This window comes from Cynocephalus volans, chromosome 3, assembly GCF_027409185.1.
Source record: "Cynocephalus volans isolate mCynVol1 chromosome 3, mCynVol1.pri, whole genome shotgun sequence".
NCBI lineage: Eukaryota > Metazoa > Chordata > Mammalia > Dermoptera > Cynocephalidae > Cynocephalus > Cynocephalus volans.
In genome coordinates, this window is record NC_084462.1 from 155808284 (window position 1) to 155860120 (window position 51837).

The 51837-nt window shown below is 47.4% G+C and overlaps 3 protein-coding genes across 4 annotated transcripts in view; 1 reads left to right on the plus strand and 2 right to left on the minus strand.

Moving 5' to 3' along the window:
* Positions 1-471: 471 nt before the first annotated feature.
* On the plus strand, positions 472-20187 carry DLST (dihydrolipoamide S-succinyltransferase). Its single transcript, XM_063090979.1, has 15 exons — positions 472-579; positions 1146-1179; positions 3989-4037; positions 7093-7148; positions 7473-7547; positions 7758-7813; positions 8428-8539; positions 10048-10197; positions 10567-10643; positions 11615-11712; positions 14966-15096; positions 16486-16559; positions 16877-16960; positions 17396-17563; positions 18594-20187. The coding sequence occupies exons 1-15, from the start codon at positions 517-519 to the stop codon at positions 18726-18728; spliced, it is 1362 nt and encodes a 453-aa protein (XP_062947049.1). The 5' UTR covers positions 472-516; the 3' UTR covers positions 18729-20187.
* Positions 20188-22098: 1911 nt separating this feature from the next.
* RPS6KL1 (ribosomal protein S6 kinase like 1) lies at positions 22099-36886 on the minus strand. Its single transcript, XM_063089782.1, has 11 exons — positions 36836-36886; positions 35120-35404; positions 33752-33876; positions 32743-32835; positions 27297-27344; positions 26753-26885; positions 25349-25954; positions 24880-24969; positions 24656-24738; positions 23186-23281; positions 22099-22872 (listed from the first exon to the last, which is right to left on the minus strand). The coding sequence occupies exons 2-11, from the start codon at positions 35382-35384 to the stop codon at positions 22762-22764; spliced, it is 1650 nt and encodes a 549-aa protein (XP_062945852.1). The 5' UTR covers positions 35385-35404; positions 36836-36886; the 3' UTR covers positions 22099-22761.
* A 14755-nt stretch (positions 36887-51641) lies between these two features.
* Positions 51642-51837, minus strand: part of PGF (placental growth factor) — a 12649-nt gene continuing 12453 nt past the window's right edge. For both annotated transcript variants that reach the window (XM_063090882.1, XM_063090881.1), the window contains one exon: positions 51642-51837. This exon is cut by the window's right edge and continues 710 nt beyond it. The gene's annotated coding sequence lies outside the window, so the exon portion shown is untranslated.

Below are 51837 nucleotides of genomic sequence, written 5' to 3' on the forward strand. Positions count from 1 at the left end.
AAATAGTTGAGGAATCTGAGGCTCAGAGAGGCAATGTCAGCTGTCCGAGGCCACACAAGGGTAAGATCAGGCACGCATGTCTGCCAAGGTCCGAGTCAAAGCCCGTGCCCGTCTTTCGCTCTCTCCGTGCCGCAAAAGCGGAATGGCTCGGTGCCCCGGGATCCCAGGAGAGAAGGACGCCAAGTTCAGAGCCCGCTCGGAGGCATGATCGGGGAAGGCCTGACCCTGGAGGTGATCCGATTGCCCGACAGTCGTAGGAAACTTCGGGAGGGCCGGCGCAGGCTGGCAGGCAGCTCGGCAGGCTCCGAGAGCGCCCCACAGCTGCCTGCTCACCAGAGCCAGACCCCTAGGTTGCGGCGGGTGCTGCTGCGCGCTGCCCGTGCCCCCCCCACCTCTTTCAATGGTTCGCTCCGAACACCCCTCGCCGCGCGGCTTGTGCTACAGCCCGCCCTACTTCCGGTTGTTGCCGGGCCCTATATCCGGTGTCCGCCCGCCCTCGGCTCCGCCGCTGCCGCGATGCTGTCCCGATCACGCTGCGTCTCCCGGGCGTTCAGCCTCTCGCTCTCCGCCTTCCAGAAGGTACGGTCTGTTCAGGCCGGGACCCCGGCGGGTGAGGAACCTGCCGGTGGGTGGACGGGCGGCTTGGAGGGTAGGGGCGCTGCACGCCGGCCAGGCCGGACACCAAGGGCACCCGGACGCGGAGGCCGCGCGGGCTGGGCGGCTTGGAGCGGTCTTGCGGGACCTGCGGAGCCCGGCGACCCCTTGCCTTCCTGAGGCAGCCTGCGTCGACCGTTTCTGCTGTACCCCACTCTCCGCGCCGGAGATGGGGAGCCGCGCCCGTCCCGACATTAGACTCAAGAGTTCTGGAGAAGGCGCGACGGATTCCCCCGACGAATCCGGGTTGCTGTCTCCTCTCGTTCTGTTAAAATCAGTGGGTATCAGTCCCTTTGGGAAGTTGAGATCGTTTGGTAGGTCCAGTATGCTGATTGGGACTGCGAGCTCTGTGTGTTGCATTTACCTTTGGAGTTAACCAGATTCACCTGTCACCAGCACTGGGACAGCTTTGAGTGTGTACTTAAAAGAAAAGCTGTTTTTTCCCTCTTTTCATCTTGGGTGACATCGATAAATGTCTTCTTTCTCAACAGGGGAACTGCCCTCTAGGGAGACGTTCCCTGCCTGGTAAGTTCTGCGCTTGCCGTCACCTAAAATGCTCTCCTCCTGGGCAGAGGAGTATGTGAGGAAATCGGGGATGCCTGCGTTTCTCCTCATAATGTCCCAAGACAGTTTAGATGGGAGTGAAACAAAATGCTATTTAATCGCAGTAGCTGTCATTTATTCATTCAGGGAGTAGTTACTGAGTTTCTCCTGGGTGTCAGGCACTATGCTAGGCACTCACTAGGGATACAGCAATTAACAATTCTTGCCCTCTTGGAACTTATGTGCTAGTGGGAAAGACAAAGTGTAAATTGCTAAATGAGTGAACAGTCACAAATTTTGGTAAGTGCTGAGAAGGAAACAAATGAGGGTGGACAGAAGAGACCTCTTTGAATGGATGACATTAAAGCTGTGACCTGGAAGATGTGATAGAGCTAGCCTAGTGAAGAGGGGAGGAGAGAAAGGGAATGACATGTACAATATGTTTCCTTCCCGAAGAAGGAAAGAGGTTAGCAATATTTAGGAACTGGAAAAAAGGTGATTTGGCCCGAGCATTTGGTTAACGGAGAGAGTGGCACAAGATAGAATATAGTGTAGAGACTATTGGAAAGAGTTTAGATTTTATTCCAATAGTTTTTTTTTCTGAAATTGTTAATAAAGTATCTTACATAACTTATTTTTTTATTATGTGCTTAGCATAAATATTTGTTGAATGAGTCAGTCTTATTGTGGGCTTTCTTTGTGCCAAGCATTGTTATGAGTGCATTTTTAAATTAATCATCACAAAACAGTGAGAGAGGTATTATCTCTATTTTACAAATGCATAACCCAAGACCAGAGAGGTTAAGTGCCTTTGTCAAGGTCACTCAACCAACTGTGAGGTCAAGTTAAGACTACCTGACTTCTCAGCCTTAACTCTGAACCTACCATGTTCTCATTTACTCATTACTCAACAGATCGTTTATTGAGTGTTTACTATATGCCAACCAATGTGCTAGGTAACAGGATACAGGTGGTCTCTACCTTCAAGGATCTTATGGGCTAGCTGAAAAGACAAAGAGCAAATATACATTTATGCATACCTAAGGGCGTAATCACATTACTAGTAAGTACAGGGTATGATAAGGTGGAGAATGCAGTAGAAGTCTCAGTAAAAGCTTCTCCAAAGAAGTGACATTTAAGCTGAGACTTGAAGAATGCATAGGGGCTGGCCAGTTCAGTTGGTTAGAGCGCAGCCTTATAACACCAAGGACATGGGTTCAAATCCCCGTACCAGCCACCAAAAAAAAAAAAAACAAATGAAAACAAAAAGATCTTTAAAAAAAAAAAAAGAATACATGGGAGTTAGTCAAGAAATGATATTCCAGGCAAAGGGAATTGCTTGTGCAAAGGTATCAGCCAAAAGGGACTTGACCAATCAGAGAAATGAAAAGGAAGCCTGTCTGGCTGGAAAAATAGGAGGGCTGGACTGTGCAGGGTCTTATAAAATGTTTGGACTTTATCCTAAGAATCAAGAGAATATAAGGCACTCAGCACAGTGTCAGCTTGTAGTGGACTCTCAATAATAAGCATTCTTTTCAACTGGCAATCCTGAAAAAATGTCAGTTAATGCTTTCTCCACTTTATAGACTGGCAGTACAGTTGAAAGAGCCTTGCACTTGGGGGTTTGCATTTTGCCTTGGAGATTCACCTTGGGCTCGTCACTTAACTTTTGGAAGCCCTACTTATATATGAAATGGGGGAAAAAATGGGAATAATGGCAGATGGTCATTCCACTTTAGAGAGTTGTTGTGAGTCTTGAAAATCAAAATGAGGTCATTATGTGAAAGCTTTTTATTGTCCCTGAAACACTGTATATATGAAACTTGCTGTAGGAGGAACTCTAAATTGGACTTAGGTTTCCAAAAATCAGCATTAGCTGCTGGCTTTTCTAGTTCAAAGACATGCTGTGCTTGGAATTTGCACTGCATAATCATTGGCTGCTGGACATAGAGGTGACTGACTTACTTGACCCTGGGGATGTTTATGAGGAGGTAAGTATAAGAGAGAACTCTCATTTGGTGTCTCCTGAGCCCATGGTTCAGAAAGAGTAATAGATTTGAAAAAAGTAAGACATAAGAAAGAATGTATTCAGGGGAGGCAACTGCAGTTATTAGTCATCGGTTGGGGAAATGCTGTTATCTGGCTGTGGTAAGGACAACTGGTGGGCAGAAAGGCTTCTCACCTTGTTGAGAGTGACCAGGGTGGAAGATTTCAGAAAGAGCATGGGAAGGTAATAGACAAAAGGTGAGAAAGTGATTTTCTCAGTCCTAGGACAAGCTGGAGACCATGGGCCCAGAGTAGCCTAGTCTTTGCTACTTGGTTTCCCACAATAAGATTTCCAGCCCATACACTGTCAGACCAAACATCTCTCCTGCTTCTCAGATTAGGTTATGTGTAGTCACAGGGTAAGCCATCACATATCTGTCTAAACCTTTAATGGTATTTGAAGACTTGGGGACTAGAGATATTTTATTATAAAAACATAGAATGAATTTTTTAGGTAAATAAGATTATAAAACTATTTTGGTCCCTGCCATCAGATTTCTCCCCTTTCCTCTCAAAACACATACCCATTGTTAACCCCACATACCCATTGCTCTCTGCTGTTAAGACTACTTTGGTGTAAAAGTTTGAAAAGCAGTACTCTGTGTGATAAAGATTATATCCTTGCTTGTAGTTGATCCTGTTCTGTCTCAGTATTGGGGGAGGTCAACAGACTTCTTTTCCATTCCCAGCATGTATCCTGTGTAAGATGAGAGATGTTAGTTAAGAGTTGTTTTGTTTCTTGCAGGGGTTTCTTTTTATCAGGGACCAGGTTACCCTGACAGCAGGAAGATTGCGTAAGTATTACTGGGGAGTACAGATATGTGGCCATGGGTTATTTATTAAGATATCAGTTCTAAGTTTGACCATCTGATTTCTTCACTGGCCTCCAGACCTAGAAATCAAGGTGATTATGTTGTGTACTTAGGCCTAACCCTGATGTTCATTTTTTATGTGTGATGTACCTGTAGCATCAGCCCTATGTCAAGTTGGACCAGAAGTGCACCTTTTCTCCTCAGGTGTTTAGATTATAACACAAGTTAAGTTGGAATTTAGGGGAATAGATATAGAAGGGTGCTCCTAAACATTCTAATCGGATAGAAGTGCAACTGAGGGGCTGGAGGTTACATTTATTGTGGAGATTGAGAGCATCCTCTTGGTAGCATAGTTATTCATTTTAGAAATAGTAAAAGTCTAGTTGAGCCCTGGGAATGTTGACTAGTTCGGAGGAAATGCTATTACTGCATAACGCAGAGTTTGGAGAAAGGCCACCCATGTGTGTTTCAGGTTAACTTCTGCTTAAGAATGTTATTTAAACACTACTTTGCATTCCAAGTATTTTCAGGGTGGTGGTAAGATGATGCTCTCTAGTAACCTGTTCAACAGCGATCAAGCTTTCTCTACAGGGAGAATCTTCCAAGTGAAGGATCAGTGAATTAGCTTCTTTCTGACTGTGCATCACAATGAGGTGGTTTTTTTTTTAATTGAGAAAATGTTGGACTCAGTACTAGAAGTTTGAATTCCTGTGTTAATTTCGGAGGGCAGTTGGGCAGTCGTAAGTTTTTCAATTGTGTATACCTTTTGATCTAGCAATTCCATTTCTGGGAATCTATACTGAAGAACCTGGTATACCCAGATTTCTCTCAAAGTGGCATACAGCAGGGAATTGGTTAACCTATGGCGTATTAACACGTTCACACTGTGATAAGTGGAACAATGCAGGTTACAAAATGATTCCATTTTCTATTGTTTGGCACAATCCCATTAAAAACATTCTTTTTGCTGTTTCTCATATTCTGCAGTGAACATCTACTGCTTTTGTAATTTAAAAAAGTTATTCAGAGAGGTTCAAAATATTACTTTTCTGCAGTTTAAATGAAAATTGGGTCAATCATGAACCTCTATGCAATAAACATAACAAATAACTACTTGAAAGTAAATTATGGGAAAAAAAACCCCAAACTTTGGGTGGGTTCACCCCTAATTGTGTCACCCTAATCTAATGTCTATTTTTGTGTTGTGTGTTGTCTTTTTTTCTGTGAGTAAGGTACCCACTTTATTTTAAAATCTTTTTTGTAAAACTATTTTTGATTTTGTTTTTAAGAGGTAAAATATTTACATGGTTCAAAATTCAGAAGTACAAGGAATATCCATGAGAAGCCTTTTAAAAAAAAATTTTTTTTTTATGAGATAACCAGTAAGGGGATCTTAACCCTTGACTTGGTGTTGTCAGCATCATGCTCAGCCAGTGAGCTAACCGGCCATCCCTATATGGGATCTGAACCCGTGGCCTTGTTGTTGTCAGCACCACTCTCTCCCAAGTGAGCCACTGGCCGGCCTGAGAAGGCTTTTTAATCCTTATCCAGCCCCACCAAATGCCTCTTCCTAGGGGCAGCCAGTGCTCCAGGTTCCTGGGTGTCTTGCAGAGCAAAGGCTGCATTTGCACCTTACCCGTTAGTTCTTGCCCATGGGCATGTACTTTACATGGTTACGAACTTTATGGAGAACATTTTCTGGTTTTTTTTCCCTTGATTCTGCATAGACCTTATAATTATTTTGACATTATAGAAGTGAAAATATCAAAAGGCAAACTTTAGTCTGTTTTACTTTTTAAAGGTGCTTGTTGTAGAATATTCAAATAATCCCTAAGTATAAAAAGTGAAAGCTCCCATCAGTCCAAATCACTCTCCCGAACTGTACATGGTACTTCAAAGAGTTCATGGAAAAATAGAATTAAAAGATAATACAAATCTTTTCATGAACTTTTGAAGACGCCTCATATACGTATGTAACAGATAACCAGAGATACAGTATATATCTACATCTCCCACTCCTCAGAGGTAACCATTGTTAATGGTGATATCATTCTCCAGTTTATTTAGTGTAAATGCCATATCGGAAAATGCTTTTTTTTTTTTTTTTTTTTTTAAAGATGACCGGTAAGGGATCCGAACCCGTGGCCTTGGTGTTATCAGCACCGCACTCTACTGAGTGAGCCACGGGCCAGCCCGGAAAATGCTTTGAAGGGCCGGCCTGTGGCTCACTTGGGAGAGTGTGGTGCTGATAACACCAAGGCCACGGGTTTGGATTCCTATATAGGGATGGCCGGTTAGCTCACTTGGGAGAGCGTGCTGCTGACAATACCAAGCCAAGGGTTAAGATCCCCTTACCACTCATCTTTAAAAAAAAAAAAAAAAAAAAAGTGCTTTGGTCTTTGAGGTTCCTTTTGAATGACTCCACATGGACTGATATGCTGCTTCCTGGCAAGAGAACAGAATAGGAGATATAATATGGTGTTTTTTTTTCTCCCCATATCACACCTCATTTTACTTCCAAGTTAATGGTCTCATCTTGCTGCCTTATCGGATCTTAATCTGTAATCCTGAGGACAGAGGTTCCATTATAGGCACAATGGCATGTATCCTGAGGGCATGCCATATATCTTACTTGGATTTAGTTTAAAAAAAGAAACTTAATCAAGAAGCTAAGTCCTTTGAAGGGTCTGCAAAGGACCAAGATGCTTTTTTTTTTCTTCAAAGAGCCAAATACAAGAATACAAGTCTCTATTTTGTGAGGGCTGGCATTTTATAGCAGTGCAGGATGGTTCTGGACTCACACAGGGAGCTCAATATTTAAGATCCTCCTCAGGTTCTACTCTAGAACTGCTGAGTCAGAATCTCTAGGAATAGGGCTTGCACTTGGGTACTTTGTAAAAGTCCCTCCGGGTGACACTAGGCACTCCTGTCAAGAGTCACTGATTTAAAGGTCAGATTGACCCATGGTGCCTTTAACTAGACTAAAATGTGAGTGGTTCATCTGCTAAAAGAGTTAACTTTTGTGTTTCTTTTGTAGCATTAACAACAGTAGTGTCTTCAATGTTCGCTTCTTCAGAACTACAGCTATGTGCAGTAAGTACCTGCCTTTAGCTCTCTGCCTTCTTGGGATTGGAGTTTTTTTTTTTTTTTTTTAAAGATGACCGGTAAGGGGATCTTAACCCTTGACTTGGTGTTGTCAGCACCACACTCAGCCAGTGAGTGAACCGGCCATCCCTATATAGGATCCGAACCCGTGGCCTTGGTGTTATCAGCACCACACTCTCCCGAGTGAGCCACGGGCAGGCCCGGGATTGGAGTTTTAATAGGAAGAGAAACAACTGACTGAGTTTAATTAAAGAAAAACATTAAAAAGGAAAAAATAAACTACTTGGGATTTTCTTTTTGCTTTTTTTCTAGAGGATGAAGTGGTTACAGTCAAAACCCCAGCATTTGCAGAATCAGTCACAGAGGGAGATGTTAGGTGGGAGAAAGGTAAGATTGTTTCCTCTTGCATTTAAGTACTTTCTAAATGTTGTCTCCTCCCATGATAATCAGTGGAACCTATGGCTCCACCCTTGCTTTTCATATATACATACTTTCCCCTTGCCCTGTAGGAAAGGGGTCTTGTAATACATCTGCCAAAGGGGTTCTGTGGCTACTGTAGGTTTCCCCCTAACAGGTAGACTTTGATTGTTTTTTCAGCTGTTGGAGACACAGTTGCAGAGGATGAAGTGGTTTGTGAGATTGAAACTGACAAGGTAGGCTTGTACTATATTAGAGGCATTTGTTCATGGTCTCCCCTTAGTTAACGAAAGAAAGAGACTTAATTGTTGCTTAAAGATAATTTTTTTGTTTTTCGTGGCTGGCCAGTATGGGGATCTGAACCCTTGACCTTAGTATTAAAACACCATGCTTAAAGATAATTTTTAACTAGTTCTAACATCAGTTGTAAAAAGTATTGGAGTAGCTTATTAAAAAGAAAATTTTTTCAGGCTTAGTTTTAGATTGCTCCATATGTATGTACTATGTACTTTACTTAGTAGCTTTAGTCTTATAGACCTTTTTTGGGGGGGGTGCACGAGCTGTTTCCAGTTTTATTTTCTGTGTATCACTTGGAAACACATTTACTTAATATTGCTTTAATGTTTCTGAGAAAGGCAGAAAGGGTGAATCTTCACAATAGCAATGACTTATCACTCTTATTCTGAAAGTGAAAGTGTGTCTTTAAGTGTTTCTATGCTCAGGGACTTGCATGTCTGTGTTGCAACTCCTTTGACTCATGTTGGAGATTCTATCCAATTTTCTAATTTATCTCATTAATTTTCTAATGCTGGATAAAAATTTGGGCTCTTTCTCTGTCTTACTTTTTTAGACATCTGTGCAGGTTCCATCACCAGCAAATGGCGTGATTGAAGCTCTTTTGGTACCTGATGGGGGAAAAGTCGAAGGAGGCACTCCTCTTTTCACACTCAGGAAAACTGGTGGTAAAGAAGTTTTCCTGGTGGTCAAGGTCTCCAGAGTTCCCCCTTGGGATAGAGGCTCAGCATAATGTACTGATTCTGTAGTACCTCAAAGACTCTTTGGCATTCCAGCTGCCCTTAATTGAAGAGATAAGAGGAGTAATATTTAAATAGTGTGAACATTAAACGACAAGTTCTAGAAGAAAAGTGTACTGAAACAATCTTATAATATTCTGTTCTTTCCATGGATGTTTCTTATGCTGGATCTTTCTTAAAGATACAATAGAAACGAAGGTTCTAAAGAGAGTGATACCCCCCACCCCCTGACATGGGAGCCTTAAAAATAATACAAATGACTAGGCCCCATGACCCTGAGATTCTGATATATCATATCCTGATTATCTATTATAATTTTTTCTTTTTTTTAATGCTCCTCAAGTGATTCTGATACATAGATAGCCAGGGCTGAGAGCCACTATTCCAAAGTAAGAAGAAGCAGTATTTCATGGTATCTGTTATGGAGAATTCAGTGTCGTTTCTTTTCACATCTATTATTTCACAACATCTCTAGGGAGGGTTGGTATTTCTTTTGGGAAGAAATGAGAAACAAAAGAATTTGAATTGAGCATCACAGTCAGTATTACAGATTAGAAGAGAAAACAATTGTTTTTCTTACTCTCAGTTAAATGCTATAACTACTAAGGTCTATTTCTTTTTAATTGTTAAAATAGTCAAGCAGAAAGATGACAGATTGAATCATTGAGTTTGATCAGGGCAAGACCAGAAGCTCAGGGTGGAGAAAAAAATGTACACTAGAAGGCTAGGAAATGGGAATGAGTCTTCCAGTTGAAGTCCATCTACTGGTAACTTCTTACTGTTAAAACAAACAAAAGTTCTTCTAATTTAAATATAAAACTGGATATGATGTCCAGATGAATAAAAATCAAAATTAACCTTTAATTTAAAGTTGTGAATTTATTCCTTGATCACCTCATTGATTTGTAAGTATGAGAGTCATCCTGGATGAAATGTTTTGAACTTTGAAGCCTAAATGAGCCCTTGATTTAACTGTTAGAAAATAAAAGTTTAGAGTATTCTTCCATGGGTAATGTTAAAATAGAAGATGACACTATCATTATTACCATAATTGGAAATATGTCACATTTATGTATGTGTTTCAGCATTTTAAGTTGGGCTTTTTTTGCTTAGAAGTTTATATTTCTTTGGGTTTAGTAGGTACTTTAAAAGTACTTGCTGAATTTGATGATCAGTAGATATTTGTGAAATCAGAAATGCAGCTGAATTGAGCTAGTTATCTGATATTGGACATTTAGGGACCCTGGAGAGTACAGAATAGTGCCTTATGTCATTGTGTGTATTTCATAGTGACGTGTATATAGCGGACACCCAGTACACGTTTGTTAATTAATTGGAGGTAGAGCTTTTTGCCACTAAATTCTGCTTAGTATCTGCGATTTGGTTGCTTTCCATTCCAGACAGTGCCAGTGGCATCTGTTTTTCTTGTTTTCCAGCTGCTCCTGCTAAGGCCAAGCCAGTTGAAGCTCCTGCTGCTGTAGCCCCAAAAGCAGAGCCTATAGCAGCTCCTCCTCCCCCTGCAGCACCCATACCCACTCAGATGCCACCAGTGCCCTCCCCCTCACAGCCTCCTTCTAGCAAACCAGGTAAACCTCCAACTCCCACGTATCTTTATGTGACAGAAGAATATCTCATTTAATATGTTCCCTCATAGGGTAAAGTCTGAGACTAATCATGGCTCTGAACAGGCCAGGTTGACTGATTGTAGAAAGAACTCTAGACTTTGTATCCGAAGATCTGGGTATGCATCCCAGCTTTCTGTTTACTAGATCTGTGACTTTAGGCTAGTTACTTAACTTGCCTGAGCAGATGGTTCATCTGTGAAGTTGGAATGATACTAATACACCTCAGAATATCTTGAGGATTAAGTGATAGTACAGTTGAAAACACTGGCACATACTCAGTGAATGTTTCTTTCCTTCTCTGAGGCAGCTGTACCCTCTCTTCATTTTCAGTGTCTGCAGTAAAACCCTCCGCAGTCCCTCCACTAGCTGAGCCAGGAGCTGGCAAAGGTCTGCGTTCAGAACATCGGGTAAGCCTTGAGGAGCACTTCCAGGAAAGAGGCTGAAGGGCAGTTTTGAGATGAGTAGAGTGTGGGTGCAGTGGTACCTCCTTTGGAATGGCTGATAGCTCATTCCCTTGGCCTTGACAAAGAAACAGAGTTTAGGAAGTGACTTGTTCATAGTCATGTAACCAGCAAATGATGGAACTAAAACCCGAGGTCTTTGGAACACTTGTCCAGAGATTTTTCCACTATAGTATGCCACCAATGAAGTGCCTCGGGTAAGTAAAATATTTGCAGGGGATGGTAGCTTAGCAACGCACCCCCTCCCTCCCACAGTGACACACACTTCAGAGAGGTGCTCACACACTTTAGTAAGCTCTATTCCTATACTTCCTGGATGCTTAGCTGTAGCTAAGGGATACTACACAGTAGTAGTAGCTATCAGGGGCAGACATAAAACCTCAAAGAAATATGGTCAAGATTGTGGGTTCCTTTGCCTGAGAATACTTCCTAAAAATATGATAGCCTCAAAAGGTTATTGCTCATGAGTTTTCGTTCCACAAGTAGCTATTCTCATGCAAGTTTTTTTGTTTTTTTGTTTTGTTTTTGTTTTTTTGTGGCTGGCTGGTGTGGGGATCCAAATCATGCAAGTCTTTATCAACAGAAATTGCCCATTCTGTAATGATTCTTAAGCTGGCTAGACCTATGCCACATTCTTCCTTTTCACAAATTGGTTTTGGTTTTTAAATCAAACCATTTCCTGGGTCTCCATTCTTGGTCAAACTTCAGGCACGTCTGAGTGTGTAGTTTTGGCCTATGTTTTCTCATTCTTGCTCAGAGGAGAAAGGCCACCAGAGAAAAGGGGAAGCCTGGAGCTCTTGTGCTCTGGTACTACAGTCCTCAGCCATCCACTCCTGGCAAGCTAAGTGCTCTCTGTGACTACATGGGAAATACTTGATCCAGCGAGACCAGATTATCAATACTTTTTTCACTTTCAGGAAAGAATGAACAGGATGCGGCAGCGCATTGCTCAGCGTCTGAAGGAGGCCCAGAATACATGTGCAATGTTGACTACTTTCAACGAGATTGACATGAGGTTGGATCTCTAGCCCCTCTCATTTCCCATGTTCTTTTTCCTTGGTGAACACTCGAACTTGCCCTAGTCCCTACTTAGTGCTGATTCCAAAACTGACTTGACGGGGAAGAAGTACTTCTTTGCTTGTTGATGACTTAGAGTGACCTGTGGGTTTCATCTTCTTTTTTTATTTTTTATTTTTTATTTTTATTTTTTTAATTTTATTTTGTCGATATACATTGTGGCTGATTATTGCTCCCCATCACCAAAACCTCCCTCCCTTCTCCCTCCCCCCCTCCCCCCCAACAATGTCCTTTCTGTTTGCTTGTCGTATCAACTTCAAATAATTGTGGTTGTTATATCTTCTTCCCCCCCCCCCCCGGTTTTTGTGTGTGTGTGTGTGTGTGTGTGAATTTATATATTAATTTTTAGCTCCCAACAATAAGTGAGAACATGTGGTATTTCTCTTTCTGTGCCTGACTTGTTTCACTTAATATAATTCTCTCAAGGTCCATCCATGTTGTTGCAAATGGCAGTATTTCATTCATTTTTATAGCTGAGTAGTATTCCATTGTAGGTTTCATCTTCTAATTGACTTCCCTGATACTATGCCTGCCTCCTTTGTGACTTAAATTCAGCCTTTCAGACTTTTATACCGGAATCTTGTGATTTCTGATAGATCAAGCTGATAATAATCTTAAACTCTGACTAATGTCAGGTTGCCAAGCAGAGATGCGGCAACCAGGCCTACCCCTTGGAATGGAAAACCCTTTACAGCATGCCCAGAGCCAGGGCACCACTCCCTGGTGCTCTGTCACAGAGATTGTTCTTTATGTGTGCTCCTAAGCAACTTAGGATCGGGTAGGTGAAAAGGCATAGGCTTGTCATATCTTTCACTTTTTCTAGCTTTGATGGAAAGCTAGATTGGAAAGCAAATTCTGTTTTTAAATAAAAACCCAAGAATGTTAACCAAAAGGTCTAATTCATTATACCCGTTTCTGTAGTGAGCTAATTGTTGACTCACCTGTTTTCTTCAAGATTTTGATGTGTATAAGTATCAGCACTGTAGGGAAGAGGAAGTAGTAGGGGAAAAAGCAATAGGTAAATTTAACAAATATTTTTGAGTGTTTGGAAAACTATATTATGGAAATCAAGGAGTATACAGAGATGAGTGAAAAAGAGTTCCTGGCCTCCTAGAGCTTACCATCTAATTTGAATGAACACAGAAAAATCTAGAAAAATAAGTGTCAGAGGAGTAAAAATGAAAAATACAGAAGAGAGTGAGATCATTTGTTTTTGAAGTTGGGGGTAGAGATAGCAAGGACAGCATCAGGAAAGATTTCTTGGAGGAAGGATATTTTTAATAGGCTTTCAGAAATGACTAGCATTTGACAGGTGGCATTGTGGAGAAAGGTCATTCCAGATGATGTTAACAGTGTGGACCGTGACACAGGCAGGAAAGCACAAGACACATTTAAGAAATAGTCAAAGACTGGTAAAGAAGGTTGACTATGGTAAAGAAGGTTGGATCCGTATTTCAAGTCTTCGGGTCATCTCTTTGCTTCTTTTTGTCCTGAATATGTAGTCTGCTAACCTAACTTTTCATTAGGGAAATTTGTTTTCCTTTGGAAGGGTTCCAAAAAATAGAAGGGAGTGGTTTATTGACAGTGTGCTGTGGCATTGTTCACAGGGAAGGACTCTGTGGCCTGTTTCACTAGATGTCTTCCATTCTATTGGGAACGTTTCTAAAGAGACTGGATGTCATTCAAGCCAAAGATTTCTCTGCTGTCCATAGGATGTAGGGAGGACCTTGACTAATCAATCACAAAGCCTGCAGCTTATGTTTCAGTGCATTAGGGTCAAATTGTACACAAATTGAATTGGATGTTGAAATTCTACCCAATTTCTTAAGATAAAACATGTAAATATTTGTGTCCTTGAAAGATGCAGTTGGCCCAACAGCTTTGATTGGAAGGTAAATATGACAGCTGGATCTCCTTTCAGCGGCTAATTGAGGTGTCACTTAACAATGACCTGAGGTCTCACTGCAGCCAGTAATCTGGTTTAGATTGAGTGCCCTTTGGGTCTTGTGCTAATCAGTTAACCCATAAGGGGCCTTTGTGAGACCTCGTCCTTTCCCCTTTTGTACCAGCCTCTGCTTCCAAGGGCAGAGCTCTGAAATGGAAACTACTTAATGACCAGACAATAGCATTTGGGCAGGTTTGAGAGCAGAGATGTTTATCACTTCTCTTTCCCTCTTCTGCAGCTCTCGTGTCTTGGGAACCAGTAATGTCTTTAGGGTGGTAATCCTAGCACTAAATAAGGTTAGACTCAGGAAAACAAGCATTTTAAACCCAATCAGTCCTCCTAGGAAAACTTCCTTTTTCAAAAACAAAATGTCTGAAGGGGGGCACTTAAAGCTGTACCACATCTTATCTTTCGTGCTAATATCAAATTAGGCCATTATATAGGACAAAGGGAGAACTAAGCATTTGAGCCTGAGATAAATTTGATTTTTATCACTGAACAGTATTCCAATAAATACTGAGGTTTCTGCAGCAAAATGATGGGAAAGCCATTTCCCACTAACTCTTAAGTGTGTATGTGAAAAAACCAGTCCCCAAAGAACAAAGTCTGTTCACATTGCAAAGGCTTCCATGAACGCCCTGCTGCTTAATCTGAAGGGGATAGGCCTAGGTGTACACTTGGCCTCTTTTCTAAATACCAAGAAAACCACATCTGTTGAACTAATCTTATGGGCAAGAGCTATGTCTTAATTGTCTTGTATCTTGGTGTCCAGCCCTGACTCTCACATGTGGTGAGTGTTAGTACCTGTTTGAAGGAAAAAGTGGATGGAACTGCTAACTCTGGAGGGATGGAGAAGGAATCTACTGATTTTTCCCATGAGTCTGAAAGAACACATGCCCTGCTATGTACCGTTATGACTGCTTTTGCTCGCATGGAGCCCATATACCTGTGGGGTTTTACTCACTAATCAAGAGATAGGAATGAATGGTGCAAGGAAGTCATAATCAGATGTGGTGGTTTTTTGAAAATAGTTCTAACAAGAATTACAAAGAATATTGCTTATTTTTTAGACTTTGCTTATATTTTGAAACATAAATTTTTTTTCAGGATGGATAGTTCAGAATTTTAGGGTGGCCAGAGTAAGGGAAAAGCTTACCCAAATGTGTACGTGGAGTTAGAAATCCATATGAAAGTCAAAATCAAGGCTTCGTTTGTGGTCACTTTGTTTTGTAATATGCTTTTACAGTAACATCCAGGAGATGAGGGCTCGGCACAGAGATGCTTTTCTGAAGAAACATAACTTCAAATTAGGCTTTATGTCGGCATTTGTGAAGGCCTCAGCCTTTGCCTTACAGGAGCAGCCTGTTGTAAATGCAGGTGAGTTTCTTGTGGCCAGAATTGCAGAGGTCCTGGGAGGTAGGTGTATGAACACAGACCTGCTTCCACATTGAGGGGGTCATCAGACCAAGGATTTTTAATTCATACCAATGGAAATATTAATATCTTCTCCAGGGATTTCTTGATTCACCTTCCTGAAACGGCATCATGATTATTTTTTCCCCACCAGCTGGACAGTACAGTTTCTCTTCCTGGCTCATAACTTGGCAGCTGCTCTGGCAGCAGGTAGTTCTGGGGCAGCCTAGCTTTCTAGGCTGTCTCATATCAGGGTGGAAGCTTATGTTCTGGCCACCTGCCACTCCACTGTCCATGAGTCCCATTTTCTTAGGGCCTGACTTCCACACTTGGTTTAGGCTCCAGGGTGACCTTTGATCTCAGGTCGATGGGCCTCATTGGGAAGTCTTGGGCTTTGTTTTTCTTTCACGGACTTGGTCCTTGTTTTCTTTCGTTTTTATTCACCTATGTCATTGAAGTGTTGACCTAACAAGCACTTCTCTTTTTCTTATGAAGATTTCTCTGTTCCCTGGAAGATTGCAGAGTGGGCATTGGCACTTTTGCAATCTTCAGCAGTGCTAGGGTCCCTAAAGATCTAGGAAAGGAAGCCCTAGTCCCATCCCATGGTGTGCTCTAGGTAGGTAGAAGGGCTGTTATTTTTTTGCCCAAATGTGAACCTCTTTGTTTCTCCCATTCTTTACATGCCTTCTTGACTGGCTCTCTCCATGTTTTCCATTGGCCCCCTTTCTTCTGCCTGCCCATACATGTAGTCAACTCTCAAAGTTCTCTTGGCCTCCTTTACTTCACATGTTTTCCCTGGGTGTCTTATCTAACAATACAGTGTAGACTTTCTGTGGAAAAGATTCCCAAGCCTTTTTTCTCGTGAGTTCTAGATGTAAATTTTCAGCTGCTGGTTTGCTATCTCAAGCTAGCATATTTAAAGCCAGACCACCCCACTTCCTCCTGAATCTCCTGAAAGGAGGATTCCCTCTTCCCCTTGTGAGTGGGAAGCAGAAGGAGCAGCATCCCTACACCCCTTTTCCTTTGCACTTGTTAGCCCTAGCCATTCTCTGCTGAGGGAGGGCTTGAGTGGAGCTAGTTAACAAGAACTTAACATGTACCTGTCTTACATAAGCCAGCACGTTGAGCAAGGGATGCTCTTACACTCAGGCTCAGGGGGCTTGGGAGATATTATAATTGGTTGGGATGGGAGTAAGTAGAGTGCCAACCACCGTTTGTAATGCAGTGGTTCTCATGTTGGTGGTCAGCTCACACTGCATCAAACACTGTAGTTTTTTACTCTGTTAATGCAAATATTACCTCATTATCTTCGGCCTGGTGAGTTGTATGTAACATGTGCTTTCTCTCTCATAGTGATTGACGATGCAAGCAAGGAGGTGGTGTATAGGGATTATATTGACATCAGTGTTGCAGTGGCCACCCCACGGGTATGTTGGGGCAAGAGGTGGGGAGTGCTGATCTTGGACCCTCAACCTTATCCGGGGGAAGAAGCAGATCACACAGGAGAGATCATTTCTATAATTCTATATTAGAAGAGAGTTAGTAAAAATAACCTATTTTTTACCATACCACATTCTTTGAACATCAAACCTAAATATTTTAGACATTCTCTTAATCACATTAATGAAGTAATGAGTAATGAAGGTATTCTGGGGAGGGGAGACCATTGGCTTTAGTCAAGAGAGTTGTAACTATAAAGGGTACTGTTAATCTGCAGCTGAAAATAGCTTTTTACTTCCTTCAGGGTCTGGTAGTTCCTGTCATCAGGAATGTGGAAGCTATGAACTATGCAGATATTGAACGAACCATCAATGAACTGGGAGAGAAGGTAAAATAGAAGCATGTGTATGAGCTGCTAGGTGGGTGAGGGAAGAGAGCCCACAGAAGGCCAGGTTCACCTTCAAGCGTGCTCAAGGAGCCGGAGTCTCGTCTTGTTCCGTAAGAAGTGCATAACCCCCGAGAAAGGCAGAAGCCCAGAAGAGCTAAGCACAAATATCTTATGGAGCTTAGTATGCTTTGGTGATTGAAATCTTATCAAATGAGACCTGCTGGGAGGGGGCAGGGGGATGTCCTCTTTGAGTCCCTGGCTGTTGGGAATCATGCCTTTTCTCTGGTGGAGCACTGGTCACAGTCATCTCAGCTGAACAACGGTCATATGGAAGCTAGGGCTGGTTCATTTGATCTCAGGAGCTTTCTGGACTTTCTTTGGGTGAAGTATGCTACATTGGCTTAATATTTCAGTTATGAAATCTTTGTTTTTTAGGCACGAAAGAATGAACTTGCCATTGAAGATATGGATGGTGGTACTTTCACCATTAGCAATGGAGGTGTTTTTGGCTCACTGTTTGGAACACCCATTATTAACCCCCCTCAGTCTGCCATCCTGGGTATGCATGGCATCTTTGACAGGCCAGTGGCTGTGGGAGGCAAGGTAGGAACCATCGCTTTTAAAGTTCTAGTGGCTAGGTGATGAGAGGGAACTCTTAGTACTAATTATAAAACATTATTTACTGTAATTTCAGATCTAAGTTCTATTTCTTAGTTTGTAGTTAATAGCTTAGGCACTGAAAAGAAAAAAATGTAGCTAAGGCACTGATTCTCAAGTTGTGGTCTATGATCAGCATTATCTGGGAAACTTGTTAGAAATGCAAATTCTTGGACCCCATCCCAGACCTACAGAAGCAGGAGTGCAGGTGTTTCTGATTCATGTTAAAATTTGAGAACCATTGAGCTGCGAAGCCTTGCTCCTTCATCTGGGACCAGCCAACAAACTTCAGGTCTAGGTGCTGTAGAGACATGGTCCTCACCTCTGGGAAACAAGACAACAATGTGTACAGTCTTCCAGCTGCTGAGCTGTATGAGGAAGCTTAGAAGTTTTCTGGGAGTTCAGGGAATGAGGTCAAAGAAGCTTGAGCTGGCCCTTGAAAGATATGTTGGTAGAAGAAGAAAGTTTCCTGGGACTCCTGTGTTTAGAACCTTTTTTAGGTCACTAACTCCTTTGTGAATCCAAAAACCATAGATCTTCTTCCCAGAAAATGCCCACACACCCAGCCTTGCATACAATTTCAGAGAATTTGTGGACCCCAGGTTAAAAAAATTTTTTCTTTAAATTGTAACCCCAAAGAAGCAACTATAGGCAGCCAGAACTGAAGGGAGAACCTTCCCTGCAGGCAGGAGATGAGTTAGAGGACAGAGTATGGTTTGTTTGTTTGTTTGTTTTTTTAAAAGGCAATTGTGAAGAGACTACTGTTTTCCTGGTTAAACTGTTTCTGAATGAGAGAGCTTTGCACTAAGGGTCAGGCTTGATCTTTGAAAATATTGTATGTATCCAGAGGCAACATCAATAGGAAAGGCTCTTGAACTAGGAACTTTCCTGTGGGTTGTGGTTCCTCATCTCCTCCCTCAGCATGACTTTCTCTGACCTACTGGAGACAAATCTGTTTAACCTTTCCTCTCTGTAGGTGGAGGTGCGGCCCATGATGTACGTGGCACTGACTTATGATCACCGGCTGATTGATGGCAGAGAGGCCGTGACTTTCCTCCGCAAAATCAAGGCAGCAGTAGAGGATCCCAGAGTCCTCCTTCTGGACCTTTAGGAGGAAGCCACATGCCCTACAAATTGACCATGCAGGAACTGAAAACCAGTCTTCTCCCTGTCCCCTCGAGGGTACTGGGTTAGCCTGGTGACAGGCAGGCACATGCTGTTGGCCTCAAGCAAGGAAGCCAGGGCACTACGTAACCAGCAGTCACAGGTCTTTTCTTGGTGTTCCTGCCGGGCTCTCTCCCTCTCTGCACCCATCTCTTACCCGCGAATATCTTATTTCCTTAAGCTTGAGAGAGAAAGAGAGCCTTAACGGATGCTCATTAATCCTGCCTTTTTTCCATCAGCCCTCTGCAGAGATGATTTTGCTTCTTCCCAGTGCCCGTATACTATAGGGAAACCACCGGGGACCATGTGATTAAGTTTCTTTCTTTTGAAAGTCTGTTCTCCAGAGACACCCAATAGGATTTTGTGCCTCCCAAAGCCAGAGCAGCCTCTGTCCTGGCTGTGCACATTCTTACTTGATTCCACCTGTGTGGAGGTATTGAACATAGCAAGGTGCTGCTGCTTTGCTGCTTACATGGCACCTTCATTCTCAGCTGTTGTTGACTTCAAGATGCCTCTTCTACCTCTTCCAGGAAGCACAGGCCAGAGGATGGGGTTTTGGAGGTCTGGAGAGTGTTCAGTGGGAGGAGGGCAGAGTCCCCCTGAGGTCATTTGTTGTAATCATAGATGGGAACAGAACCCAGGCCTGCTGTCACTCTCCCACATAGGCTCACACCAGGAAGACCCATTTTGACAGTCACGCACAGCTGTGGTGGTGCCAACCCTTTCTAGGCTATTAAGAACCATTCTAGCACATTGTTCTCATTTAGAGCAGGTTCTGGCACATCGTGGCAGTGGGACAGAGTATGGTCACAACAAACGGCTGGAGCCTGGTAAAGCATAGAGGGGAGAGGCTTCCTGTGGACTGGCTCAGATTGACTTGAGCTTTTAAATTCAAGTTGGTATAAGCATGTGGACTGAGATGGCAGTTCTTTTCCTTCCTGCATAATGGCCTGGAGGAAGCTGGGCCTTGGCTATCTGTTTGCAAGACACAGGTGTCAGGGGGGATGTACTATAGGGGAAACCAGCCTCGAGATGTTAGTACATAGTGGTGAAATGGCTGATGTCATCTCTAAGGTACCGCCCTTGGGTCTGGGCATAATCATTGGAATTCCTTGGAGCATGGTTAAATAGCAAGTATCTTCTGAAAGCTATTGGGCTTCAACCTTTTGTATCCAACTGCATCCAGGCCTGAGGCTGCTGACACTGGACACCAGGGGGCATTAGTTAGTGCAAAGTGCCCTTTTGTATCTTGAGCCAAGAAGCAAGGCCTAGCGGGGAGGGATTAGGGGGTGGGAGCCAATACTGAGTGCCTGCAGCATCTACTACTCTTCACTATTCAGAACTTGTAACTAAAATATTTAAAGAAACTGATTTTAAACACAAATTAAAGGGCAAATATTCTCAAATAGGGTTCCTATATTGTACTCCTTTGGGTTACTGAGGTTGTATAAGTCCCCTGCACTGTTGCACCAATGATTGTCATTAGTTTTGGAAGCCACTTAATGTCCTTTTGGTCATCCTGTGATATCCCATACTTCTGAAGTAAGTTAACACTGTACTGATTGGGCAGAAGGTAGAACCTGACAGTATGCCAGCCGGGAAAGCACAATAGTCTCTCAGTGCGCAGGCTTCCTTCCAGTGAGCCTGTCAAACTGTACTCATGGAAAGAAATTGGGGTTCCCCCCTTTGTGAAGCCCCTTCAAAACACCAATAGACTTTTACATTCTTGTGGGAGCTTGCACTGTTTCTGACATGAATTGGGGAAGAGGTGGGGGTATCTTTCATAATTTCATTTGAACTTGATTGCCACACGTGTACCAAGATGCTCGAGGTCAGTATAAAGAAGTGAAGGTCATCACCTCCTAGGAACAGTGGTGTGTGCGGGTGAGGGGACAGAGTTGGCAGCTGACCTAGACTGAGGAGACGGGCCTGATGGTGTCCAGGCTTAAACGCAGCCTTATCTTTCCACACTCAGTCCCTGTCTGTTCATCTTGCTTGGGCGAGGCTGTCCTGTGAAGGGTTGTCACAGGAAAGAATCGGGTCCTTAGGGCAAGTAGGTAGAAAAAATTGGGTTCAGTGAAAGGAAGTTGCTTAGAATTATGTCAGGCTCAGGGCTTATTTTCTCTAGTAAACCTATTAAGTAGGTATTATTAGCCCCATCTTATTAAAAGATAAACTATAAGCCCTGTTAGGGCTGGGACCACAGTATTCTAACCCAGGGCACAACAGTGCTGGGTGTGCCATGTATGTTGTATGAGGCCCTGAAGTGTGACCTGCACTTCGTGAAGCAGTGGTCGGAAGTGGTCTGGCATGACTGAGGGAGTGTAGCAGAAGGAACACAGACTTGTGAACAGTCTATGAGGATTAAACTAGTATTCCCCCCAGGTACCATGCCCCTCCCTATTTTATTTCCTGCAGATCCCAGTGCCCCTGACATGACAACACTTCTCCGGAGGCCTTAGGCTAGTCTGCTAGCTGGCATGCTGCTCACACCAGCCCTGCTTCCTACTTCCTACTTGTAGCAGGCTGCAAGGTCGCTTGACTACCACAGAGCATCTCTATGCCTGTCCCTGCTGGCAGGCTGCTCTCATTGCTTCAATAAAACAAGGACACCATAGGCAAGAGCAAGCTTTATTGCAGGATGTGCAACCCCCAGGGAAAGCTAGGACGACATGGACCTCACACACAGGCTGCGCTTTCCCAGGTCCTCTCTGCTGGCGTTGGCCTGAGAAGCATCTTGCCACTCCAGGACACAAGTCTCTAGCCTGAAAGTTAGAGCTGGGCCGTCAGAGTCAGACCAGCAAATAGTGTCAGAGGCGCCACCTGCTGGTGTTCGAGATGCTGGCAGGAAGGAGCTGGAGGCAGAGGTCTAGTGGAAGTTTGTCTCAGGTGCCACACCCCAGTGATAGCATGAGTCCTGAGAGGAGTCCCCAAACCTCGGGGGAACTGTCTTTGGAATAACCAATTTCCCCAGGACTTAAGAGATCAGAAACATCTTGTTTCTGGCTAAAAGTGTGGATAATTATTCCATTTGTTTTGTGGTTTCTCATTCCAAAAGGGGCTGAAGTCACAGTGGGCAGTGAATTGAGTGGAACCTCAAGACCAAAATGCAAAATGGTAAGCAGAACCAATGCCTGAGAAGGGAATACTAATGGGCACAACATGTCTTAGCTGCTTCAGCCTGGAGGCTGAATTGCCACGTCCTCTTAGACCCATGGGGCAGGCTTCCCTCTTCCCTTGCCATGGGTGGGCCAGCTGGGGAAGAAAGCACTTTATTCTATTTTCAAACTTGCTCCAAGTGGCAGAGCTGTCAGTCCTCCTTCCCCCATCCCTCTTTATCTTTTTTTATTTTCCTCCCCTCCCTTCCTTTTGCTCTATAAAGTCTGAAATCATGAGAGAGGGGGCATGGTCAGGAGTGAGAGTGGATCATCCTGTTTCCACCTCACTCCACACTACAGGCTGCTTCCCTGCTTCCCCACCCCCTGCAGGAACAGTGCTGGTGGTAGAGACCCTCTAGTGTGCATGACTAAGATGACCAGCCAGGAAAGCCCTGGTTTGGTTCACTGAGTCAGTGGATCAGTATCCTGAGGTGAGTCTCCAGAGATGTCCCAAGTGGAGCACAACATGGCAGTGAGTGAGAGTCACAGAACCTCACGGTAGGCTCAGCAGGTGGTTAGTAGTTCAGAGCTAATGCAACAGAAGTCACCCTTTCACGCAGTAGGTCCACATTAAAGGTAGAAGGTATGTGCTCAACATGTATCTGTTGACAGGTGAGAGCGTTCAAGCTGCTTAGAGGGTGGGCCTCACTGCCCCTCCTCAGCTTCTCCAGGAGCTGAGGCTGAAGGTGGGAGCTGAGCAGGAAAAGCAGCTGCCCTACATTCTTTGCCTGGAGCCCATTGATCAGAGGAGCCAGCCCCAGGTGACAGGCAGAAGAGGAGATCCAAACCAGGCCAGCTGCTGCCATCGCCCACCCACCCTTCTTACCCTGTCATTTTGCTCCACTGGATAGAACTGAAAAACGGGTGGGACTTGAGTCTGCTGATACCACTGCCTCCAGCGCCCAGGCGCCGCGTAGGATCAAACAGCAGCAGCTGCAGAGAGAGGCCCAGTCAGCACCCTGGGCAGGCCTCCTCCACCCACACTGCCGAGGCAGGGGCTGACCTCCAAGGACTCCAATCAACATGGCTCCTAGAGGACTCACTTCCTGCCAACCTGGCCCCCAGAACCCTAGTTCTACCCTGGGGGACATTGGTGCTGTTTGGCTACCAACATACAGAAGTTTGTTGTCCCTGTTGCCCTCCTGCACGCACATCAGACATTGAGTACAAAGCACACACAATTCTGGCCCCCCATCCCACCACTTAGGCTAAAAAGCTGCTGCCTCTAGGCTTGGCCATACCTCACCTCTGTCAGTAGGGAGGCTGCTGGGTGGCTGAGCCACTCAGGCAGGTGGAGCTGGGTGTGGGCCTGGATTCCTGACGGGTGGCTCTGGGATAGTGCCTGGAAGGACACATGAAGGGGATCTGAGGAGGCAACCCCAGGAAGGTCTGTACACTCCAGTGGCAGCCTGGATTTTTTCCCCCTGTGTCACATCCCATGGGGATGAGATGATGACATTGATAGCTGCCTTTTGCTTTGGATCTGCTGTATGCCAGACACTGCACTAGGTGCCTGACAGACATTACCATTAAAGACAAGAAGCAGGCTCAGTGGAGTAAAGGGACTTGTGCTGAGTGTAGGATTTGAACCCAGATCCCTCTGGCTCCAAGCTTGCTAGAAGCATCAATCTTGGGTTGCAATCAGGGCGGGCACACTATTGGGAATAGCACTGGAACTTGTCTCTGTACAGAAGAAAATCCTCATGGGCTGCTCATTTGACAGCAGGCCATGGCACTCTACCATTAGGGCCAAGGCAGGGGCATGGCAAGAGAAGAAAGTAGGACCTCTCCATACCCCAGAAAGATGCAGCTTTGGAGAGCAGAGGGCCTGTCTGGAGGTAAGGATGAGCTACAAGAAACTCCCAGGAGGCAGACCAGGAGCCCTGGGATGGAGAGATGATGTGAGATCAGGGGAGAGCCACTCAGGATATGTGTAGCCAGGGCTCCCAGAAGCCCTGGGCTATGGGACAAAAGCAGGAGGCAGCCAGGATGGACTGGTCAGATCTGGACTTCAGGTCACACTGCATCCATTCTGCTGTTTCCTGCCCAATTGTAGTTTGGCCTCTCCATTGCTACCTAGCCTAACTGGCCCCAGATGCAGTGCTGAACTCATCTGGGGGAGGACAGAGGACAGAGCTGGCATCCTGAACGTGGGGAACCTTGAGCTCTTGGCTGACCTAGGCAGGACAGGGCAGCTGCTGGCCTGGATGAAAGAGTCTCTCTCTCCTATCCTCCAGCTGAGGTGTGGGGATTTCAGCCCCAAAGGTCATGGCTGGAGAAGTGAGAGGAGGCTCAGGGGGGTGATCCAGCAGCCTTCTGAGAGAGAAGAGCTGTGTCAAATTCTACTCTCCTTCCAAACCTAGGCCCAAGCTCTCTCTCCCAGAACCTTCCCAGGAGGTCAGGATGAGCTGCGAGACCATCCCTGACCATCCCAACTCAACTCTCTTTCACATAAGTTGGCGGTCCCATTAACTATAGCCACTAGAGTGGTAGGGGTGCTAGGTGTGTCCATGGCCTGGATGAGAGTGGTGCTTTGTGTCTCTCGTGGCCTGTGGGGGTGGCTGGGAGCAGCTGTAGTGGCAGGACATCTAGCCCAATGGCCAGGTCTTGTAGAACCAGGTAGCTTCTGCCCAGACACTGTCTGAATGGACTAAGTCCTCCCCATCCTGCACTCAGTGGCACCCACCAGGGCTCTATACCCTGCCCAGCTACTCACCATTCCCGTCAGCAATTCATAGAGTAGAGACCCAAAGCTCCACCAGTCACAGGCTTCTGTCAGCTCAGAAATCCCACCCACCTCTGCAAGAACAAGAACACACATCTCTCAGCCTCACCTGAGGGCCCTCTCCATTTTCCTACCCAGGCACCACCCATCCCCTGTCATTCTCAACCCCCAGGCTCAACCCACATGAAGGCACCCAAGATCCTGTCCCCTCTTGCCTGGGGCACTATATAGGTTCTCCACAGCCTCCCTGCAGCACTGGGGCTCCACTTCTGACCACTGGCCAAAATACGTGAGCCGGATGTGACCTTTTCATTCAGTGTTTGTTAGGGAGGAATAAGGAGGGACAAAGATTGAGGGTAGCCATCATTGAGCAGCTGGCATGGGGGAGGGGGTTCCAGGGGCATCAACGACATAGTCACAGGGCAGGAGCCAATGGCCATGCTGGGCCCTGAGGCCCAGAGACCATGGGGCATTCCTAGGAGCTTATGGGGCAGAAGGGACTTGTTCCCAAGCCCCACGTTGGCCAACCAGACTCAGGCATTGAGTCCTGTGTGAAAGGCTGGATGGATGCAGAGAAAGAAGCAGATAACCTCTGAGGTCCCCTTGATCTTGGGGAACCCTCCTGTCTGGAGGCTTTGGGGGCCTCCCACCTGAGGGTTAGGGCAGGGAAGCTGGCACACCTACCTGCATGGTCCAGGAGCAGGTTCCGGGGGTTGAGGTCCCGGCACAGCACCCCCTGCTCATGCAGCGCCTCCAGTGCCACCAGCATCTCAGCTGCCCACTGCTTCACCTGTTCCTCCCTCACGCTCCAGGCGGCCCTGCCGCTCCCCTGGCTAGCACCACCCACCCATGGGCGGCTCTGACCTTTGCCTTGGCCACAGCCCCCCAGCACCCGGCTGGCCCCCTCACGAACCCAAGGGAGCCCCCAAGGGGGGTTGGGGTCCATGCTCTGGCCAGCCCGCCTGGGTTGAAGGTGCAGGTGGTCCCTTGGGGGCTTTGGAAGGTCTGAGGAGCAGGAAGTACTGGTCCTGGCTGTGGATTCACCTTCAGCCTCTCTCTGGGGTCTGATGGATGAGGCCTCCCTAGCTGGGGGAACGCTCTGAGAAGTCCGCTGATGCTCCAGGAAGATTCTGTCCCGCCTGGTGGTGTGGCCCCAGGGGAGCTGCGCTGGGGTCAGGAGGCTGAGGTGGGAGTTGAGTTGAGCCTTTATCCTCTCTTGGGTGGAGCCAGGCCTGAGCCCGGCATGTTGGGGGTACGCCTGGGAGAGCAGGTGGGACCAGAGAGTGCCTCCTGGGCCACGAAGAGGGAGTGGGGAGCATGGGGATGGAGTGGTGGGGGAAGAAGAGCGTGGACACCAGGCCCTGTCCCACTCTACCTCCCCTGTCTTCCAGGTGTCCTGGCCTAGCTCAGCCTCCGCACCTCTGCTCCCTCCCCTCCTCTCAACCCACCTGAGGAGGTCCAGCTTCACAACCTGGCATACCACAGATTCTTAACCCCCAAGTAGATATAAAGTATTGTTCATGTCCTGGGGCTGGGTGGTGGGTTCACCAGTGTTCAACATATTTATAATTTTTGTTTTTTTAGAGAGAATGGTACAACAAAATTTAAAGGAGGCCAGGCACAGACTTGCAATGACTATATGTCATGACCTAAGGATGTGTACCTCATTTTAAAAAGTGACCACTATAACCATCAATAAATATCTGCTGTATGACCCAGTTCCTGTCCTTGCAGCTTCAGTCACCACCATCCCGTGTAGCCACTCGGAGGCATGGGCACAGCCCAGCAAAATGAAAAGAGCCAAGACTGGAGGAAACCGTGCCAAAGGAGACAGCTGCATAAATGCCCTCACACCCACCTAGGGTGTGAACATCCTTCCCAGGATGTCCCCTGCGCCCTTAGCACCACACAGAGGCCCATGATGGTCTCATCCTGCCAGCAGCCTCCAGAAAGACTGGGTCCCCTGGTCTGTGATTCGCATCTGGGGCAAGTCCCTCCCCTCCCCAGGGCTCAGCTTTTTAAGCGGGCAGGTGATAACAATACCCCAAAGGCCTGAGCAGCTGACAGGGGCCCCTCAGGTCCCCTCACCTTGCACATGCTCCAGGTGCAGGAAGATGGAGTCTTCGCTCACAAAGTACCGCAGCAGCTTTGTCATGTACGGAACTCCGTGTGGGATGATGGTCAGCCGCTCCCGGCTCACCGTGTGGCACCTGGGCAGGCTCTGGGTACGGGGCACAGCAGGCAGATCAGCTGGGGACAGGCCAGAGGCTGCTGCAGTTAGTGCACATCCTAGCCCTGGTTTCAAGGGCACCTGTATGAGGGGTGAGAGCCACCCTGAGGAGCAACTGCTTCCCCCAGTTCCCAACATGGTCCTCACTGCTATTTCCCCCATAGAATCCAGGTCCTCCACCCTCCTGGCCAAGGATGGGCAGAGAGAGAGAGAGAGAGATAGTGAGTGTGTGTTTGGGAGAAGGGAGCATCTCAGGCAGAACAAACAGCTTTTGGATTTGGAGGGGAATGGACTTCAGATGCAGGTTCTGGCTAGGGGCTTCCTCAGAGGGTAGGGGTTTCTAAGAGCTCTGAGAAAGTTCCAAGGGGAATGCAGAATGGCAGGGGGCTGGGTGACACCTGCCTTTACCACGAAGGTCCCTCCAGTTGCTGGGTCCTGGACCAGTTGCACCTGCCAAAGTCCAGAAGGCACTGGTCAAGGCACATGCTACTTCCTGGGGCTCCGTGGTCCCAGCCCTAGTCCCCAGGTTCCTCCATGGAGGCTGACTCACTCCATGGCAGGGCAGGGAGGGCAGGCTTTGGTGGTGCACAGTGTGCCTCTCACTCCCAAGCTGACATTAGTCCTGCTCATCCACTCTTGCCAGAGCTGCAGGTCTTAGTTCAGGTGCTAACTCCACTAGGAAGCCTTCCCAAATTAGCGACTGTCTGTGGCCCCTAATCTGTTTCCAGTGCTCTCTGGGCTCACCCTCAGCAGGTGTGTCTAAGCTCCTGTCTCCCCTCTGGACTGTAAGCAGAGACCACACTGTGCAGCTCTGTATTCCCAGAGCCCTGCACAGCACAGGGATGTATATAGTAGGTGCTTCACACATGCACGGTGAGGGGGCCAGAGCCTCAGCTGCTGGGCAGGGGTGAGGGGCCCCACGTTGTAAGAAGGCTCTCCCTTCTCCCCTGCTCGGGCTGGGCCAGATCCTGTGTGGCCTGGGGGGAGGTTGAGGAAGCCCTCTTCTACTGGGACCCACGGAGATCAACCTTCACCCCAGGCCTCGGCAAGAACCCCACCATCCTGCAGGGCCTGAGGGCATCACAGCTGAGGGGACCTCAGAGCCAGTCACTTCCTCTGATCTCTGACAAGTGAGAAAGCCGAGGCTCTGGGAGTGTGGCTCCAGGTCACTAACACCATGGGCTTGGCCTGCTTCTTCAGGTCTCTTTTCCTGCCCCATCTTCTTTTAAATAAAGTCCTCTCTGCAGAGGCTTTTTTTTTTTTTTTTAAAGATGACCAGTAAGGGGATCTTAACCCTTGATTTGGTGTTGTCAGCACCACGCTTTCCCAAGTGAGCTAACCAGCCATCCCTATATAGGATCCGAACCCTTGGTCTTGGTGTTATCAGCACCACACTCTTCCAAGTGAGCCACAGGCCAGCCCTTGCAGAGGCTGTCTTTGAAGAGCAACCCTCTCCTTTTCATGCTGGTTTTGGTTAGAGGCAGAGCCTGCCAATCACTGTTAAGGGCCTTGTTTGGAGTTGAGCCCTTGACTCATCCCAGTGGTGGGCAGGGGTGGGTCCCAGCTGTAGGAGGGGGCACACAGGGCAGGAAGGCAGAAGATTCAACCGAGATGAGGGGCAGGTGGCAGTAAGCCCAGCACCCTGTGTTGTGACTCCTTGGCCATGGGCCTGCCCTGAAGACACTCTCCCCAGGGAGGACATAGGCCAGCTGTGGTGGGGTGTGGGAGCTGGGCCCTGAGCCCAAGCCACTGGGCAGTGATGAAAGCTGCAGCCTAGGATTAGGGTAGGGGAAAGGGCACTAGATCTTGAACAAGTGAACTGATTTTCTCATCTACCAAGGAGGAATTATAAATGCCCATCTTCCCTACATCACTGGTTTGTTGAGGCCATAAATGGGAAAGTCCTCTGTGAATGTAAGGGCCATGAGCATGTCAGTTACCACATCACCTCTGTGAACCTTGCTCTTCTTAACTGCAAAAGGGGGTCATATTGGCTATAAAGCGCTATCTCCGTGTTAAGCACTTTACACAGGCTATTATTCAATTTTAGACCTACAACGCTACCAGGTGAGAGATATTAGTGATCCATTTTATTGATAAAGAAATTGAACTTCACAGAGGTTATACTGCCTATGTCCCACTGCTACAAAGTGGTCCGGGTTTGAATATAGGCCCTTGGCAAGCGCTTTCTCTTTGGGCCTCAGTTATCCTCATCAGTAAAAATGAAAGCAGTGGACTGACTACATGAGCACCCAGGGTCCTTCCTGCTGCAGGAGTGAAGTGTCCCTTCTGACCACCAGAGGTCTCTCCTCCAACGGCCAGAGACCAAGCCCCATCTGGCTCCCTGACTTGTGCAATATTTGAAAAAGAAAGGAAGAAAACTCTGGGTCACTGAGGAGAACAGAGTTTCCCACAAGTACTAACGGCCTGGATAATTCCCCATTGTCTCTTGCCAAGCGGTATTCCCCACTATCTTGTCCAGGGCAAGGCCCTCTAATTTAGAGTCCAAAAACCCAGCAGTGAAGGCTGGGGAAGCCAGAAATAAAACTTGATCCATATATTGAAACAATTGTGTTTTTTTAAATATACTAAAACCCACCATTTATCTAGAAAGAATTAGACCAAAACATTTAACAGTGATTTTCTTGGAGTTAGGATGGTGAGGAGTTTCTTTTTTTTTATTTATTTATTTTTTCTGTTTTAAACTCCTTTCTCTCTCATTATATCACAAAAAGGCAGCAGAGGGGGCATTTTCCCATTAACACAACCAAACAAATAATTCCCTTCTTTTGCTCAGTGGTTTGGGGGACAGAGCACTATCTATCACTTGACCTCTATAAACCTCAGTTTCATTCTCTGTAAGACTACTATTAAAACAGCCCTCTCTAACAGAACTTTCCACCATGGGGGAAATATTACATATCTGCATTTTAGAAGCCATTGGCCACATGAAGCTATCCAGCCCTTGAAATGTAGCCAGTGCAACTGAGATATAGAATACTTAATTTCAATTAATATGAATAGTCTTGTGTGGCTAGTGCCACTTTATTGGACAACACAATATATAATGTTTTTTCCCACAGGGTGACTGTGAGGATTTAATGCCATTGCTCTGTAAATGGGAACATGCATTGAGAATGTCAGGTGAGCTTTACTATTGGGAAGATGGAAGGAGGTTCTGAGTGGCTGCTCTCACCTTTTTAAAAAGAATCTTTTCAAAAAAAGAAACCCACTGAGTTCTTGGGACACAGGGACAATTGCAACTTTGGTGAAACACAGTAAATCTTTTCTTTAAAGATGCCCCAAAAATCAAAATCCCACGAAGAATCTCTGATGGGCCAAACAAGCCCAAAAGCTTCAAACAGGTTCTCAAACTCAAAGGCCCACAGGGATCAGACGTGAAAAAAGCGGGTGGGTGGGGACAGGCGCGAATGGGAGGGCTGATGCTCCCTTAAAGAGGCCAGCTCCTCCTCCACTCCCTGCTGCCATGTGGGAATGTGAGCCCAACATTTCCAGATCTTCTAATTTTTCAAGAGAAGCAAGAAATCTGGACGTTTTGTGAAATCTGCATATTTTTAAATGTTGGTAATAATTTAAAAAAAAAAAAGACATACAAAAAAACCTGTTATTGAGCCAAATAAAACAAGATGTGACTTGGATGACTTTTTTCTTCCCCATCCCCAACTTGAGCCTGGCTCCTAGACAAGCTCAGCAAATACCCAGAGACATCTCCCTGGCCCCCCAGGCTCCCTGAGAGCAGACCCCTGGGTATTCTGGCTGCCTACCTAGTTCCTGACCCACCCACCTTGCTGCTCCTTGCCTCCCCCTCCCCCTGCCAACATCTCTTCAGCCCCTGGAGACCCCCTCCCCAGCCCAGTTAACCCTAACAACTGGGCACCTTTGGGGGAACTCAAGTATCATCCTGAGCAAGCCCTGTGCTTCCTCCCTGGGCCTGAAGGCTGCTGCGGGCTGGCACTGCCCTCCGCCTGGATCTGCCTGGGCAGAGCCATGGAACGGAACAGGGGCAACAGCATATCCAGGCCTGGCCACAGGGATCTGGGCCCAGTGGCTGTCACACCTTTCCTAATTTGGTGAAAGTGCTGTTCCTGGCTTGGTTATGACACAGGAAAAGGAAGCAGGATCTCGGGAAGAAAGTGAAGCTTAGTGCCCAAGAAAGGGTAAAAAAGGTAAGAAGGGCAATCTCAAAACAGAATGGTTGGGCTTGGCCTTAATTTGTGCTTTCCATCTGCACAGGCCTCAGAATGCTGGATTCCTAAATCCTTTGCAAACGCATGTCCTGGGGTTAAGCAAATTTGGGAATTCTCACAGACCTCCTTCTTGGAGACTCTGGTATACATTTGCATCCTAAAAGCTCTCAGAGGTCCTGTAATTAGCAAACAAAGTAATGTAACTTTAACTCACCGTTTCCCAAATTTACTCAATTTAGAACCCCTGTCATCATAACACCTATGGTTTAGCAGGATCTCACTGGGGGAAATGGTATCAGTCGCCTCTCCAGCCTGTCTGTGGGAGCTGCTGTGCTTGGCCAGGATGGGAGCTTGGCCAGTTTGCAGTGGGAGAGAGACTGCCACAGATGGAAGCTGGCTGTGCCTTAGCTGACAGTCTGGGGCCTATTCCAGGGACCTAGGAGAAGCAGCTGGAGAAGAACCAAGAATGGGAGCCTGCACGCCTCCCTGCTCTCTCTTGTCACTTGCATTTATAGCCATCGAATATATATTAAACGTCTTGGCGTGTGCCAGGCCTTTCTCCAAAATTATTTAGTTTTATTTCCCGGATCAGCCTGTGGGGCTAGGATTCTTACCCCACTTAACAGATGAGGAAACCAAAGCTCAGAGAGATGAAGGCACTTGCCCATGGCCAGCCTGTGCACTGCCCAGGCAGCACATCATCTCACATGTGGGGAAGCCCACACTGTTCTTGTCTCTAGGGGCCCCCAGATGCACCAAAACCACCCAATGAGTATTTTAAATGACAAGTATCTGGTCTCAACCCTGGAAATTCTGACTCCACAGGTCTGCGGTGGGGCCCAGGCATTTGTAGTTTTAGGAAGCTCCCCGGGTGATTCTGATAAACAGCCAGTTTGGGAAAGAAATGCTTTAGTAACTACTCGGTATCTCTGGGTGGGGGCAGAGGGGAACCCAATACTGGCTCAGCTCTCATTTGCCCTAACTTTGTTCTTTCTGATTTCCCCAAGTAAGGGTTAGGGTGTTACCTCCCATCTTTCTGTTTGCCCTGAATTAAGGGAAAGGGTGCAAGACGGGGTCAGTGGAGGGTGAGGGTGGCACGAGAGAAAGGGCAGAGCTGCCCAGGCCCGGGCAATGCCCAGGCCAGCTGGAGGCTTCTGCAGGACAGGCTTCTGGAAATGAGCACATTCTAGCCACGGGAAGTCCTGAGCTGTGCTCAGTGGAGAAAGGCTCTGGCTCTGGCTGCAGCCCTGGGTGCACAGTAAGTGTGGGGTAGGGCTGTGGGAAGCGGAGGAATGAGCAGGGCAGCGAGAGCTGGCAGGGCACCTGGGCACAGCTTCTCCTGCCGATTCTGTTTCAGTTCTCCCTGTAAGTGGGTTTTCTGTGTCTTCGCTGGGAGGCTGTGGAGAGGGGGCTGTCTGTCTCTTCTCATTCTCCACGCTCTCCTCTCCAGGACTTGACTAGTGTGTTGGGGGTGGGGGAGAGGTGGGAGCCACTGGATACAACTGCTCTCCCCTCTGACCCTGTCCTCCACCCTACCCAGAGAAGTGGGGACAGCTGCTACAGATCTCCTTCCATCACATCACGTCTCTCTCCTCACCTGCTCCATCCAATCGCACACACTGCAGGTGTCACTCACTCACCTTCTCGATGACTCCAACCACCCTGAAGCCCCTCAGCTGCTCCAGGGCAGAGCTCAGTGTGCGGATGGGCCGGAGCCTCAGGCTGCTGAAACCCTGCAGAGGAGGGAGACAGGCCACCCGCAGCCTCAGGTTAAGCCCTCCTCAGCCTTGGCTTCCTCCCAGGCTGTGGGCAGGGCTTCTGGCTGCCAGGAGAGCAGTGGGGAACACAGCGGGCAGGACTGGGTACAGGCAAGGACAGGCTAAGCAGAGAAGCTGGCCTTGACTGGCAGGGATCCAACTCTTCACTCAGCCCCGCCCCTCCCAGCCCTTGTCCAAGGCCAGAAAGTTCTAGGGGCTTCAGAACCCCTTCTCAAAAGCCTCATCCACAGGAGGCAGATGCTCCCAAGATAGGGGGTAAGGAAAAAACCTAGGATCATGTGGGTCTTATATAACATGCCTTGAAGGCCAAGCACCTGCTTTGGGGAAAGGCAGCCTTGCACGACGCGGTGAGCCTAGGAGGGTATGTGCGTGTGACTGTGCACACCTGTGGCATGAGAAGTGTATGTGCAATTTCAACCTACACCCAGTGCCCACTGGGTTAGGAAGAGCCTTATGGGAGAGTCTTTGGGCACGCATGCATTCATGTGTGTGTGTGTGTGTGTGTGTGCACATGTGGGTGTTGGAGTCTGCTGCAATTGAATTCACAAAAGAAACAATCTGGAGGCTTTGAGCGTGCACACATGCAAACATGTATGGAGCTGTGTCAGGTTTGTAGATGTAGATGTGTACATATGTCAAATGCTCTGTGAGGGTGTGAGACAGGACTGGGGATGATTCAGTGTTTGAAAATAAATGAACCGTGCTGGCGTTGGAAAGAGAGGAAGCCAGGGGGTGAATGGGGCAGGCAACTCTGGCTCACACCAGCCCACCTTATCCTGAAGCCCTGGATGGGCCTGTGGGTATGAGGGCCTCAGCCCTCTCCTCTCAGAGCCCTCTTGCTCCTCAGGCCTTTGGGGAGGGGTCTTCTCACCGTGCCAGGGCTGGCTCCACTGCCCAGTGTCCACTGCAAGTGGCAGTTGAAAATCTCCTCCGCCCGTCGCAGGTACTTGGTAATTTTCAGCTTTACAGCCTCACATCGCTCCTTGTTGGGGTCAACTGTGGGGGACGAGAGTCACCAGGGCCCACCCCTGCCCCCCACCATGGCTTTGGAGAGCTGGTGTTCCAGCTCCCATTGCCTGCCCTCTGTCCTCCACAGGAGATCTGTTCTCGATCCCTCCTCTGGGGTGGGAGACCAGCAGCGGAGGAGGAGGAAGCAAGATGGCAGGAGGAGGTTGGGAACCACGGTCACCCCTCAGCCTGACAGCACCTTTACAGTTGGCACCCACCACCTTGCTGGCTGCCATCACACTCTGGGAAGGTACAGGGTGGGGATTTCCACGTCATTTTTTCAGAGGAGGAGACATGCTTCTAGAGAGTTTCTTCCATCTCTGATGCCAGTGTGAAAAAGGACAGGGTGGGGACCAGGATTGGAGGGCCAAGAAATTCACTGGACAGGCTTTCAGGGGTCTCTTTAGCAGGAGGGTAGGAAGGATGAGTCCATTTTTAAACAAATTCCCATTTGGGCCCTCAGAGGTCTCACACTGCCCTCAGCACCAGCCTCTCCCCAGCATGGAAGTGCCTCACCCTGCCCAGAAGAGGCCTTCCCTCTCACTTCCAGGCCTTTCCTGTTCTCTCTCTGGAACACTCTCTGGCCCTTCAGCTGGACGTCGCACCTGCCATTCTTCAGTGCTCAGATTAGAGTTTTGACTTCCAGAAAATGCCTTATGCTAGCCCAGTGTGGCCTCAGTTTCCCTCTTCCCTCCCTTCACTTCCCCCTCACTCTTCCCACCTAGGGCTATAATTGTCATCATCAACTCACTGATCTCCCCAACTAGAATGCAAGTGCCCAGAGGGCAGGGGCCCAGCCAAGCTCCAGGGGCAGTCCAGTGAGTGGGTCAAGTACACAGCCCCTGCACCCAAACCTGTTCAAAGCCCAGCTTTGCCATTTGATAGCTGTGGAGCCTTGAGCAAGTGATGTAACAGCCCATGCCTCAGTTTCCTTATCCAGAAAATGGGAATAAAATAATAGTTCTCATACACTTGGAACTACGTGAAACAACATATATAGTAATTTCTATTACTATGAGGCTCAAATGAGTTAATATAGGTAAAGCTCTTAGAATGGTGCTGGGCATATACTTAGTATAGTTTAATAAGTGCTAGCTAACATTATTATCCTTCATGGAAGCCCTGCAGTGCCAGCATAGTGCCCTGCTCACCCAGTATAGATGGACAGAGGACAGGACAGATGGATGACAAGCCCTGCACTGCCCTGTCCCTGCCCAGCCTTGGCCCTCACCGTGAACACCACGGAGCAGCACATCCACGCCATTCTGGTAGTGGTTGAAGGCTGCCTCGTAGTCCTCACTAACGTCACTCTCCAGGGCCAGCCGGATCTGTGTGGCCGCATCCACCAGGTAGTCACGCTTGGTCATGTCAGGTGCCCCTGCAGCCACCCGGTTGCAAATCTGCTTCAGGTACACACGGGCCTGGGACTGTGCTCTTGAGCAGGGAGCAGGCTCCAGGCAGGGGCTGGGCAGGCACTCGCAGGCCACCAGGCTCATGGCTGTCCTACGGCTGGGATCTGGAACAAGCAAATCCATTAGGGAGGACCTAGATGGAAGCCACACCCCTATTTGTACCCCCGTTTCCTCCACTGAATATTTGGTAGACTAATATTCACCTTCACAGGCTGGAGGGCCGGCCCGTGGCTCACTTGGGAGAGTGTGGTGCTGATAACACCAAGGCTGCGGGTTCGGATCCCATATAGGGGTGGCTGGTTGGCTCACTGGGTGAGCATGGTGCTGACATAGGCTGGAGGGATCAGAGCTAATGTGGGTAAGGTCTCTTCACTGATCCAGTCCTCCCTAAGTGGTGGTAATGATAGAACAATAACATGGCTTGGGGCTGTTTTCCTTTCCATTCAGATTCAGTTCAACAAATATTTCTGGAGCATCTACTACGTGTTGTGCACTGGAGAGAGCTGAGGATACCTGTGACCCAGAGCTGCCTTCACGAGGTGTCCACAGAGCACACCTGGAGTCTAGTATGCATTACACGTAAGGAAGCCACACACTCTGGGCTCAAAGGCCATTCCTCATGCTGTTCCCTCCTCCCTGCCTGTTTTCCCCTCCCTTCTCCTCCTAGGGGAATCGCATTCACCATTACGGGTTAAGCGTAATGGCTCCTCTACCGGGAGAGGGGCTCCTGCTTTGTTTCCCTTGGTCCTGAGGTCGGTGTGGTCTGTGAGCGATGAACCCCCACGGAGACGGCAGACAGCTGGACACAGAACCCGCCTTAAAGCCTGTTGGCAGATTAACTGTGCCACTTTAGCACATTCGGTGCCACTTTACATGGAGTTAGATGAAGGAGGCCAGGGTGACCCAGACCTAGGGAAGGGATGGATCTGTCCTCCTGGCCCTGTCTCTGAGAAGGCCAGGGGGACACGTGGTCTCCAAGGACCTGACAGCAGCTCCTCCCTGAGCAATGTATGCCACCGATGGCCAAAAGGATAGGAGCAGTGGCTGCGGGAAAGGAAGGCGATCAGAGAGAGGCCGGCAGAGCTGCCTCAGCCCCTCACTGCAGCCTCTGCCACCTTTGCTCTCTCAGGTCCCACCGGGAAGGGACAGGGCCCGGACCCCAGGCCATTTCCACCTCTGTACAGTCAGGGAGGAGAGCACAGCACGAGCAGGAGCAGCGGGGTGGGGAGGGAGAACTGCATCCCCAAGCCAGCGGGGAAGCTGAGCCCTGGCGCGGCCAGGAGGTGGAGAGGCCACACCCTCCCTGCTCGACCCAGCCCAGGGTGACATGCAGCTCTGAGGCCTGTGCCTGCGGGGAGGAGCGGCCTCGGCCGGCTAGGCTGAGCTATCCGAGTCGGGTCGGCTTCAGGAGCGACCCCGCCGCACCCGGACACAGAAAACGGCGCGTGCACGCGAGTCCCCGGCCCGCGGGGAGCGGCCCAGGATGGCCAGCTGGGGCAGTGAGAGGCCGACGAGGAGCCGGGCAAACACCGTACCTGCCCGAGCCAGGAGCTCGGTCCGCGGGGCCAAACCTCCCCTGCCGCCACCACCCGTGCAGCCGGCGGGCGAGCGTGCGCCGCGGGCCTCGCTGTGCGCCCTGCAGCCGGGGGCGGGGCTCCGGCCGGTGCTGCCCGGCCATTGGCTGCAGATGAGCTCATCCCGCACCGGAGACTAAACCACCAATCACCGCCCGGCTCGGCGCCCGCCCGCCCTTAAAGCCGCAGGGTCTGCGCGGCGGGCGGAGGTAGCCGGGGACGAGGTGGGGGTTGTGGTCACCCAGGGGTGCGGGAGGGGCTTCTTCAGAAACCTAGGTCCCCTGAGCAGCACCCGTGCCGCTTCTGGGACGTCTCATTCATCCCTTCATCCGTACATTCAACTATTTCACGATGATGCATTGAGAGTCTGCCGTGCACAGACGTAGCGCTTCAGCGGGGACTAGACCGCTGTGCTCACGTCCTCACGGGGTTTGCAGTCTAGTGGGGACACAGGGATTCAAGAACGAAACGGCGGTAGAGTTGATGTTTCGTTTCAGTTGAAACCAGAGTTGTGAGGGAGAAGCAGCACGGGGCTCTGCCTGAGCCTGGGGGTCGGAAGGCTTCCTGGAGGAGGCGGCATCTGAACTGAGATTCCAATTCGGGACCGCGGACCCGCCCTGCGCGCCGACCGGACTCAGAGCGTCCTCCCCTGCCGCGCTCGCCCTGCCCCAGACACCCTTTCGTACCTCTGCCCTCGCCCGCCCGCTCCCCAGCCCCCCTCCAGCCTCACTCCCTTCCAGAGATGTTGGAGCACAGACGGGCCTGCCATCTACCCACCAGGTCTGTACCCACACGCCACCTCCCCGTCTCTTTCCCGAGTGGACCTGCCTGCACCCGTCAAAGGCCACCCACTTGGGGATCAGTCCCGTTCCATCACCTACTCAAGGATGCCTCTCCCTACACCGTTAATCTTTGGCTCCCACTGGATCATTCCCATCCGACACAGACACAATGCTGTTTCTCCTTAAAAGCAAAACAAGAAAACAGATATGCTCTTGGCCTCGACCTCCACTTCTCCCTCTACCTACCACCCTAGGTTCGCAGCAAAACTCCTTGTAAGAGATGTCCATGCGGGCTGTCTCCAGTCCTCTTCTTTCATTTCTCTTGAACCCTCTCCTATGAGGCTTTCTACCCCAGCGTTCCTCTGAAACTGCTCTTGGTCAAGTTACCAATTACCTCCTGGTTGTTAAACCCTAGCGTGGTTTCTCAGTCCTCATGGTCTTCACCTCTCAGGAACATCTGACCAGGTGATCACGGCCTCCTCTCCATGCTCTGTGTCTCCAGGCTTCCCAGACCCACACACTCTTGGTCGTCTTGGTCGTCTCCTGTCTTACTGGCCATCCCTTCTCAGTCTCCTTTGGTGGCTTTTCCCCTCCTTGCCGATTTCTGAATGTTAAAGTGTCCCAGGCTTTAGTTCTTGACGTCTTCCTTCCCTCTATCCTTATTCTCTTAATGAGAGATTGCACCTAGTCTCATGATTTTAAGTATTCTTCTTCAATATACTGATGATTCTGTATTTATGTCTCTTAGCTGTCACCTCTCTACCAGACTTAACTATTTAATAGTCTAATAAAACATCTTAAATTCAACAAGTCTGTGACTAACTCCTAAAACACACCCCACAGAATGGGAGGAAATATTTGGAAATAATAGATCTGATAAGGGTTTTTGTATCCAGAACAAATGAAGAACTCTTACAATTCAACAATAAAAAGACCTCTTTTACAAATGGACAAAAGCTTTGAACAGACATTTCTTCAAAGAAGATATGCAAATAGCCAATAAGCACACGAGAAGATGTTCAACATTACTAGTCATTAGGGGAATGCAAATTAAAACCACAGTGAGGTACCACTTCACACCCATTAGGATGGGCATAACAAAAAAGGTAACAATAGCAAGCGTTGGCAAGGAAATGGAGAAGGTGGAGCCCTCATACATTACTAGTGAGAATGTAAAGTGATGCAGCTGCTTTGGAAAGCAGTTTGACAGTTTCTCAAAATATTGAACAGACGGGCCGGCCCGTGCCTCACTTGGGAGCTGACACCACCAAGTCAGGAGTTAAGATCCCCTTACCGGTCATCTTTAAAAAAAACAAAACAAAACAAAACAAAAATATATATATATATTAAACAGAGAGTTACCATGTGACCCAGCAATCCACTCCTAGGTATGTACTCAAGAGAATTGAACACATATGTTCACATATCAACTGTACATGAATGTTGACAGCAGCATTATTCATAATAGCCAAAATGTGGAAACAACCCAAATATCCATCAACTGATGAATAGACAAGTAAAATGTAATACAGCCATACAATGCAATGTTATTCAGCCATAAAAAAGAATGAAGCACTAATACATGCTACAACACGGGTGAACCTTGGAGACGTTATACTAAGTGAAAGCAGCCAGATGCAAAAGGCCACATTTTGTATAATTCCATTTATATTAAGTTTCCAGAACAGGCAAATCCATAAAGATAGAAAGTAGATGTCAGGGAGGGAGGAATGGGTATGGGGTTCTTTGGGAATGGTCTAGAATTAGATAGTGGTAACAACAGCACAACTTTGTGAATATACTAAGAATCACTGAATCATACATTTTAAAAGGGTAAATGTTATGGTATGTGAGTATTTCAATACAAATTTTATCAAAATGAAAAAGAAAACCTGGCTCTTGATCCTCGCCTGAAGCCTCTCCCAATTCCGTCCTGATGGGTGGACCATCTGGTCAGCCATCCTGATCTTCAGGCTGACCCATCCATCCTGTTGGTCAGGCCAAACATTTTGGAGCCATTCTCTTATTTTCTTATGCTCCACATCCAATCCATTAGAATATCGTAATGGTTTTTCCTTTAAAATATATCCGGGATCCAAACACTTCTTTCTAATCCCCTCCACTGCTATGACTCTTGTGGGAGCATCTTTACCTTGTGTCTTATTTACTGCAGGACTTTCCTCCCGTCTCCCTATTTCTACCCTTGCCACTCTAAAGGCAATTCTCAACACTGCATCAGGGGCATCTTCTCAAAGCTTAAGTTAGATTCCATCCCTCCTCTACTCAAAACCCTGCAAGGGCTCCCATCTTACTCCAAGAAAAACTCAAAGCCCTTACTATGGCCTCCAAGGCCTTCATGGTCCCCCTGTTTCCCCATTCCTTCTCATTTTCTACCAACCTCACTCACTCAACTCCACCTCCTGAGCACTCTGGAACACACCAGGCAGCTCTCGGGCCAGGGCCTTTGCCCTGCAGCTGTCTTTGGCCTGGAAAAGTCTGCCTCCGGCTATCTGCCTGGTTGTCTCTGCCTCTGTTGCCTTGCTGTGACTTTCTTGTGAGACCTACTGTGACTACACCTCACCCTCAGCACCTCTGTTCTCCCACACCCTGCTCTTCTTCTTTTCTGTTGTACTTAACACCATCAAAATGTTATATAATTTACTTATTTATTTATGTATGTTTATTCCTACTCCAGTGTAAGAGCCAGATGGGCGAGGGCTTTTGCCTGCTTTGTTCACTGCTGTATCCCAAGTGCCTAGAATAGCATCTGGCTCACAGCATCACTCATTAAATATTTGCTGAATGTATGAGCGAGCTCTGAAAAATGAGAGGGAATTAACTAGGAAAAGCAGTTGGAGGGGGCAGTGGGGGAGAATGCTCTGGGCAGAGGAACAATATGTAGAAACGCCTTAACAAATGAAGGGAGGAAAAATAACACTTGCTCATCAAACAGGTGGCATAAAGTCACTTGATAAAAGTTAACACCCATTTATGATACAGACAAACTCAATTTGCTTAACAAACTTTAAACAAACTCATGAACTTGCTTTTTAGGTTGATAGTTATCTACTAGAAACTTAGAGCAAACACTGTATGTAATAATGGAACATTAGAAGCATTCCCACGGTCCAGTTGTCCTCTGGCTTATGGAGGATCACACTTCTCTACCCCATTGAAAGTTAGGCTTAGCCATGGGACTTGCTTTGAAATCCTAGTGGACAGAATATGTGTTACTTTAGGGTGGAAGCTTCCAAAGCCAATGCATAATTCACCTCATCCCTTCCTCCTGCCATAGTGATCACAGAAGCACCTGTCTATGGAGGCACAGCTCCTCCGTCAGCCAGGATCTCTGAGAAACAGCAATAAGGGAATAAGGGAAACAGCAATAATGGAACCCCTGTCCCCACCCCATGACTCAGGTTGCACATGAAGTATGAGAAATAAATTTGTATCATGTTAAACCACTATATTTGGGGATGTTTTGTTACTGCAGCATACCTGACCTATCCTGAATGATACACCCAGTGTAGTCAGAAATGAACCAGTGCCTCTCTACTCTTCAACAATGTACTGGAAGTTACAGCTAATGCAGCAAGAAACTAAAAACAAAGAAGAAGTTTAAGAATTGGAAAGGAAAGGCCAAATTGCCATTGTTTGTGGTGATGTGATTATCAGGAAAATACAAGAGCAACAATTTGTGAGTTCAGCAAAGTGTCTGCACAAGGATGAATATTAACAAATCAATAGCTTTCCTACATATCAGCAATAACAGCTTGAAAATGTAATAATAATTTTAAAATTCCACTCACCATAGTAACAAAAACAAAATACTTAGGAATAAACTAATTAGAAATATAATAAAATTGTATTGAAGGACACAAATAAAAAGACCAAAATAAATGGAGAGAAGTATTATGTTCAAGAATGGGATGACTAACGCTGCAAAGATGTTGATTCTCCCCACATTAATTTAAAACTTCAATGCAATCCTAATCAGATACCAAAAGGACTTGACAGAATGCTTCTAAAATTTATATGTCTGTTCATTTAGTCAACAAAAACTTATGGTAAACCTACTGTGGGTCTGAACCTGTTTTAGGTGCTGGAGATACAGTGATGCACAACAATAATAAAAAATCCTGCCTTTGTGAAGCTTTTATTCTCATGGAGAAAAATGATAATAAACTCATTGACATATAGATACATAATATCTCATGGTGATTTTACACAGTATATATAAACGTGCAACAATTTCAATAACCCCTTGAAAAAGAACCAGTGGGGGTGGTTAGGAGGTTGCCTTATCAGATCTAAAGACATATAAAACTTCAGTTTTTAAAACAGCTGGCACTGGTGCATACACATAGATGAAAGAATGGAATAGCCCCAAAACAAACTCATACATTTAGGGGGATTTGACATAGGAGAAAGGAGACATTTTAAACCAGTGGGGCAAGGATAAATTCTTTATAAGAGGTGTTGTGACAATTAACTTATGGAAAAAATTGATCCCTACTTCATACCATATACAAAAATAAATCCAAGTTTAAAATCCCAAATTTTAAAAAAAGAAACAACCTCAAATTTTTAGAAGAAAGTGTCAAAGAACATCATTGTAATTTGCAGGTAGAAAGTGCCTTTTAAATATTCTTGGTGGGGAGGGGAATGTAAATTGGTACATTTTGGAGGGCAATTTATCAGAATCATTTAAAGTGGACATACACATAATCTGTCAATTCCACTTCTAGATATTTAATCTAGAAAAACACTTGCCCAGATACATAAAGATATATATGGATATTCATTGCAGCAATTCTTGCAATATCAAGAAATGGAATAAATTCAAAATTCAATATCATATGTAACATCAATATGGAAATAAATTAATAAGATGTGGTATATTCATATATAGAATTATTATTATTATTATTATTCATTTTAAAAGAATGAACCAGAACTAAATCTCTGTGTATGAACATACACAGATATAAAAACATATTTTTGTGTATAAGTAGTCAGTTCCCAAAGTCACCTACAATGTGATGCCATTTATATTTATATTTTTAAACACACACACCTCAAAACAATACTATATATTGTCTATGTATTGTAGTGTCTATATATTGTAGTGTATTGGTCAGGATTCTCCATAGAAACAGAACCAATAGAAGGTTGTACATATATGTGTGTGTGTGTGTGTGTGTGTGTGTGTGTATGTATAATCTATTGGTTCTAATATATATATATATATATGAGAGAGAGAATGATTGATTGATTATAAGGAATTGGCTCCTGCGATTTAGAGACTAAAAAGTCCTATGACCTGCCATCTGCAAGCTGGAAACCCAGGAAAGCTGGTGGCATAGTTCCAGTCTAAGTCTGAAGTCCTGAGAATGACACGTGCTGATGGTGGAAGTCTCAGTCCAAGGGCAGGAGAAGATCCATGTCCCAACTCAAGCAGTCAGGCAGAGGCAGCAACTCCTCCTGTCCCCCACCTTTTGGTTCTATGCAGGCCCTCAGTGAATTGGATGTACTAGCCCACACTGAGGACAGCAATCTGCTTTCCTCAGGCTACTGATTCCAATGCTACCTCACCCAGAAACACACCCAGAAATAATGTTTTACCAAATATCTGGGAACCCTGAGACCCAGTCCAGTTGACACATAAAATTAACCACCATGTGTAGTAATCCCTAACATCTAGTCAGCATTTACTATGAGCCTGGCACCATCCTAATCATGTAACATGGAACTTATCATTTAGATCTTAAAACTGCACTATTAATTACTATTGTTAATCCTTACTTCACAGATGATAAAACGGGGGCACAGAAAGGTTAAGTAACTTGTTTGAACTTACACAGTTAGGAAGTAGGAGCACTAGGAATCAAACCTCAGCAGTTCGGCTCCAGAACCCAAGTGTTGGGCCTTTATGATGATCGCATTAATCCCTAACAGTGGGGTTCTCCAGGCAGTGGAGGGAGGGACCTCTTGGGAAGAGGGGGGACAGAGGTCAATATGGCTTTACAATATCTGCAGTGTTCTATGTTTTAAAGAATAAAGTATATAGGCATATTATATGTGATGTTAAAGTTAACTTTAAAAGTGATATGTTGACTATATATGAAATTAGATACTCATTTTTCATAATATGGTGATGAGAGCGACAAGGGAGTAGACAGTGCTCCATAAGCCTCTAATGTGGACCAGACCCAATTAGATGGGGAGGGGTGTTTGGGAGACTTTCCTGAGAAAGCGCCTTTGAGCTGAGTTACAGATGATGTGTGTGTATTAGTCAACAAAGTTGAGGGATCTGGCACGGGAAGGGAGAAGGGATTTCCTGACAGAGGAAACAGCATGAGCAAAGGCCCTGAGGGGGCGCTACAAATTCCAGGAGCTGAGAAAAAACAGGGGCATTAGACCCTAGAGAAAGAGGGGGCGTGGCATGAGAAGAGGCTGGAGAGGGAGCAGGGGCCAGACTCCAGTCTTTCAGGCTAAGGAAGGGACTGGGGGTTTCATTCTCAGAGCGAGGCGAGAGGCTGAGTAAGCTGAAGACTGAAACTGCTGACTGGCACCGTGGAAGTCCCTGTAGTCACTTTAGCATGAGCTGTGTTACTCTAGTGAGTGGAAATGCCAAGAAAAAGGCTGAAATGCAGACATCTCTTTCAAAACATGTGGATTTGAAGCACAACACCAGGATAGGGAGGCACCTGAAGGGAGAATGTACAATCGAGTGATGGGTTTTATTTTTGCTGCTGTTGCTATTTTAATGAAGGAAGAGACTTCTGCACATGAGGACATATCCACAAGGATGCTCATCACAGAATTGTTTATTGTAACAACAACAACAACAACAACAAAGAGAACCTAAATATTCAACAATAGATCAATTAACCAAATTACAAAATATCCAAATAATGAAATACAATTCAGTACTTTAAAAATCATATTATAGAAGAATATCTCATGTCATGGGAAAATGTCTATAATATATTAGGTTTAAAAAGCAAGTTGTAAAATAACAAATACATTATGATCTCATTCTAAGTGTACGTGGCAGGATGTTTCCTCCACCTCTTCCTTTCTTCCCTAGCTGCATCCCTGGTGGTGGTGGTGATGGTGGGGTCTTTTGACGTAATGGCACAGAATAAAAATTACGCCAAGGAACATGATCCACTTTACCAAAAGAGAGGTTGATTTGTCTTGTAGATGCCCCACCTGGGGAAACGTGAGGATCCACCGCAATCACTCTCCCAGGACAGAGCTAGGACCTGGGGGGAGGGCAGAGGAATAAGGGAAAGGAAGGCCAGGGGGAGGGGCTTCTGGCCCCAGCCAATTTTGTATCAAAGCTGGAAAAAAAAAGTATTACTCATTTTTTGGATTTTGGAAGAATGTGTGATAGATTATAAGAAAGATTTTTGAGGGAGATATTGCAGGAAGATGTAACCGCTCATCTGAAACAGGAGGCTGAATTTATTGGTCGCTTACGCAAGGGAGACCTGTACCTGCAAGGCACAGCGTTTGTGGGCAAAGCAGCAATTAGTCCCATACAGGTTGTGGGCAAGCGTGGGGTTCGAGAATGGGTCAGTTTTGTCTGTTGATCTTTGGCCCTGGAGTGAGGCTGTCGCCGATGGTTATTTTCAGAAGCTATTCTGATTGAGTGCATGATCTGGGGAGAATGGTTACTGACACAAGGGGCCATATAAACCAGCTGTATGACTGGTTCTAAGGGTTACTCATTATCATAGCCACATAACAAATAGTCTTTTCCTAAGAGGATGGGAACATTTTACTTTCAGGGGAAAGGGTAGGGATGGCTGATAAATCTACACCTAGACAAAGATGAACATCTCATGTTTTCAGAGACAATGCCCATGTGCAGCCTTTGCTGCTGGAGCTAATCTTGACTAGCCAGGGCTGGTTTCTAAAGAAGGATGCTAAAGATACCCAGAGCCTTCTGGATTTGGATATGAGAGAAGATTCCCAACCCCTCTTCTGTCTGCTCTGTGTCTGGTGAGAAGTTGTGTTTCCAATTGACCCTGGATGACAGTTCCAGGATGCCCCCCAGGTTCTGACGGGTGCCCTCCCTCCTGCCTGGTGACCTCCGTGACTCCATAGGCCTGGCCCTGATGGCCCTGGCTCCACGAGTGAACTGGGCCTGCTGCCAGCCTCCCCTTGGACCTCAGTGTCTGGCTCTCTGCACAGTGGCAGCCGTGGCCAGCTGTTGGCCCCTGACCCTACCAGATGCTGGGGCTGGAATTCTTCACTCTCTCACCCTCTCAGGACTTCCGGCTTGTCTGGCAAGTGAGAAGACTTCACAGGCCTCGGGAGAGCACTGATGGGGCAGAGAGAGCTTTGAAAGGGATAAAGAGCTAACAGAGGGAAAGGGATCGCCGCTCCAGTTTGAACTTCAGCCCCCGCTGGGGATGTCAGGCAGTCCCTTGTCTATAAACACCCAGAGCCGGTGGCTGAGCTGTGTGAGCAGAGGCTCCTGTGACTGCGTTGGCCACATGGTGACTCCTGGGTGGCCGGGGCTGGGTGGCGGGGAGTAGGGCCTTAGAGGAGAGAGGAAGAGAAGGGGAAGACAGAGCCCGACTGAGGACGGGGCTCACAGTGACCTTGCAGAGGAGCTGGTCCTCCGGAGCGGCTCAGCAGTAGGTCACTGTGATGGCAGCACCCTCTCCCCGCCACCTGGGTGGCACCTTCTCAGTGGGCTCAACTCTGCGACGTTGTCCTCAACCTCCTCCCTGCCCGTCTGTCCTGCTGCTGGTTTTCAAGGCATCAGTTACCTCAGGGACTAGAAATGCACCTTTTTTTGGCCTGGAGCCTCTGAGGTGGGGCCTCATCTGCCTCGGTCACAGCCGAGGTCGGGGGACGGGGAGCCCGCCAGGCTTCCCTCGGGAAAGGCAAGGGTCAGGCTTCGCTAGGAAAACAGCTGCCCGGCTCTGCTGCTGACAGACAGCCGTCTCTCCACATCAAGCCTCGGTCCTGTCACCGCCCTGTCTGGAGCCTTGATTTCCCACCAGTGTTTGTGGAGGGGCCTTTTCTGTCGATCCATCTCAACCCATCGTGCAGACGGTCTGGCCTGCCCCTCGGCTGGGAGCAGACATGGGTCTCCTCCCCTGCTCCCCTCTCCATCCTAGGGAGGAGGTGATGTGGTGAGGGGTAGAGAGTGCAGGCTCCGGGGGCCAGATCTGGATTCAATTCCATCGCACTCACTTACTGGTAAATTTTAAAATTCTGGCTCATTTAACTTACATGGCTTTGGGCAAGCCTGGGTCTCAGCTTCCTCATTCCTAAAATGAGATGGAAGTGGATTATTTGTAAATTTCCTTTCAGTCTTGAATTCCAAGATCATGTCACACTCTTGTTTAAAAAAATTGAAGGCCTCCCCGTACCTGGCAGAGCCCTAACTCCCTAGCAGGGCATCCAGGGCCCAGCACCTTCCAGCCTCTTCCGTCGCTCGTCTGCCTCATGTACTTAAGCATCAGCCAAACGGAACCACGGGAGGATCCCTGCACGGCTGTGGGTTTTCCCACCTCTGCGTCTCCGCCAAGAACGGCTTCCTCAGTCATCTCCCCACACTCAAATCTCAAGTCAAAGCACAAATGCCACCAATTCTGCAAAGCCAGCCTTGATGTTCCCCAGGTGTCATCTCAGATTTCTCAGACTTCTTTTGTAGTACTTCATCTGCATTTGCTTAAGCTATGTGGCCTTTCTTCCTTCTATTATAGTCACTTGTGTAGATCTGAGTCCTTTGACTAATTTTTAAGGCCAGAGCTGATGTCTTCTTTATCTCTGTGTAATCCTGGCTAATCTACGTGCTCCACCGGCCTCAGTCTGCCTCGTGTCTTGCTGAGTGGGCATCTCAAAGGACATAAGGGACTTCAATGCTAGGAAGTATAGCAGTGCTTCCCTAGAGCCCTTCTTTCCCTCCCCAAATCGCATTATATCATCAGAGGCTCCACAACAAAATCCCGAACTCCTCTAGTTCTATCCCTGAAGCCTTTTTATTTATTTCCCTCTCCCTGCTTACCCTCTCTCTTCATTCTTCAGTGGATCAACTTACCTTCTCCAGCTATGACCTCTCTCCTTATCCTTATTTCTAGCAGAGTGGAATTGTCTTTAGCAGTTGAGGAAACTGGGCAGACTTTTGCATGCTAATATATTTCGCTCCATCTTACATGTATCTACTACAAAATACCTGGTCCCAGTAGACTCAAAAAACACTCACCAATGAATGGATGATCAGGGCAAACAGCCCATACACATAATTCAGACCAAATTGTCTACTTCTCTCTATCTCCAGTTCTTCTTCCTAGGCCAAGCCACCATAATTGATTGCCTGTATTTGCTTCAGCCTCCAAAGTGGTATTTACACCCCCGGTCTTGTGCCCCAAGAGTCCATTCTCCACACAGTGGTCAAAGTGACCACTCATAATGTTACTTGATTTCCCTGCTTGAACCCTGCAATGGTTTCCCTCCATGTTATAACAAAATTCCAACTCCTTACGTTGTCTTGCCCCTGCCTCCTTATAACATCACATCCCACATTTCTCCTTCCCTTGCGCATCATGCTCTGGACACACTGGGATTCCTTCTAGCCCTTTCTATTAGCTGTGTCCTCTGTTTGGAGTGCTCTTATCCATCATCCTCACAGGACCATCTCCTGCTGTTCCTTCAAGCTTCACCACAAATGTCCCCTCTCCAGAGAGGCCTCCCAGTCTAGGGTACTGTCCCCCAAACACTCCTGTTCACCTTTACTTGTTTTTTGTTCTGTTTACCTACTGTTGCATAATGAACCACCTTGAAACAACTTGTTCTTATGATATCTTATGATTCTGTGGGTCAGGACATCAAACAGGGCACAGTGGGTACAACTTGTCTTTGCTCCATAAGGTCTGGGGCCTCAGCTGAGATAACTGTAATGGCGGGGAGCTGGAACAGTTCGGGGTTGGCTGAGCATCTCTCTCTCTCTCTCTTTCTCCACATCTCTATATGGCCAGCTTGAGCTTCCTTCCAATATGGTGACCTCAGGATAGATGGACTTCTTACATGGTAGCTCAGAGTTCCAAGAGACCAAGGCAGAAGCTACCAGTCCTCGTGGAAGCTGAGCATGGAGCTGTTATAGGATCCCTTCTGTTCTTGTCCATTGATCAAAGCAGACCCAGGTCAACTCAGATTCGAAGGGAGGGAAGAATGATCTTAATCCTCAAGTGGAGGAATGTGAAAGAATTCAAGGCCATTTCTAATACGCCAGAACCACTTTTTGAAAACAATACCTTTTCCTATTAATTTATTTGTTTACATGGGTAACTTGCTTATTGAGCAAACAGGGGGATACAAACAAGCCAGTTTTTTCCCCTCCCTTCATTGCTTCTTGATGAACTATGTTGGTTCTCCTTTTCCTGCCACTTAACAGCATCTTGGGCAGAATTTCTAATGTTCCTGCCACTTTAATTTATTAAAGGTCCAGCCCCATCTAGGCTGGTCCATCCAAATAAAGACTAACCTTTTCCCTGTCCCAGGCAGGGCCTGGATTTGGCCCAGGGGAGTGGGGAAGGATGTGGTCTGTCTTTGTACTCCGTCTTCCCTCTCCCCAGGCCCTTTCTCTTTCACACAGATCAGGAAGGAGAGATTGTGGCCATTTCTTCTGGGGGATATGAAGGGACCTGGCATGACAGGCATCCAGATGCCAGCTGTCTTGTGAGCTCACTGCAGGGCCGCCCCACACCACCATTCCCTGATGTGAGAGATCCCTTCCAGCTCTGTATCTGACACCCCTACCCAGCTCCTGCTCCAGCCTACACCCTATAGCCCATCACCTGTGAAGGCTCCTCACCTGCAGGCCTCCCTCTTGGGAGAATCTGGGTGAGGCAGCTTAAGACATCCACCTTCTGCCATGTCCACCTGACCCACAGGAAACTTCTGCTGGATGCCCCTCCATCCTCCTGTCATGCTTCCGTTCTGCAGTCCCCCCAGCTCTTCATTCAGATAGTGCATGGTCTAATCTGAGTAGCAAATCCAGCTTCAGGGAGAGGAGAGGAGGGAACATCACCCCAGGATTCCAGTGACCCCGTCTCCATTTCTTTCCCTCCCCCTCCCTGGCATTCTGATTATGGAGAGTTCGGAAGGAGGTGCTGGGTGATGTTTGGGTGGAGCAGAATTACTTTTGCCATGTCTTAATAAATCCTGCAGGCAAGTGTCCAGCCCCAAATGGTTTCTTCTTTGTTCCAGAGTGTGAAGTACTCAAGACGCCTTTTTACTTAGCTCCGAGTCCAGCCACCATTCAAGATGCAGAAAAGCCCCCCTCTCAAAATCCTCTAATACACGATCATGGTCTGTGTTTCCCCTTGAATGTGAGACCCATGAGAGCAGGGTCCCTGTGTGCTTTATTCCCCACCACATCCTTAGTGCTGAGAACAGTGTCTGTTACCTAGGCGGTGCTCCACAGAAACATGGCAAGTGAATGAAGAGGGCCCCTTAAGGCCTAAATGATCCTTTCCTGCTTGTTCCTGCTGTGAGACCCCTGGCCATGGATGTAGATTTCTGCTTATGGCCTCTGGGAGCTCCCCTGCTTTCTGTTTAGCAATCTACAGGGCTCACTGGCCTGGGCAGAGAGGCTGACCTCCATGTGGACGATCTCATGGAGCTGAAAACCTTGGAGATGCTACAGGGGCTGGACTGGGGTCTTCAGGGCTGAGCCAGAGGCCTGCCCAAGGGGAGGGGTGTTCTTTTCAGCTGCCAGTCGGTCAAAGGCCTTGGCTCAGAACAGCTGCAGCCAATGCAAAGCCTGTCCCCTGGGGCTGATCCACACCCTCTCTGTGATCACCGGCCAGAAGCACATTCTGACCAGAGCGTCCTCCAGGGTGCCCAGGCCTCAGTGAACAGAAGGTCGAGGGCAGCCGCCTCAGCAGGGCCATTCCACCCTGCTGGGCCAACCATGGCTTCCCTCCAAAGCCCGAGGTGGGCGCCCCCCTCCACCGGGTCCCTGTGGGTTTCTCCTGGGCAGCATCAAAGGAAGAAATAGGGCTGAGGAGAGAATGGGAGTTCCCCTTCGTCCAACACATATGACACGAAGACACTCACACACCTTGCGGGGCAGAAGCAATGGGAGTCTGATAGTAGGTTAGTGAGCGGTTTGGGCTTAAAAAAAAAGTAGAATTTCTTTTCATGTCAAGGCATCAAGAGGACGGCAGAGGAAGTTGGGAGGTAAAAGACAGAAGTGGGGCAGATCCCTGCATCCAGCAGCTCCAGCAGGCTGGAGACACTGCCATTCAGTCCCCTGGGGCCCAGGCCAGGCTGTCTCCCTGAGAGCCTGAGGAGTCTGGAGCCCCCATTCACTTGGGATCCAGACAGCAGGCACTTGACTGGGTGTAGGGTGGCCCTGGGGGGAGAAGGGGACTGTGCTCTAGAATTTGAGGGTGTTCAGAGGGGGCCAGGGCCAGGCCCCTCCTCAACTTTAAGGCCAAGACTAGATCTTGGGAGCTCCTCGCTAGGGGAGGGGTGGGCCGCAGGGTGCTGCAGGAGCAGGCCTGAGCTAGCCCCAGGGCCTGCTGAGAATGGAGCCTGGGACCGCACTAGAATGTGTCAAACCAGAGGGCCATCTAGGTTGTCAATGCTAAGCCCCTCAGGTTAGAGATGAAAACAAAGGCAGAGGGAAACCCGGTGCCACTTGGCAAGTTAGAGAAGAGCCCAGGCCTCTGACTCCCAGTTCAGGGCTCTTTGAATCTCCATCAGTCACATTGCCTTCTTGGGCCTCAGTTTCCTCAGGTGTCAAGAGGAGGAAGGAAGGAGAAAACTGACATGTTGCCATGACCTGTGACACGCTCTCTCACAACCTGGGCAGGTTTTTTCTCTGAGGAAACTGAGGCTCAGAGAAGGCGTTGTGCCCTTTCCATTGCCCCATTGTCCCTTCACCTGTCCTGCTTCCTCGTTCTGCTGTTGCCCACTGCTCCAGCAGACACACTCTCACGCATGAGCTGTTTCTGGACTAGAATACTTTATTCAAGAGAATCTGGCTTTGCAGTCAGATGGCCCCGCAGGGGCAGCTTGTGGGGTGTAAGGGCCATCGGAGAACCTGCTCCCCTTGCCACGGCCTCGGGGCTAGGACACGTGGGCTCCTCCCCTGGTGACCTCATCTTCATGGGCTGGGCTGCTCTTTGTCCAGCCTGGGGCCCA

Excerpts from the sequence above, each read along its gene's own strand:
- DLST (XM_063090979.1), top strand. The coding sequence starts at position 517 with ATGCTGTCCCGATCACGCTGCGTCTCCCGGGCGTTCAGCCTCTCGCTC. Across the intron at positions 4,038-7,092 it reads CCTGACAGCAGGAAGATTGC|CATTAACAACAGTAGTGTCT; the intron begins GTAAGTATTACT and ends TTTCTTTTGTAG. Across the intron at positions 11,713-14,965 it reads TTCAACGAGATTGACATGAG|TAACATCCAGGAGATGAGGG; the intron begins GTTGGATCTCTA and ends ATGCTTTTACAG.
- RPS6KL1 (XM_063089782.1), bottom strand. The coding sequence starts at position 35,384 with ATGAGCCTGGTGGCCTGCGAGTGCCTGCCCAGCCCCTGCCTGGAGCCT. Across the intron at positions 33,877-35,119 it reads GCTGCTCCGTGGTGTTCACG|TTGACCCCAACAAGGAGCGA; the intron begins GTGAGGGCCAAG and ends CGTCCCCCACAG. Across the intron at positions 27,345-32,742 it reads TGGTTGGAGTCATCGAGAAG|GTGCAACTGGTCCAGGACCC; the intron begins GTGAGTGAGTGA and ends GGACTTTGGCAG.